Here is a 66,786-nt window from a genome sequence, read left to right as displayed (position 1 = left end):
GAGCACAACAGCGCTGGGTGCGCGGGGGATTCGCTCCCCCCAGCACGCACACTTTTAACGCTCAGAGGTGTGTTAAATACAGTGAGGTGTTACACATCATAATGACCCCAGGAACGCCTGTGCATATTCATGAAGTGAGTCTGCGACTGCGGAAACCTGGGGTGTCCCGGGAAGCCCACGAATACTTCCCCAGGCAGTGGAAGGGGAAGGGCCGAAGCCAGCGGGACCCATTGCAGGAGCCATGGTGGGCACTGGCCCCTCCAGCCCGTCCCAGGGCACTGGGAGGTGACCCAGGGCCAGGGCGGCCGGCACCCGGGTGTGCTGGGGCCAGCACCGTTGCTGCGCAGCTCAGGCACCTGCCGTGGATTTCTGCTGAGCACTCTCCAAGCTCCTGCCCAGCACCATGGAGGTTCTGCTCCAGATGCTCCCGCACCTCCGGGAGCTACCCCCTTTATACTGGCCAGGGCACCCGTGTCACAGGCCGCCTGCTGCCCACTGTGACAGGGCCATCACCTCCCCGGAGCTGGTGCCAAGACCTGATGTGGGCTCCAGCCACGGCCACTGGGGAAACGGCATCACTCTCAGCACCGCTCTTGGTGCTCGGACATTGCATGCAGCGCATTCCAGTGCTGCAGCCTGGCTGAGGGTCAGGGGTGCAGAGCGTCCTGCTCCGGCAACACTGGTGTGCTGGGGAGGACTGGGGAGCTCTGGGAGGCGGCTGTTGTTCCCTTGGAAGAGGCTCTGCCTGTGCCCCCTGCTCAGAGAGAACGGCTCAGGGGACGACGGGAGCCACAGCGACCACCCTCGCTTCCCGTGGTGTTCCCGTAACCGACAGTAATGACAGTTCCTGGAGAGGTTCAAGCAAATCACCAATTTACAGCCACTATTGACTGGGCAAAACTTGTATCTGTACCCTCAAACTTAACAGAATCTCAGCGACAAAACTCATAATCTTGTTACCCATAGGTGGCCAGAATGAAGACAGAAACACAGAGAGGGAGAGAGAGAGGAGAGAAGGTGTCACCGCGCTGAGATCCACAACGGTCTCTGCTGTCCTCCGGCGGTGGGTGCGCAGCTGAGATCGTTCGGTTCATTCACTGTCGGATATGGGAGGGAGGTGGTTTTCCTCTTGTCTCTGAAGCACGAAAGCACAGCAGATTCCTTTGAATCACAGAATTGCTGAGACTGACATATGCAAGTCGAGCTGCCACATCTCTCCTCTGTTTATTGTTCTTCATCAAGGAGCTCTTGGGCCTGGGGGTGGCCACTGTGACTCCCTGTGTCCTCGTGAACCCGCACTCAGCACACGGGGGCACAGGCAGAGCCGTCGAGGGGAGAGCACAGGCAGCAGGGAAAGCAGCAGCCACCTCCCTCCCAGCCGTCACTGCCACGGGTGACAAGGTCACACACGGGTCCTGCAACCACAGGTCTCTTTATTCTCTTTTCAGAAGCAGCGGGGCCTTGCTGGGCAGCTCCCAGAGGCAGCCGCCAGCTTGGGGGGAAGCACAGAGTTGTTCGGGACGTCTCCCTCCAGCAGCAGCAGGGTGAGGATGATGATCTGCAGCAGGGCGAGGAACAGCAGGAGTCTCCTGGGGGCAGGAGAGAGGGGTCAGGCAGAGCAGGGGGCAAATTGCTCTCAGCTCTTAATGCCCTGGGAGCACAGGCACGGGCACCGCACTGCCCAGGGAAGAGTCCTGGCACCCCGAGCCCCTCCAGCACCCACCTCAGCCCACAAGTGCTCCGGTGCCACCTCGATGCCAGCTGCTCCTCCTACAGACCAAGGCACAGCAGGGACACGTGTTGGGCTGTGCCAGGTGGACGAGGTTTGGGGGCTCAGAGCCCTCCCGCGTCCCCGCTGACACCCGCACCCCATTCCGTGTTCCCGGGCACCGTGCAGCCCCTTCCCTGCCCAAGGCCACAGCCGGGCTGTCTGTCCTACCAGTCTCACGGCCACCAGCTCCTGGAGCAGCGCCGGCTCCGCATCGCTTCCCTGCGCCACCTTCCCCCTGCTACGGACACCACGAGGTTCCGGGCTGTGAGAAGAGACCTCGGCCAGCGTGACAACCTCCTCCTTGGCCAACAGGGAGCCAGGGTGCTGCCCAGCCTGTGCTGGGGCTGGCTCCAGGTACCCCCGGCATCCCAGCGCCGCACAGACCCAGCCCACCCATCCTGCCCCTGGCTGGGGGGGCACGCAGCACAGCCTGCGAGCTGCTCACAGATGTGCAGAGCTGCTGCCGGGACTCCCGAGTGTCTGAGAGGTGTTTGAGCACTTGGGAGAGGACAAAGGCTCTGCAGAGCAGGCTGGAGGAGCGGCCAGGAGCCAGAAAGGGGTCTGCGAGCAGCAGACGTTTGCCCCAGGCTGCTCAGCACCCCCACCCCCCGCCCCAAGGTTCAGTCAGGGCTCCATGGGCACTCACAGAACTGCTGGCTCTTGGACTCGTTGCCGTCTCTCCTGCAGGTTCTGGAGCTTCTTTTTCAGCAGCTGCACAAGCAAAGGGCCATGTCAAGTGTCCGTGCCCCCACAAATGTGTTGAGCCCCCGTCCCTGCTGTCCCCAGTACCTTCTTGACCTCCACCAGCTCCCGAACAGCTTCTCCGAGCTCTGCCCACTGCCGCCTCTGCAAAGCAAGCGGGACCCATTGCAGTAGCCATGGTGGGCACAGGCCCCTCCAGCCCGTCCCAGGGCACTGGGAGGTGACCCAGGGCCAGGGCGGCCGGCACCCGGGTGTGCTGGGGCCAGCACCATTGCTGCGTGGCTCTGGCCACCCGCCGTGGATTTCTGCTGAGCACTCTCCAAGCTCCTGCCCAGCACCATGGAGGTTCTGCTCCAAATGCTCCCGCACCTCCGGGAGCAGCCCCCTTTATACTGGCCAGGGCGCCCGTGTCACAGCCCCACAGTGACATCACGGTGACACGGCCAGCGCTGCCCACTGTGACACGGCCATCACTCCCTGGGGCTGGTGCCCAGAGCTGCTGTGGCTCCAGCCACGGCCACCGCAGAACCAGGGGAGCACTCTCCGCACCGCTCTTGGTGCTCGGACATTGCATGCAGCGCATTCCAGTGCTGCAGCCTGGCTGAGGGTCAGGGGTGCAGAGCGTCCTGCTCCGGCAACACTGGTGTGCTGGGGAGGACGGGGGAGCTCTGGGAGCACTGGGGAAGAACAGGGAGCTGTGGGGAGCTGAGGGGAACCTGGGGAGCACTGGAAATCCTTGGGGAGCCCTAATGAGTTGAGTTGAGGCCTTGGGAGATTTGAGAAGCCCTGGGGGGCACTGGGGAGCTCTGGGGAGCCGAGGCGAACCCTGGGGAGACTGCAGAGCCCTGGGAGCTGATGCGAGTCCTGAGAAAGACTGGGGAGGCCCAGGGAGCTGAGGGGAGACCTCAGCAGAACTGGAGAGCTCAGTGACCTCAGCAAAGATCTGGAAAGGACTGGGGAGCCCTGGGAATGAACGTGAGCACTGGGAGCCTTGGGGAGCTGAGGAGAGCGCTGGGGATCCAAGGGAAGTCCTGGGCAGGACTGGGGTACCCTGGGCATCAGAGGGAAAATCCTTGGGAGGGCTGGGGAACCTTGGGGAGCCAAGGCGAGTCCTGGGGAAGAACGGGGAGCCCTGGGGGACAAAGCGAGCTCTGAGCTGCCCTGGGGAGCGAACGTGTATGCACACGGTGGATCTCCATTGTTATTATTTGCTGCACCACAATAATTTCCTCAACAGATATTCGAACCTGTATTTATGTTCCTGGAGAGCTCACTGATTGCACAAACCCCGTTTCTTACGCGTTAATCTGCACCTTTTTGACCACAATAAAAGTTTGTTTTGCACCTTGTTGTCCGCCCAAAACTGACGTCGGGTGCCTCCGAGAGAGGAGCCAAGGAGATACTTTGGGAGCCTTGGGCAGTCCAAGGAAGATGAAGCGAGCCCTGCGAAGCCCTTTGGGGTACGGGAGCCACAGCCCCACTCCCACCCACCGTGCTGAAGGAGCCAGGGTGTGGGTCTGGGTGTGAGGGGTGGCAGCGGCACCCCAGGGAGGGGAAGGGCCAAAGTGGGGGGCGGTGCACTCGGTCTGGGAGGGTCAGGGAGGGTGGGAGCTGCAGGCACTGAGTGATGGGGCCCATTGGGTGCCAGCGGCACACAGTGCTGCCCCGCACCTCAGGGAGGGGTCCCCATTGTCCCTTGGGTTCCATACGCCCCGGCATGTCCCCCACTGCCCCCTGCTACCCCAGTAGTGTCCCCCCTTATCGCTAAGGGGGTTCCCCAGGGAGGGCATCACCCGTCACCCTCAGGGGTGCCCCCCGCTCACAGACCGGCACCGTGCTTGCAGCCTCCCAAGAGGAAGGGTCGTCCCTCTTGCTGCCCCACTGGGGACACCAGGAGGCAGAAGGGCAGGGGGCACCCGGCAGGCAGGCAGGGACCCCCGTGCTGTGGCCCTGCCAGCGGCTCCGTGCAGCGGTGCTGCGTTCCAGAGCTGCGGGCCAAGGGGCTCCGGTCCCCATCCAACAGGCCCTTTCTGCTCAGCAGCCAGACCCGCGAGCGGCTGCAGGAGCCGGCAGGAGCAGCTGAGGCTGTGCCGGCCGCTGGCTGTGGGGTCAGCAGCGACAGGGCCGTGGGGACAGCCCAGCGGCTCCGAGAGCGCTGAGCGGGCCTCGTGGGGCCGGGGCAATGAGGCCGCGAAGATGTGAGGGGCTGGGACAGTGGTGTTGGTTCCACACTGAGACTGGAGCGGCCTCGAGGGTGCAGGAACCGGCATGTGGAGCAAGAGCCTCTCCCTGCACCCCGACAAAGGCCCCGAGCACACGGAGGTGCAGCCAGACGAGGCTTTTTGGGGAGCGGCCGAAGGGCAGCAGCGCTCTACGTAGAGAGTGCAGGTTGGCGAGCAGACTGGGAGCCACAGCGGCACCTGCAGGCCCAGGAGCTCCTTCAGCAAGAACAAGAAAACAACGAGGAGATGTGGCAGCTCCACCTGCGCGTGTCCCATCAAACCTTCTTCCAGGGAGCCGCCGGTCGGCTGCACGGCCAGGGGGACGGACCTTTCTCCTAAGGACAAGGATGCGTCTGCTCTGGGCTGCAAGGGCCAGGGCAGGGGAATGGGGCTTGAAGGAGAAGCCCCCAGGAGAGCAGCTGCAGCTTCTGCAGCCCAGGGTGGCTCAGCCAAGCTCCAGTGTCCCTGGGAGAGCAGAATGGCAGCCCGGGAAAGCTCTCCCGCTGCAGCAGAGCAGTGCAGCCGGGCTGGCCGCAAGGCCTGCGCCCTCGCTCCTTTCCTGACCAGTGCCGGCGGCACAGAGCGCTCGGGGCTGATCAGGCTGAGGGAGGCGGGGGACCCCTGCCCATCTGCTGGGGTCCCCTGGCAGCCCCTGCTGCCGTGGCCCCGTGCTGGCACACATCCTGCCGGGCTGCACCCAGCGCTGGGCTGCCACTGCCGGCGCTGCCACTGCCCGCTCTGCCGGCGGCCCAGCACGGCACCCGCGTCCTGCACTGGAGGATGAGCATGGCGGGTGGCGCCTCTTGGCTGAGCTGAGTGGCTCGGGGGGCAAATGGGGCGGATTTGGGGGCCCAGTGGACAGAGGGGATTGGAAGAGCTGAGACCAATTTGCCCCTTGCCCGGCTGGGTCCATCTCCTGCCCCCCAGGAGAGGGGGAACTGCGGGAGAAAAGAGAAACCCTGAGCAGAACTGGGGAGCCGAAGGGAGCCCGAGGGAGGACTGAGGAGCCCTGGAGTGCCCAGGGGAGCTGTGGGGAGCAGTGGGGAGCCTGTGGAGCTGAGGCAAAGCCTGGGGAGGCCTGAGGGTCCAAGGGGAGGACTGGGCAGCCATAGCAAGCCCTCATGTCCCCAAGCACACGACTGCTGTCCCCACATCCCCCGCTCCTGACCCTGTCCCCCGACAGCTCCAAAAGCCCCGGGCCCTACAGGAACCCTGATTCCCACAAGAGCTCCAAATAACCCAGGTACTCCTAATGTCTCCCAGAACTGGCTGGTGTCATCCCCCCCACAACCACACTGTCCCCAGTCCCCCTGTCTCTGCCACCTGAGTGATGGGGCCCATTGGGTGCCAGCGGCACACAGTGCTGCCCCGTGCCCCAGGGAGGGGTCCCCATTGTCCCTGGGGGTTCCATGTCCCCCACTGCCCCTGCTACCCCAGTAGTGTCCCCCCTTATCACTAAGGGGGTTCCCCAGGGAGGGCATCACCCATCACCCTCAGGGGTGCCCCCCAATCCCCAACAGGGGGTGTCTCCACCAGTGCCAGGTAGGGGGTGCCCCTCATCATCCCAGGGTGCTCCCCACATCCCCCCAAGGGTCTGCTCCCCCGAGATGCCCCCCCAACCCCCACACCACACCAGGACCCCCCGCCAAATTTCCATCTCTTTATTGTGCAAAAATAGAAAAGTCCCGTGTCCCCCCGGGGAGGGGCCGCGGGGGGGCTGTAAACATGGCGGGGGGGCAGCTTGGACACCGCGGGGGGGCAGCAGGGGCAGCGGTAGGGGGACCCTCCCCGGAACCAGGGGACCCTGGTGTAAACGCAAAGGAATAAATAACAGGTGAAAAGTGCTGCCCGGGGGGCACCCCCCGTGTAGTGTAACAGGGCCCCCCGAGGGCCGTGCACCCCAACATGGGGGAGTTTGGGGGGGCAGGGAGTCCCCGCTGTCCAGCCAGGCTGGGAGTAACAGACATTGACAGCCCCCTTCCCTTACCCATCTCTTTAAAAGGTGGGGTTGGCTCCTTGGCCAATCACCCATCACCCTCCCCATTCTGTACCATTTTCTGCAGGAGCAGCAGCAGTAAAACATTTTTAATTTCCAGCTCTCTCCTCCCTGTGCTTCCCAATGCACCCCAAGCCCCTTTGATATGGGACAGAGGGGCCATTGTGGGAGCCCCACGGGTTCCTCCCCAGCCCTTTCCCATTGCTCCCTCAGCCTGGGGCCCATCCTTCAATGTCTTTAGAAATGAGCTGTTAATTAGTTAATTGTCAATTCCCTGTACCAATCCTGCCACCCCTCTGGCCGACATTTGGAGGCCTGAGCTGATCTGGGTGCCCCTGAGGCCCCATTTTCTGCCCTGAGCTGATCCGGGTGCCCCTGAGGCCCCATTTTCTGCCCTGAGCTGATCTGGGTGCCCCTGAGGCCCCATTTTCTGCTCTGAGCTGATCCGGGTGCCCCTGAGGCCCCATTTTCTGCCCTGAGCTGATCCGGGTGCCCCTGAGGCCCCATTTTCTGCCCTGAGCTGATCCGGGTGCCCCCGAGGCAGCGAACAGCACTGGGTGCCGCGGTCTCTGCTCTGCCCACACACCCCTTTTATCCCCTCCGTGGTCCCTCCCGCCCTCCGAGCCCGTGATTGGTTGTCAGCAGGGGCTTCTCTCTCTCTGATTGGTGGCTGCAGTGCCTTCTCCCTCAGTGCCCGCCCCTGCCGTGCACACTCCAGGCTGTCACTGAGGGCTCTTTTCTACCCCCGTGGCGGGAATCCCGGGGAAGGTCCCTGCGCCTGCTGTCACCCCCTTTCCTTACACACGTGCGTGTGGTACAGAGCAGCTCCCACAGCTTTACATGAAACCTCACTATCTTTCCGTTTCCTTTGACCCGAGCCCCATTTGGTTACACCTGTGAACATGAGCACGAGTCACAGCCGCATTTCTCACAACTCCCGCTTTTTCATTTTATCCCATTGATTTGTGCTTTGGCCTCAAAGTTCGCTGCACCTGCCCAGCGGCGGCCAGGTCCAGTTTGGTGTTAGCTTTTAACATCCTTAATTTATACCCCGTTCCTTGTGTTGCCATTTCAGGATCTATAGGCACGGCTGAGATTTGCACGCCTTGCACTACTGGATGTGTTAACTGGAGAAAGCACGGGATCCTACGTGGCACGAACAGCAAACCCAGCAATGCGCACACTCTCATGAACCCTGTTCTCTTCCACCAGGCTCCCCCAGATCAGTCATCCCACCAGTGGTCAGTAAGTATAGGATTCCATACTGTACTGGCACGGGTGCAACTCCTTTTATCTCCTCTGCTATTTCCATTATGGCTTCCCCATTGTCACCATTTCCAAACAACACTCACAAGTTTTCATTGCCACAGACGCCCCCCGTTCAGCTCAAAGATGATCCAGGGCTCCCCGGTTTTGGTGCCCGGCCGCTCTGCTCTGGGACAATTGTCTTGCTCTGAGATTCGGTGCCTCAGCCGTCCGGTTGCTTTGTTATTTCAACCACTGCCTTTGAGGAGGGGGCTCTATGGTCTCTATGTTCTCCATGCGTCTCTGCGCTCTCTATGGTCTCTGTGGTTTCTATCAGCCCTGAGCTGATCTTGGTGCCCCCAAGGCCCCATTCTCAGTTTGGGGTGATCTTGGTCCCCCATTCTCAGTTTGGGGTGATCTTGGTGCCCCATTCTCAGTTTGGGGTGATCTTGGTGCCCCATCTCCGTTTGGGGTGATCCCGTGTGGCAGATGCACTCGACCCCCAGCCGAACCAGCAGCAGTTTGGTTCGGGCTCCAGAGGAGGGAAAGGCCTGAGCTGCAGCCGGGCCAAGAGCTCCTGTGAGGACCCCCAGGGCACCATGAGCTGTGTGTGCAGGAGGCTCGGCCACACTTTTCCTGCTGGAAGCAACTGGACCACAAGCCAACCACTGGATTCCATAGCCAGCACAGCCTGGGTGAGCCCCTGTGAGCTCTCTGCTGAACAACTGGGCTGTATGGCAGTGGTTTGACTGCTCGCAGGGCACTGGATGAGCCCCCTTTCAGTTTCATATTAATCGTTTAGCTCAAGGCCCTTCTGCGATCAGTGAAAAAGATCCAATGAGAAGCAAGAAGACCCCAGAGTGAAATATTGGTACGGGAATGAATCGTGGTATGAACGGTCTGTAAAGACAGAAAAGTCTGCGATCGTTTTTTGTACTCGGGTTCCATGGGTAGCAGCTTGAGCCGCCCCCCTGCTTTCTACTGCCTTGATTTATGTCTGAAATTGTGTTTCCCGAGAGTCTGCTCTGCATGTGGTTATCAGGCCTGGCCCGAACGTTTGTCTCTGGGGGTCTAAAACATTGACTGCGGAGCGAATGTTTGTCAGGGAGGGAAGATGCCTGAACGTTTGCTTTGTGACCGGGTCCAGGCTCCAGGAGAGAAGGTCAGCAGCGCTGGGCTTGGCCTGTTCCCCATGCAGTGAATAACAGAGTGAACCGGCCAGCAAACTGTTTTCTTTGAGAAATCTAAACGTTGTCCTGCAACAAGCAGAACCCTAAATGACTCCCTGGCCACATCCTGCCAGTGCTGGTGCCGCCATTCTGAGCCTGAGCGGATCTTGATCTCTATGGTCTCTGTGCTCTCTACGGGTCTCTATGGGTCTCTACGGATCTCTATGGTCTCTGTGGTCTCCTGCGGGTCTCAATGGGTCTCTATGGTCCCTGTGGTTTCTATGGGTCCGTATGGGTCTCTATGGTCCCTGTGGTTTGTATGGGTCTGTATGGGTCTCTATGGTCTCTCTGGGTCTCTACGGATCTCTACGGTCTCTATGGTCTCTGTGGTCTCTATGGGTCTCTTAGGGTCTCTATGGTCTCTATGGGTCTCTGTGGTCAGTATGGGTGTCCCAAGCTGCCAAGTCGACCGAAACCAGACTGACACCCCCTTTTTGCTGTAAATCTTGGCTGTCTTGTCTCCTCAAGGTTGCAACTGGTGCTGTAAAACTTCTGATCTCGGCATTCGATGAAGTTCTGCTTGTTCTTAGCGCAATTGATTACATGCAGCTCTAAACTAGATATTAATTACGTGGCTTAAAGTGTGGCTGGGGAAACTTGGGGAGCTGAGGCAAGTCCTGGAGAAGAACAGGGAGCCCAGGGTGCAACGAAGCGTGCCCTACGCTGCACCGGGGAGTTGCTGTGTTCACTGGGCGTCTTTGTGGCACAAGGTGAGCCCTGCGACTGCGGAAACCTGGGGTGTCCCGGGAAGCCCACGAATACTTCCCCATGCAGTGGAAGGGGAAGGGCCGAAGCCAGCGGGACCCATTGCAGGAGCCATGGTGGGCACAGGCCCCTCCATCCCGTCCCAGGGCACTGGGAGCTGAGCCAGGGCCACGGTGGCCGGCACCCGGGTGTGCCGGGGCCAGCACCATTGCTGCGCAGCTCAGGACACCCGCCGTGGATTTCTGCTGAGCACTCTCCAAGCTCCTGCCCAGCACCATGGAGGTTCTGCTCCAAATGCTCCCGCACCTCCGGGAGCAGCTCCCTTTATACTGGCCAGGGTGCCCGTGTCACAGCCCCACAGTGACATCACGGTGACACGGCCAGCACTGCCCTCTGTGACAGGGCCATCACCTCCTCAGAGCTGATGCCAAGACCTGATGTGGGCTCCAGCCACGGCCACTGGGGAAACGGCATCACTCTCCGCACCGCTCTTGGTGCTCGGACATTGCATGCAGCGCATTCCAGTGCTGCAGCCTGGCTGAGGGTCAGGGGTGCAGAGCGTCCTGCTCCGGCAACACTGGTGTGCTGGGGAGGACTGGGAGCTCTGGGAACGCTGGGGAAGAACAGGGAGCTGTGGGGAGCTGAGGGGAACCTGGGGAGCACTGGAAATCCTTGGGGAGCCCCAGTGAGCTGAGTTGAGGCCTTGGGAGATCTGAGAAGCCCTGGGGTGCACTGCGAATAATTGGTTACATACAGCTCTAAACCAGATATTAATTACGTGGCTTAAAGCGTTAGCTTGTTAGTAGGCCCTTATGCAGTTGCTTAACCCTTAAAACGTTAGTTCCCTCTATCAATTTAATTTCATAAACAAGTTTCCTAACTTTTTACATAGAACTCAACCACCTTTTTTCTTATTCCAGGTTCAGAGTCCGTGCCTCATTTGGTTTTATCTGTAAACATTAAACATCTCAGCACGAATCACAATTGCATTTCTCACAGGATTAAACGTTGTTCCTCCATAGAAAAAGCATAAGTTATTTATTTCAGAGTGAAGCACTCTCTGTGTTGTGGGGCCGAGCCCCACGTTGTGAGCCAGGTTTCGTGGGTTCGATCCCCACAAGAGGTCGAAGGGGAGCGACCTGCCGGAGGTACCCCTGACAGTCCCTTGGGGGGTCATGTTATAGTGCACCGCGCACACAGCACCCGGGGTTCCCCTCGGATACCCACCTTCTGACCCGGGTTCGGAAGGAGGGATACCGCAGTTTGTGGTGTTATTCACCGGTCAGTCAGCAAATGGTACTCGGAGGAAGTTACAGAAACTGAAAGCAAGATTCTCCTTCTCAACGCCAATAAGTAATGACTACATAGTAGTGAAGGGAGCCACTGGCCAAAGTGAAAGAGCATATTTTTGTGAACCTTGGAGTACAGATTGGGTAAACAAGTAGGCATTCACAAATTTCTGGATATGCCGAACTCAATGAATCCTCTTTTGGAGAGAGACCTGTTGGAACAAATGGGCGCAGTGATCAGATTTGAAAAAGGAGAAATTACTCTGGAGGCAAATGATCAGCAATATGTGCAAATAACGAGTTTCCTTTTAGTAACTGTTCCCACAGAGGGCACAATTAATGAAGAGGTTGTGAACCAAGTGTATCCCAGTGACGTACCTGGAGGAGCCAAAAATGCCCCAGCAGTCGAGGTAAAAATCAAAGAAGGACGGCAGCTGGTAAGGATCAAACAATACCCTTTGGAAAAAGAGGACAGGGAAGGAATTCGGCCAGTAACAGAGAAATTCCTGCAAACAGGGTTATTAAAGGAATGTGAGTCCAGTTATAACACCCCTAGGTTGCCTGTCCGCAAGCTGGATGGGTCATATTGGGTGGTTCAGGACTTCTGAGCTATAAACAAAATAGCTGAGGACCTCTGCCCAGTGGTAGCAGACCCATGCACCCTTCTGAGAGCATTAACACCTCATTTGACTTGGTTTATCATTTTACATTTAAAAGATGCTTTCTTTTGCCTCCCTCTCCATGAAGCCAGCCAGACAATATTTGCATTTGAATGAGAGAACCCTAAAAATAAATGTAAAACCCAGCTCACATGGACGGTGTTGCCACAAGGATTCAAGAACAGCCCGACAATATTTGGAAATCAGCTTGCTAAAGATTCTGAATCCTGGGAAGCCCCGTCTGACGAGGGACAGACGCTGCAATATGTGGATGACGTTTTAATCGCTACTGGAACCAAGGAGACTGCGTGACCTGGACCCTGTGGACCAGAAACACCTGCAATGGAGTAAGGAAGCCACACGAGCCTTTAAAGAACTTAAAAAGGCTTCGATGTCAGCCCCTGCTCCAGGACTCCCACATGTGAGTAAACCATTTTTCCCATTCTTTCATGAGAAACAGGGAATACCCTTGGGTACATTGGCACAGGATCTTGGCCCGGATCGACGAGCAGTGGCCTATTTCTCCGAACAGTTAGACCCAACTGCAAAGGGGTGGCCTGGATGCCTGCGGGCAGTTGCTGCAGTGGTACTGAATATACAGGAGGCCTAGAGATTCACCATGGGTCAGAAAATGGCTGTGCTGGTATCCCACACAGTGTCTAACAAGATGGTGTAGAAATTATCGTCACTAACGTTGTCAACCCAGCTTCTTTCCTCAGTGGTAACTTTGGAGAACCCGTTCATCATGGCTGCCTGGAGACCATCGAAGCAACATCATCCAATCGACCAGATCTAAAAGACATTCCTATTGAAAAGGCTGAAAATTGGTTTATGGACAGAAGCAGCCAGCCCTGAGGTGATCTGGACCTTTGCCCAAAAATCCTTTCACACAGAAGGCAGAAATAGTTGCCCTTACTCTGCTCTGGAACCAGCTCAAGGTAAAACTGTTAGCACCTATACTGACTCCAAGGATGCTTTCAGGGCTGTGCATGTGCACAGAGCAATTTGGAAAGAAAAGGGACTTTTGAACTCTCAAGGCAAACACATCAAACATGCGGAGGAGATACTAAAACTACTGGAAGCAGTTCAACTTCCTAAGAAGATGGCAACATGCATATTAATGCACACCAGAAAGTGAGCTCGGAGTCAGGAAAGGGTGGCGGACAGAGAGGCAAAACAAACGGCTCAGCACAAGGTAAAACCAGAAAGTGCTCTGGTCCTTGGCGGGCAGGTGTCTCTGACAGGTAAGCCAGAGGGTACTAAAGAGAATTGAAACTCATCGTAGATTTAGAGGAATCATATAATGAGGAAGGGTGGGTTCACACCCCCCAGGGAAAACTTATTGTCCCCCTTCATCTGGTTTGGCCTTTAGGAAGGGAAGAACATAGGAAAGGATTTGGGGAGCAGAACCACTATGCAAACATTTGATTAGGGAAACAGGAGCTAGAAATTTGTCTGTCACTGTAGAACAGGTGACAGCAGTGTGGTGTTTGCCTCCAGACCAATCCCAAAAATATGCCCAAGCTAGAAATGGGTCAAATTGGGAAAGGGACTGGGCCTGGACCACAATGGCAAATTGAGTTTTCAGAACTCCCAGGAAAAGGGGGGTACCGATATTTGTTGGTATTAACTGACACTTTTTCAGGTTGGCCAGAAGCGTTCCCTACCAGGACAGCAAAAGCTTAGGAGGTGACTACAACATTAATACACAAAATAACACCAAGGTTTGGAGTTTGTCCTGGTTTTGTTAAAAAACAAGTTTCTCTTTTAGTGAATTTTGCCTGTCAGCTAAAGCTTCCTATCAGCTGCATTTTCCTGGAGAACCAGACACATGTTTTGGTTAAACCCAGCAAGGGAATGGAAACTTATTGATAAGCACGGATGGACATCTCGCGAGTGGGGCAATGAGAAACTGGTGACCAAGAGCTGACCAGCGGTGAATAACATTCCATTCACGTGAATACTGCATATACAAGTGGGAGATCACGAGGATCTCTGTAGTGGCAGAGCCCCCCCGCCCCAGGGGGATGGGGTTGTCCCCGGCCTGGCTGAGAGGTGAAGCCAGAGACAAAAGAGACTAAAGGAGCACCATTAGAAGGTGATAATGAGTGAGCAATCGCCGGACACACGCGTGCAGAGCGCTGGACAGCACATGCAGCCTATCATGTTATTGTATGACACGAGTTACAACCAATCACGTTGTTGTAAGGCGCGTGGACAGGGCAGCTCTGCTATAAAGCCAGCCCGGTCCGACAACAAAGCGAACTCTGTGAACATCCCATTGGTGTGTCAGGTTCCGTGGCTCGCATGGATAAAGCAACACTCCTGCACATCAATCTCTTAGGCATGAAAGCAGAGGGGATTCCTTTGATTCACAGAAGGGCTGAGACTGACACACGCAAGTCGAGCTGTCCTCTGTTTGTTGTTCTTCCTCAAGGAGCTCTTGGGCCTGCGGGTGGTTGTTGTGACTCCCCGTCTCCTGAACCTGTACTCAGCACACGGGGGCACAGGCAGAGCCGTCGAGGGGAGAGCACAGGCAGCAGGGAAAGCAGCAGCCACCTCCCTCCCAGCCGTCGCTGCCACGGGTGACAAGGTCACACACGGGTCCTGCAGTCACAGGTCTCCTTATTCTCTTCCCAGCTGGATTTCAGAAGCAGCGGGGCCTTGCTGGGCAGCTCCCAGAGGCAGCCGCCAGCTTGGGGGGAAGCACAGAGTTGTTCGGGACGTCTCCCTCCAGCAGCACCAGGGTGAGGATGATGATCTGCAGCAGGGCGAGGAACAGCAGGAGTCTCCTGGGGGCAGGAGAGAGGTTCCGCGCTCTGAGAAGAGACCTCGGCCAGTGTGGCGGCCCGCTGCTTGGCCAACAGGGAGCCAGGGTGCTGCCCAGCCATTGCTGGGGCTGGCACCAGGCACCCCCGGCATCCCAGCGCTGCACAGACCCAGCCTACCCGTCCCACCCATAGTGTGGGGGGCATGTAGGAGAGCTTGGGAGCTGCTCAGAGACGTGCAGAGATGTGTTTGGGGGCTCAGACTCCCTCCTGCATCGCCGCTGAGACCCACACCTCCATTCAGTGTGCCCGGGGCATCATGCAGACCCTTCCCAGCCCAAGGCCCACAGTTGGGCTCTCTGTGCTGCCAGCCGCACGGCCACCATCTCCTGTAGCAGCACCTCCTCTGGGTCGTTTCCCTGTGCAAACCCACCCTACCCATCCCGCCCCTGCCTTGGGGGGCATGTAGGAGAGCTTGGGAGCTGCCCATGGTTGTGCAGAGCTGTTTCCGGGACTCCTGAGTTGGCTGCGAGGTGTTTTGAGCCACTTAGGAGAAGACAAAGGCTCTGCAGAGCAGGCTGGAGCAGCGGCCAGGAGCCAGAAAGGTGTCTGCAAGCAGCAGACGTTTGCCCCAAGCTGCTCAGCACACCCCACCCCACTGTCCCAAGATTCAATCCGGTCTGTTGGCTCTTGGACACGTTGCCATCTCTTCTGGAGGTGCTGGAGCTTCTTTTTCAGGAGCTGCACAAGCTAAGGGCCCTGTCAAGGGTCCGTGCCCCCCAAAACACTGGTGAGGCCCAGGGAGCTGTCTCCACCGGGGCCATCTCTCCTGGAGGCATTGGAGCTTCTTTTCCAGCATGGGCTCTGTCAGCTGTCCGTGCCCCCACAAATGTGTTGAGCCCCCATCCCTCCTGTCCTCAGTAGCTTCTTGAGCTCCACCTGCTCCCGAACAGCTCCTCTGAGCTCTGCCCACTGCCCGCTCTGTAACGCAAGTGGGACAGAGTGCAGGGAGCCATGGTGGGCACAGGCCCCTCCAGCCCGTCCCAGGGCACTGGGAGCTGACCCAGGGCCAGGGCGGCCGGCACCCGGGTGTGCTGGGGCCAGCACCATTGCTGCGCAGCTCAGGCACCCGCCGTGGATTTCTGCTGAGCACTCTCCAAGCTCCTGCCCAGCACCATGGAGGTTCTGCTCCAGATGCTCCCGCACCTCCGGGAGCAGCCCCCTTTATAATCACCAGGGCGCCCGTGTCACAGGCCCAGGGGAAAAAAAGAAAACCCTGGAAAGAATTGGGTAGCAGAAGCGAGCGCGAGGGAGGACCGAGGAGGCCTGGAGTGCCACGGGGAGCTGTGGGGAGGAGTGGGGAGCCCTGTGGAGCTGAGGCCAAGGCTGGGGAGGCCTGAGAATCCATTGTGAGGATTGAGGAGCCACAGTGAGCCCTGGGGTGCTGAAACAAGCCTAGAGCAGAATGGGGAGCCGAGGGGAAGCCTGGGGGAGCCTGCAGAGTGCTGGGGAGCTGGCGCGAGTCAAGGAAAAACTGGTGAGGCCCAGGGAGCTGAGTCGAGGCCTTGGCAGAACTGGGGAGCTCAGTGACGCCAGCAAAAATCTGGAAACCACTGGGGAGCCCTGGGCATGAACTTGAGGACTGGGGAGCCCTTATGATCTGAGGAGATCCCTCGGGAGGACTGAGGAGCCCTGGGGAGAGGAGGAGAGGCCTAGGGAGGAGTGTGGATCCCTGAGGAGCCGAGGCAATCCCTGGAGAGGGCTTGGGAGCCTTGGGGAACGGAGGAGAGCGCTGGGGATCCAGTGGAAGTCCTGGGCAGGACTGGGATACCCTGGGGAGCAGAGGAAAAATGCTTGGGAAGGCTGGGGAACCTTGGGGAGCCAAGGTGAGTCCCGGTAAAGAATGGGGAGCCCTGGGGAGACAAAGCGAGCCCTGAGCTGCCCTGGGGAGCCGAGGTGTTCCCTGGGCGACTTTGGGGCACACGGTGAGCCCTGGGGACTGGGGAAACCTGGGGTGTCCTGGGGAGCCAAGGAGAAACTTCCCCAGGCAGTGGAAGGGGAAGGGCCGAAGCCAGCGGGACCCATTGCAGGAGCCATGGTGGGCACAGGCCCCTCCAGCCCGTCCCAGGGCACTGGGAGCTGAGCCAGGGCCAGGGCGGCCGGCACCAAAAACAGCCCAGGGAGGGAACCCCAGCTCGGCCTAACCAAGGGAATCCAGCACCCTGAGGACCCTCAGCCTGCGGCCTCACCCAGGGAACCCACCCTCAGCACTCTGAACCTCGGCACATCCTGGGCACAAACAACGCACTTTGCGTTTGCTCCCAGCTGCAGGCGGCCTGCATCCCGTGTGAGATTCTGTTTCAGTTCCAGTGCAGTTCGTTGTGTCTTCTTCAGTCTGAGGGTCAAGGAGTGATCTCTTCTGCTCTCTACCCAGTCTCTGCACTTTTCTTTCTTGCAGTGCAGTGAATCCACTGCAGAAGGGACCTTTTCCTGTCCCTGGGTGCGGAGGAGCCCGTTGGGCTGGACGCCTGCGGGATGGGGACACTGGCGCTCTTGCTCACCCCATCCCTCATGGCCCCAAGCACACGACTGCTGTCCCCACATCCCCCGCTCCTGACCCTGTCCCCCGACAGCTCCAAAAGCCCCGGGCCCTACAGGAACCCCAATTCCCACAAGAGCTCCAAATAACCCAGGTACTCCTAATGTCTCCCAGAACTGGCTGGTGTCATCCCCCCCACAACCACACTGTCCCCAGTCCCCCTGTCTCTGCCACCTGAGTGATGGGGCCCATTGGGTGCCAGCGGCACACAGTGCTGCCCCACGCCCCAGGGAGGTGTCCCCATTGTCCCTGGGGGTTCCATGTCCCCCACTGCCCCTGCTACCCCAGTAGTGTCCCCCCTTATCACTAAGGGGGTCCCCAGGGAGGGCATCACCCATCACCCTCAGGGGTGCCCCCCAATCCCCAACAGGGGGTGTCTCCACCAGTGCCAGGTAGGGGGTGCCCCTCATCATCCCAGGGTGCTCCCCACATCCCCCCAAGGGTCTGCTCCCCCGAGATGCCCTTCCCATCCCCCACACCACACCAGGACCCTCCGCCAAATTTCCATCTCTTACTTTGCAAAAATAGAAAAGGAATAAATATCAGGTGCAAAGTGCTGCCTGGGGGGCACCCCCGTGTAGTGTAACAGGGCCCCCCGAGGGCCGTGCACCCCAACATGGGGAGTTTGGGGGGGCAGGGAGTCCCCGCTGTCCAGCCAGGCTGGGAGTAACAGACATTGACAGCCCCCTTCCCTTACCCATCTCTTTAAAAGGTGGGGTTGGCTCCTTGGCCAATCACCCATCACCCTCCCCATTCTGTACCATTTTCTGCAGGAGCAGCAGCAGTAAAACATTTTTAATTTCCAGCTCTCTCCTCCCTGTGCTTCCCAATGCACCCCAAGCCCCTTTGATATGGGACAGAGGGGCCATTGTGGGAGCCCCACGGGTTCCTCCCCAGCCCTTTCCCATTGCTCCCTCAGCCTGGGGCCCATCCTTCAATGTCTTTAGAAATGAGCTGTTAATTAGTTAATTGTCAATTCCCTGTACCAATCCTGCCACCCCTCTGGCCGACATTTGGAGGCCTGAGCTGATCTGGGTGCCCCTGAGGCCCCATTTTCTGCCCTGAGCTGATCCGGGTGCCCCTGAGGCCCCATTTTCTGCCCTGAGCTGATCTGGGTGCCCCTGAGGCCCCATTTTCTGCTCTGAGCTGATCCGGGTGCCCCTGAGGCCCCATTTTCTGCCCTGAGCTGATCCGGGTGCCCCTGAGGCCCCATTTTCTGCCCTGAGCTGATCCGGGTGCCCCCGAGGCAGCGAACAGCACTGGGTGCCGCGGTCTCTGCTCTGCCCACACACCCCTTTTATCCCCTCCGTGGTCCCTCCCGCCCTCCGAGCCCGTGATTGGTTGTCAGCAGGGGCTTCTCTCTCTCTGATTGGTGGCTGCAGTGCCTTCTCCCTCAGTGCCCGCCCCTGCCGTGCACACTCCAGGCTGTCACTGAGGGCTCTTTTCTACCCCCGTGGCGGGAATCCCGGGGAAGGTCCCTGCGCCTGCTGTCACCCCCTTTCCTTACACACGTGCGTGTGGCACAGAGCAGCTCCCACAGCTTTACATGAAACCTCACTATCTTTCCGTTTCCTTTGACCCGAGCCCCATTTGGTTACACCTGTGAACATGAGCACGAGTCACAGCCGCATTTCTCACAACTCCCGCTTTTTCGTTTTATCCCGTTGATTTGTGCTTTGGCCTCAAAGTTCGCTGCACCTGCCCAGCGGCGGCCAGGTCCAGTTTGGTGTTAGCTTTTAACATCCTTAATTTATACCCCGTTCCTTGTGTTGCCATTTCAGGATCTATAGGCACGGCTGAGATTTGCACGCCTTGCACTACTGGATGTGTTAACTGGAGAAAGCACGGGATCCTACGTGGCACGAACAGCAAACCCAGCAATGCGCACACTCTCGTGAACCCTGTTCTCTTCCACCAGGCTCCCCCAGATCAGTCATCCCACCAGTGGTCAGTAAGTATAGAATTCCATACTGTACTGGCACGGGTGCAACTCCTTTTATCTCCTCTGCTATTTCCATTATGGCTTCCCCATTGTCACCATTTCCAAACAACACTCACAAGTTTTCATTGCCACAGACGCCCCCTGTTCAGCTCAAAGATGATCCAGGGCTCCCCGGTTTTGGTGCCCGGCCGCTCTGCTCTGGGACAATTGTCTTGCTCTGAGATTCGGTGCCTCAGCCGTCCGGTTGCTTTGTTATTTCAACCACTGCTTGCAACCGAGTAATCCGGTTTAGCAAACATATTGGGGTGCAGTATCCCCAGCTTCAATCTCGGGCCCAGGTGTCTGGACCACAGTATTCAATTATTCTTTGTGCAGGCCATTCGTCCTCTTTCCAAGTTTGCATTCCTCCTATGGGGCATTTATTAAACCGCTCTTCTCTCTGGTTAAAGTTTCGTACAGAGGTTTCCCCAGGTGTCTCCCTTTTTCCTTTGGTAAAAGGAACAATGGTGGTTGAATTATCCCTATAGTACAGGGCCCTCTCTGAAATAACTAACTGAGGCTTTTTCTATGGATAAACAACGTTTAATCCAATTCCTTAATTGTATTCCTTAAACACGTGTTCATGAGAGCACAACAGCGCTGGGTGCGCGGGGGATTCGCTCCGCCCAGCACGCACACTTTTAACGCTAAGAGGTGTGTTAAATACAGTGAGGTGTTACACATCATAATGACCCCAGGAACGCCTGTACATATCCATAACCTTTCCCCGCTTCTCATTAAAATGAGTCTCAGAGAACCATTTCCAGTCTCCTCCCTGACCCCTCCGTTCGCCTGCGCAGTGGCACTTGGTGAATTTGAGGAGGGGTCTCTATGGTCACTATGGGTCTCTATGGTCTCTGTGGTTTCTATGGTCTCTATAGGCCTGTATGGTCTCTGTGGTCTCTATGGGTCTGTATGGGTCTCTACGGATCTCTATGGTCCCTGTGGTTTCTATGGGTCTGTATGGGTCTGTATGGGTCTCTACAGATCTCTATGGTCTCTATGGTCCCTGTGGTTTCTATGGGTCTGTATGGGTCTGTATGGGTCTCTACAGATCTCTATGGTCTCCTATAGGTCTCTATGGGTCTCTATGGTCCCTGTGGTTTCTATGGGTCTGTATGGGTCTCTATGGTCTCTCCGGGTCTCTACGGATCTCTACGGTTTCTATGGTCTCTGTGGTCTCTATGGGTCTCTAAGGGTCTCTATGGTCTCTGTGGGTCTCATTGGGTGTCCCAAGCTGCCAAGTTGACCGAAACCAGACTGACACCCCCTTTTTGCTGTAAATCTTGGCTGTCTTGTCTCCTCAAGGTTGCAGCTGGTGCTGTAAAACTTCTGATCTCGGCATTCAATGAGGTTCTGTTTTTTCTTGACAGAACTGGTTACATACAGCTCTAAACTAGATATTAATTATGTGGCTTAAAGTGTTAGCTCATTAGTAGGCCCTTATTACGTGGTTGCTTAACCCTTAAAATGTTGGTTCCCTCTATTAATACAACTTCATCAACAAGTTTCATAACTTTTTACATAGAACTTAACCACCTTTTCCTTTTTCCAGGTTCAGAGCCCGTGGCTCATTTGGTTTTATCTGTAAACATTAAACATCTCAGCACAAATCACAACTGCATTTCTCACATGGGGAACCTCATTTTTGGTGAGAACCTCATGCTAAACTGACCCTGAGTGGATCCCAGCGCTGCACCATCACCCAGCCGCAGGTAATGGGGGCTGGCAGCGCCCCCCTGCGGCAGGGAGGCCCCTGCAGGTGTGTCCCAGGACCAATCAGTCCTCCCAGCATGGGGGCGTCCCCGGGGGGCCAGGGCACCATTGAACCTTCCCATGGATCCAGAAGCGCTTCAAATGGGGATGGGGCTGTTGCCCTGTGCTTGGAACAACGCTCCGCTCCAGCGGGGCCTCCTCCCCGCCACTGCTGGGACCCAGGCGACCGGGACGTGCGTGCAGCCAAGACAACGTGTGCTGGGGGTGTCTGTGCCCTGCAGCGCTGTCGGAGGGGCTGTGACCCCCCAGTCCACAGGTGAGTGCTGAGGCCCTGACGCTGGCACTGCCACATGAGCAGCTCCCTCTGGTGGTTCTTGACAGGGCACCCAAGCCACAGCAGCAAAGCCACAGGTAGGTCCACCTGGGTGACGGGTTATGGAGGAGAGGGACACTTGTGTCTCCCCCGCACTCCCCCAGTCTCTCTTCCTCTCTTGTTCCCCCCCATTCCTACCCCCTTGGTGGCCCTGTCCCCCCTTAAGGTGGGGCCAGCCCGTGTTGGCACCGAGTCCTCTCTATCGCAGGAGGAGACAGGAAGGGTCTGGTGCTAGCCAGGGATGACCAGGATACGTAGGGGGCAACATGAACAAGGTAGGTACACCAGAGGGAGGACAGGCCAAGGACAGCATGGACAGGGGACTCCGGTACCTGTGCCTGGGCAGCAGGGGCTGGGGCGCCTTCCATGCTCCAGCACAGCGTGGCCATGGCTGCTGGCCCTGGGCATGTTGAGTGGCCACTCACGGCCACACTTGCAGGCCCCATCAGCCAGGAGGTCGGCGCAAGTCTGCCCCTGCAAGGTCAGTGTGGTTCTGCAGGGGCCAAGGAAACGGGAGCAGGGGATCAGGGGCTGCTCCTACCTGATGTTGCACTTGAAGCCGCCTCCGCTTTGCACTCCCAGAGCCAACAGGGATGCAGGTGTTCAGGGCACTGGTCATGGCTGCTCATTGTGTCCCCTCATTGCATGACATCTGCACTGGGCACTGACAGGGGGGTCACACCGGGAGTGGCAAAAGAAGAGAAGCAAGCGGGACAACAGCACTTGACAGGACCAGGGGTGCCACGGCACTGGGGGAGGACCAGGGGACCCCCGGGGTGCTAAGAGCCACAAGGCAGCAGCAGCAAGAGGAGACCTCGGGGTGCCCAGGGGCCACGGGGCAGGAGCACAGGGGTCTGAAGGTGCACAGGGGGGCAGGGCAGGGCAGGACTGGGGCAGCAGCTGCACCCCCTCCTCTTTGCCAGCCCGCCCCCTGCATCAGCCCCCATCCTTGTTAATCGTGGTGCAGGACAGAACAGTGACCGATAGAACGCCATTGAGGAGCCACAAATTAAAGGCAAAGAGCTGCTGCTGCCGGCCCTGATCCCTGGTCGGGGAGAAATAGGGGACAGCAGCACTGACGGAGACTCAGCCCAGGCTTTGCCGAGGGGGCAGCAGCTCCGCAGGGCCCTGCAGCCGGGGCAGGCTGGGCAGCACCCCAGGGATCTCCACGGCCCGTCCGGAGGAGGCATGCTGGCATTTGATCCCCCCCGTGCCCCCGGGTGTGCGGTGATGTGCAGGAGACCCTCCCCAGCGCCCCACGCACCCCCGGGAGCATTTCAGGGAGGGAACCGGCACGGAAGGGTCACTGCACCCCCAAGCCCCTAGATGAGGGGGGAACAGGACGCCAAGCGTTCCGCACCCTGGTGGGTTCACATCCCCCGAGCCGGTGCTGCGGGAGGGTTGTGCACAGGACGGGGGCTCCGCGTCCCGCTGCAGTGGGGCGGGGGATGAGCGCTGGCACCAGCCACGGGGGTGGGCACTGCCAGAGCGGCCCGTGGGGGCTGCACGGCCGGGGAGCCCACGCGGGTGCGTGTCCAGGGGGGCGGGCAAGGGGCTGTGCGCCCCGCGGGGGGAGTGAGGGGACGGGATATCCCGGGCCGCCCGCACCCTCCGGTGCTGATGGCGGCGGGGGCGGTACCGGGTCCCACGTTCCCGCCGCGCCGCAGCCCCGCCAGGAAGAGACGTGACAGTGACAGCACCGACCCCGCGCCTGCTCACGGCGCGGGGACCCGATCCCGGCGCGCCTCGCGTGGGCGAGCACGGGGAATGACCCGGCGGTGCTCTGGGAAGCGCCGGGGTCGCCCCGAGGCTCTGAGGCGGGTTGGGGCCGCCCCGAGGCTGTGGCGCGGGGGCTCCGAGGCGGGCCGGGCCGCCCCCGCCCCTGGCGCCCCCCGGGCGGTGTGAATCCCGCCGCGGGCTCTTTAAGGCGGGGCGGGGCCAGTTTCCAGCCGTTGCATCATCCGCCCGCGTGACACCCCCCCGGGGCCGCTCCAGCTCGGTGGGCGGTGACGCGCCTGACCCGCCCGCCCACTCCCATTGGCTCGCACCGCCCTGTGCGTCACGGCGCGGAGGGCGCCCGTTGGCTGCGGCCCGCGCGAGCATTGCGTCAGGCGGGGACCCTTAAAAGGGGCGCGGGCGGCGGCGCAAAGGAGAGCGGAGCAGCGGGGGACGATGCGGACGAGGATGAGCGGGAAGCAGCGTTTGGGCCGGAGCCGCGGGGAGCCGGGTCCGCCCAGGAAGGTGCGCGGGGGAACGCTGGGGAGCCGGCCCGAGCGCGGCCGGGAAGAGGCAGGCGGTGAGGGGGACGCCTGGGTCCCTGGGGAAGCGGGATATCCGCGGTGCGCCTGCCGTGCCCCGGTGCGCCTGCCGTGCCCCGGTGCGCCTGCCGTGCCCCGGTGCGCCTGCCGTGCCCCGGTGCGCCTGCCGTGCCCCGGTGCGCCTGCCGTGCCCCGGTGCGCCTGCCGTGCCCCGGTGCGCCTGCCGTGCCCCGGTGCGCCTGCCGTGCCCCGGTGCGCCTGCCGTGCCCCGGTGCGCCGCCCCGCCTCCCACCCCCGAGCCGGCGGCGCCACCGGGAGCGGGGTGGGCGCCGGGTGCCCGGCAGCCGCGCGGTGCTGGGGGGCGGAGTGTGACCCTATCCCTCCCCAGGCGTTCAGGAGGAAGTGCGTGCTTGTCGACCACCACACTTGAGAGCAGGTAAGGGGGGGTTGGTGCCCTGAGGCTGCTGGGCCCGCCCCCCGTCCCTCCCCCCGTCCCTCCCCCCATTCCTCGCGGGGAGCGAGACCCGGAGCTGAAGCTCCCGGCCCGACTCGCCCCCTCTCCACCCCCCCACAGCGCCGCATCGGCCCGGAGGTGACAATGGCAGCCGAGGGGCTGTCTGCGGGAGGATCCACCAGTGCCCTGCCTGCCTGGGACCTGGAAGCCTGGTACCAGGACTTGGAGGAGGTGCTGGCAGCAGCAGAGCCCAGCGGATCCTCCGCACCCTGGGGGGCTGAGCAGGTGAGGGGCCAGCAGTGCCCCTGGCAGGGGGGAACGGGGCAGGTGGCACCTGTCACCCGAGGCTGGCTCCTCTTCTCTCCTGGCAGGCAGAGCTGGTTCAGCTGTGGGGCACGGAGGGGGCTGGTCCGGAGGGCTGCGAGCTGGATGCTGCCTTGGCTACTGAGCTGCTGGAGCCAGCGAGTACAGCGGGCGCAGAGCCAGCGGGACCGCCAGGCTCAGCCTCCCCACCCCAGCTGGGCAGTGAGGATGAGGCAGGGGCTGCTGCAGGGCGTGGGGTGAAGAGGAAGAGGTGCAGTGCTGGGGTGGCAAACAAGGAGCTGGCCAAGCGCCAGGAGCGGGCCAACGAGCAGCGGGTGCTGGAGCTGATGGCCCACAACGAGCGGCTCCGCCAGGAGATTCGTCGCCTCAGCGCGGAGGTGGAGCGCACGCGGGCAGCCCTCATCGAGCGCATTGTGAACCTCCGCCGGGCTTAGGTGCCAATGCTGCCCTGCGGCCTGCAGGGCAGGGACTCTGCTGCCCTGTGGACCTGGGGGGCAGCCAGGAACTGGAGGGGCACTGCCCCACTGGCACAGACTGACCCATGGGGAGGGCACTGCTTTCATATGCAAGTGTATAGCTTTTGCATTTTATTACATCTATGTAACCAACAGCCAGCACAGCCTGGCCTGGTCTTGGGGTAGCACTGGGGCTGCTTCACCAGCACAGAGGAACCAGGTGCTACTTCTTCCGCTTCCCTTTGGGCACAGGGACTTCAGGGCTTTTGCCCTCAGCTAATAACAGCTGCTTCTTCAGCTCCAGGAGCTTGGCCACCTCCGTGTCAACCTCTCCCTTCTCTGCCTTGTTGGCCTTCAGCTGCCGAACATAGTTGCCCTGGGGCAGGCAGGGGCTTGATAAGGGCTTGGGCAGTCGAGGCAAGACAGAGCCAGTCCTGCCCCCCACTGCTCACCTGCTTGGCCACCTTCTCCGTCAGCTCCTGGATCAGCTGGGGGTCACCGGGAGCCCCGAGGGTTGCTGGGGCTGGATGTGTCTGCTCAGCCTGTGGAAGAACAGAAAGGTCCCAATCCCCAGGGCTGCAGCTCTGTACCGTACCCTGTCCTGCTGGAGAGGGGCAGGCTGCTGCAGCACTACAGTTACCTGGGGCTTTACGGCAACATCTTCAGTCTGGGGAAGGAGAGACAGCAAGTGAGGGACGGAAAGCAGGAGGTGCCCAAGGTAGAGGAGCCGTGGGGACAGTGCAGCCCCCGCTCACCTGTCCTCCCCCGAAGCGTTTGCGCAGGGATTCAACCTGGTCATTCTCCAGCTTCTGGAAAAGTGGGCTTACCTGGAGCCAGGGAGAAAAGTGGTCACCCCTGCAGGGCAAACACCCCCGATCCCACCCATGTGCTGCCTGGGGGAGGGGCACAGCTTGCCTCCCCCCTTCCCCAGCACCTACAGTGCCCACACAGTGCCCGGCAGGCAGCGTGCAGGTGAAGTCGTGGCTCAGGATGAAGCAGTCGGGGGGGATGCGGAGTTGTCCCTGGATGGCCAGGCTGACACTGGGCATGTAAGGCTGTAACATGATGGCCAGCATGGACGCCATGTTCACTGCCACACCCGTCACCGTGCCAGCGCGCTGCCTGTGGGGCACGAAACCGTCCGTCACTGCCACCTGCCAGCCCTACCCAACCCCCATCGTCCCACCCTTCCCTACCTGTCCTTCTCATCGCCCTTGATCCGCTTCCAGGGCTCGTTCACCTGGATGTACTGGTTGCCGTGGCGGGAGATGCTAAGGATACATCTCAGGGCATCGCGGATGCTGCGCAGGGGATAGAGAGGCTGAGTGGGGGCTGCAGGTCTCTGCCCTCCTACTCATGATAATTCAGCTCTGTGCCCATCCTGGGGTCCCAGGTACCCACCGGACTTTCTCCAGCAGCTGGTGGTACTGGCGCAGCTCCAGGGTGACACGGGCCAAAAGCCGCTTGTCATCCAGCGTCAGGACCATGTCGGGGACAACGCCACCGAAGAACTTGCACACGAACATGCCAGCTCTGGGGACAGAGGCAGGGCAGCATGAGCACAGTTTGGGGATAGAGATGGCCCCTGCCTCGCACTGCCAGGGTGTCCCAGAACCTGTTGATGAAGTTGCCCAGGTTGTTCAGCAGCTCTGAGTTGTTCTTGAGCATGAGGTCGCTCCAGGAGAAGGCGCTGTCCTGCCCTTCGGGCCGCAGGTACAGCAGGTAGAAGCGCCAGATGTCCGCAGGGATGCCCGTGTCCTTGGCCATGTCCCCAAACACTCCCACGCCCCGGCTCTTGGAAAACTTCCCATCCTCATAGTTCAGGTACTCTGGGGGGGACAAAAGAGACCCCACCATGGAGCCAAACATGGGAACAGCCTTACAATGCATGGAGACACTGGTAAAGTGTTCACAGGCTCACACTGAGCTCCAAGGGACTTCCAAGTCCAGGAGGGCTTGTGTGTGTGCAGGACAGATGGACTGTTCCCCCTGCTGAGGGAAAGCGGGGAGGTGTGGAGCCCCACAACCCCTGGTGACCCCCCAGTACCTGTAGCAATGAGGTGGTTCACCAGGGTGTAGTTGTCATCAGCACCCAGAAGTGAGCAGGGGAATATGACGCTGTGGAATGGGACGTTGTCCTTGGCCATGAAATTGTAGAGCTCAACCTGACAGGTAGGAGCAGGGGAGAACATCAGTGGGACCCTGGCATCCGGCTCTGTCCCCACCTCTGTCCTGCAGCTGCACCAGGCTCCTACCTGCTGTGGGTTCTTCCACCATCTCTCCCACTGGTCCGTGTAGTTGGCTGTAATGGACAAGTAACCGATGGGAGCATCGAACCACACGTAAAAAACCTGAGGGGAGAATGATACATGAGCAGGGGACCCCCAAGACAGGGCACCTGGGGCCAGATGCTGCAACAGAGGGGCCAGGTGGGACCCACCTTGTCCTGGAAGCCATCGAGAGGCACAGGTGTGCCCCACTTGAGGTCACGAGTGATGCAGCGGGGTTTGAGCCCGTCCCGGATCCAGGAGCGAGTGATGTAGCGTGCGTTGGCCGTCCAGTCCCCGGTGGCCCACGACTGCTCCAGCCAGGGCTCCAGGCGCTCCTCCAGCTGTGAGGGAGCACACGAGTGGTCAGTGGTGCAAGGGTGGGACGTCCCCTCCTCGCTCCCCCAGGGATGACGCTCACCTTGGGTAGGTCTAGGAAGAGGTGCTGGGTGGTTTTCACCACAGGGACGCCCCTGCAGAGCTTGCACTGCGGGTTCTGTAAGGAGGAAAAACATGGTTTAGAGGGAGCCCAGGCCACGGCTGGGGGTCCTGAGCATAGCGAGATGGGCGGGTTTTGGGGTGGTCCCCAGAGAGATCCCATCCCACCTTCAGCTCCACAGCATTTATGAGTTTGCCGCATTTATCACATTGGTCCCCCCGAGCCTCCTCGTAATTGCAGAAGGGACAGACGCCCTCTACAAAGCGGTCAGCCAGGAACCGCTGGCAGTCTTCGCATCGCAGCTGCTCCACGGTGTCCTGTAGCAGGAAACCACGGGCCAGCAGGCGCTGGAAGATGTCCTGGGCAATCCTGAGACGGGAGATGAAGAGGAGGGGAACAGCCCCCATAAGCCAGGGAACCCCGGAGCGCCACAACGCACCCTCAGCCAGGCACGCTGGGGTCCCCCAACACCCCCCCAGCACCAGTCTCCCCCTGTGAGGCCCCGGGGGACGCAGCCACTCACGTGGTCTGGTGTGGCGTGGTGGTGCGGCCGAAGTAATCGAAGGAGATGTCGAACCAGCGGTAGATGTCGGCGTGGATGGCGTTGTACTTGTTGCAGATCTCCTGAGGCGTCAGCCCCTCTTCCATCGCTTTGGTCTCAGTGGCTGTGCCGTATTCATCCGTGCCGCACACATACAGTGTGTTCCAGTTGCGCAGGCGGCAGTACCTGCAGGGAAGGGGCTGTGACACCCATGTGGGGGTTAGGGGCAGTACAGCCCCTCACAACGATCCTTTTCCCACAGCGCGGTCTCACCTGGCAAAGGTGTCAGCACTGAGCACGCAGCCAATGATGTTGCCGAGGTGGGGCACGTTGTTCACGTAGGGCAGGGCGCTGGTAATGAGGACGTTCCTCATGCCTTCCACGGGCAGCCTGCCATGGACAGAGCAGTCAGAGCAGGCACTAAGAGCAACCCTACCTGCAAACAACGTGGCGTCAGCCTGGGAGCCCTTGCCAGGCCCCTTGCAGGTCTGGGACAGCCAGCCCTGCTGTTCCCTCGGGACTCACACAGGTTTCTGCGGTTTCCAGGGCTTGGGCAGCGCTGCAACCCCGCGGGCCCAGGCATCCACAGCAGCTGTGATTTCCTCCTCCGTCAGGGCACGCTCAGAACCATCTTCTTCCTGCGGGGAAGCTGGTCCCAGTGAGGAAGGCTGGTCCCAGTGAGGGTCTGCACACCCGTCACCACCAGCCCCATGGTGGCCCATCCCTGGGCCAGGCTGCACCTCGGGCTCATTGCTGGTGGCTCTCTCCGTGGCCACGCAGGGCGGAGGATGCTTCTGCAGGTACGACTTGAACTCCAGCAGTGCTTTGGGCATCAAAACCGAGTCAGCAGCTTTCCTGCAGGCCTCCGAAAGCGTCATGTTCTGGAACCAGGTCCTTAGTGCCTGCAGCTCACCTTGGGGAGCAAGACAGAGCAAGCAGCATGATCCTCACAGCCACAGGAACACAGGGAATGCTCTCCCTTGGCACCCCTATTTCTCTCTTACTTGGCAGGCTGGTCTCATCCTGCAGGACAGGGAACAAGGCACCCCACACAACCACATCGGCCACTGACTTGGTGTCCTAGAGCACAGAAGCAGACGGGCGTTGAGGCAGCCCCGACCCATGCTCAGGGCTCTGCTTCGGGGCAGGCAGCAGCGAGCTCAGCTCTCCTGGAAGAAGGTCCCAGCTCCCCCATCCCGTGGCCCCACTCACCCCTGCAAGGTAGGCAGTGCCTCTCCTGGTCAAATTCTGCTCAATGTGGTCCAGCAGCTGCCCCAGCGCCTCCACCGCCTCCAGCCCCTTCTTGCCGTGCACCAGCTGGGCATACAGGGCAGCCGAGGCGGCCGGCTGGGGGCAGACACAGACAGAAGGGGTCAGGCAGGCTGAGCCCAGGGGCAGGGACCCCAGGGTCCCCAGTGACACTGTGAGCTGGGGGACAGGGGCAGTGGGGGGCAGAGGCACAGGCGGGAGGGAGGTGGGGAGGGGGTAGTGGTGTGTGGCATAGATGGGGGGCACTGGGAAGGATATGGGGGACACCAGGGAGGACCGGGGGTGTGCACCCCACATTACCCCCCCAATGCTGGGGAGCCATGGCCGGACCCTTGCCCACCCAAGGATCCCCAGTTTAGGATCTTTAGGGCAGTTGCCCCCTCCCTGGGGCCCCCACCTGCAGCTCAGTGGCCTCCCACTCCAGCCACTGGTTGGTGAGGTCCGTGGGCTCCTCCCCACGCGCGAGGAAGAAGAACCTGGGGGTGGAAGGAGGTTGAGCGGGGAGCGGCGGGGCCGCGCCCCCCGCCCAGTACTCACTGGCAGATGGCGTTGGGGGAGAAGAGGACGGTGCCGCTGTCCAGCTCCAGGGCGGGCACCCACGGGGGGCTCAGCGAGGCCAAGGGCCGCTCTGCGGGGGGAAGCGGCTGTCAGGCCCCACGGTCCCCGCCGACGGCTGCGGATCACCGAGGCCGCGGCTGGGGGGTCCCTGCCGGAGAGGGGAGCAGCCGCCGCCGGGGCGGCCATCTCACCTAATGGGTCACCCCAGACCAGCCGCACCGGAGCGGCGGCGGCTCCGGCAGCCGCCAGCACCTTGAGCGCGGCGGGGCCGCCCGGCGCCACCCGCAGCCGCATCGCCGCGCTGATGCAACGGGGCCGCGCCGGGAGCGCCGCCACAGCCCGCAACGCCGCGGCTCTCGCGAGAGCACCTCCCGCGCGGTCGCCATGGCGACGCCGGGGTTGCTATGGCCGCCAGGGGCCGCCGCCGCCCGCAGCGTCCTCCCCGCCCGCAGCGCCCTCCGCGCCCTCCGCGTCCTCCCCGCCCGCAGCGCCCTCCGCGCCCTCCGCGTCCTCCCCGCCCGCAGCGCCCTCCGCGCCCGCAGCGCCCTCCGCGCCCTCCGTGTCCTCCCCTCCCGCAGCGCCCTCCGCGCCCTCCGCCCGGCGGGGCCGCGCGGTCACGGGCAGCGCTGTGGCGCGGTGCCGAGGCTGCCGGCAGCACGGCGCGCCGCATCACACGGTTCCCCCACGATCCTCCTGTGTATAACGAGGGAAAGTGTGGAGTCCTGAATCTGGGCAGGAACAGCCCCAGGTTCCAGTGTAAGTTGGGGAATGACCTATTAAAGAGCAGTGTAGGGGAAAGGGACCTGGGGGTCTTGTCGTGGTTGAGATGGACAAACGACATGGACCAAGTTCTTCCAGGATGAAAGTAGTAGATGCCATTTATTACCACAAGTGCATTTTTATACAGTTTTACCAATTCATGTGTCTCTTCACTATTGATTACAAGTTACAGCAGTAACATCTCATTGGCTGATTTTGCTATCATCAGTGTTACTCTTCTACTCCCTTCTCTCTCACGGGTACATCCTTAACATCTCCGGATACTCCTTTACTCGTGGGTAGGCCTTCATATCTTCAAGGCTAATTTCTGTTCCCATGCCCTCCGTCAGGGAATCCACGGACCCACCGTAGTCCCCCACAGGGTCCTGGGGACAGCAGGGTGACCATGAGCCAGCACTGGGCCCTTGTGGCCAGGAAGCCAATGGGACCTGGGGTGGGTTAGAAGGGGGTGGTCAGTGGGTCAGAGAGGTTCTCCTGCCCCTCTGCTCTGCCCTGGGGAGACCACACCTGGAATCTTGTGTCCAGTTGTGGCCCCTCAGCTCCAGAAGGACAGGGAACTGCTGGAGAGAGTCCAGCGCAGCCACCAAGATGCTGGAGGGAGTGGAGCATCTCCCGTGTGAGGAAAGGCTGAGGGAGCTGGGGCTCTGGAGCTGGAGAAGAGGAGACTGAGGGGGGACTCATTCCTGGGGATCAATATGGAAAGGGGCAGTGTCAGGAGGATGGAGCCAGGCTCTTCTGGGTGACAACCAGTGACAGGACAAGGGGCAATGGGTGCAAACTGGAACACAGGAGGTTCCGCTTAAATATGAGCAGAAACTTGTTCCTGGTGAGGGTGGCAGAGCCTGGCCCAGGCTGCCCAGGGGGGTTGTGGAGTCTCCTTCTCTGCAGACATTCAAACCCGCCTGGTTCCTGTGGAACCTCAGCTGGGTGTTCCTGCTCCATGGGGGGGGTTGCACTGGATGAGCTTTCCAGGTCCCTTCCAACCCCCGACACTGTCACCCTGTCACTCCGTCTCATGCCTCTCCTCCAGGACGCAGACCCAGGGGTGGACCGAGGCGCCCCTGCCCGCACCGCCTCCCGGGGCCGAGGGCAGGGATTCAGGGTCCCGTTCCCCGGTCCTGAACACTCCCCAGTGCTCCCGCCAGCACCTCCCGCCCCGCCGCGGGACCCGGGCGTCCCGGTGCCCGCTCCCGCGGTCCCGCCGGGACACTGTCGCTGCCCACCCCAGGAGCCGGGAGGTCACTCCGCTCCCCGTCCCGCCCGCCGCGGGGCGCGGACCCAGGCGTCCCGTCCTGTCACATGGCGCGGGGGGTGTCCCTGCTGCCGCCGCCACGGGCGCGCCCGCCCCGCCCCCCCGGCAGGGCCTGGTGGGCGGGGAGCGCCGGGGGTCGCTGCCCTAGACCGGGGATCCGTGCAGGTACAACGGGCGGGCGCCCCTCCCAGCCCCGCCGCCGGTTCGCCGGGCCGCCCTCCCGGGGCCGCAGGAAGAGCGCAGCGGAGCTCGGTCGGGTGTCAGGAGCGGGGTGGGACGGAACAGCGCTGCGGTCCTCCCCGGGGCAATCCGATTTGCCCTTCCAATTACTCCAGTTACCCTGCCTTCTTCCCCACCCAGACCCCTGTGTGGGCAGAGCTGAAGGGTCCTTAGGTTCAAGCGGGGCCATAGGCTCTGATCCCCACACCCACGGGTGCTCAGCTGGCCGCATGCAGGCAGGACACCGAGGTTCTCCACCTGCACCCCATGGCAGCCCCCACCACCTGTGTGTCCTTGCATCAGATCCTGCCCCTTGGCCCCACAGTGCTGCTCCGGAGATGGTGAGTGCATCCCGGCCGGGGGGCAGGCTTGGGGGCTGAGCCACAGAACTGGGGGGCCCACGGGTCTGGGAGCCTGAGGCTGTAGGGCAGGGGACCAGGGGATGTGGGGTGGGGTGCTGGGGGGACCTTGGGGCAGGAACCAAGAGACTGGGAGCCATAGGACTGTAGGGCGGTGGGGTTGGGACCAGGGGCTGGGAGGGGTGCAGTGCCATGGGATGAGGACCAGAGGCCATGGGGCCATGGCCCCAATGCCATGGGATGAGGACCCGAGGCCATGGGATGAGGACCCGAGGCATGGGGCCATGGCCCCAAGGCCATGAGATGAGGACCCAAGGCCATGGGATGAGGACCCAAGGCATGGGGCCATGGCCCCAAGGCCATGGGATGAGGACCCGAGGCATGGGGCCATGGCCCCAAGGCCATGGGATGAGGACCCGAGGCATGGGGCCATGGCCCCAAGGCCATGGGATGAGGACCAGAGGCCATGGGGCCATGGACCTGAGGCCATGGGATGAGGACCCGAAGCCATGGGATGAGGACCAGAGGCCATGGGGCCATGGACCCGAGGCTGCAGCACCACCCCCAGCCCCATGCCGTGCAGCAGAAGGAAACCGCAGCCTTGCTACTTCCTGCTGCAGCAACCGCTGGGTTTCCTGCGCATCCCCAAGCCCCGGCTGCCTCAGCACTCCCAGCCCCTCTGGTCCTCCTGGTCTCCCCCGTATCCCGGGACCAGGCACTGGCTCCCCTGGCAGCAGGAACTGGGGCCACACGTGGTCTCTCCACTGCTTGTGGACAGGTTTGCTGGGGGGCATTGCCATGGGTTGGGGGGCATTGCCATATGGCCATGGGGCACATTCTATGGGCCACAGCCTGGCCACGGGGCATTGCCATGGCTAAGGGCCACAGCCTGGCCACGGGGCACAACTTTGTCTGTTGGGTCCTGGTCCTGCAGTGAGGGTCCCCACTGGCACCCATGGCGCCACTCAGCCCCATTCCACCACGGTCACAGCAGCCATGGGGCACTGACCCCCAGTCTGTGTCCTGCAGACCGTGGGGACCAGGCCGTAGTGTGCCCAGGCGCCCTGGGCGGGGTGAGGATGCTGGCGGGGCGGTGGCACCAGGGGTGGCAGTGGCGGCGCGCCAAGCCGGCCGTGGTGCTCTGTGCTCTGTACGACTACGCATACCGCGCTGAGGATGGGCGGCAGGTGGCCATGGCTGCCGGCGAGCAGCTCCTGCTGCTCCACAAGGCCAACGAGGACTGGTGGCAGGTGAGACGGGCCGGCGAGCCCCACTGGGCTCGGCCCTTCTTTGTCCCTGCTACCTATGTGGCTGAGCTGGACCCTGGTGACACTGGGAGGTGGAGCATGCGGCCCCCCAGCCAGCCTGAGGACACAGGTGAGTGGGGCAGGGGGCACAGGGCTGGTGCTGTGGGGCAGGGAGACACAGAACATTGGGAGAAAGGAGCCATGGGGCACTGAGGTGTTGGCAAGGGGTTGGGGGCATTAGGGGCATAGGATGGGCTGGGGACACCCCACTGGAGGTCCTGGGTGTGGGTCTGGGTGCACAAGGCTGGGGGAAGAACGGGGCTGCCGGACTTGGGGCACTAAGGGCACAGGATAAGGGGTCACCCTGAAGGACCCATTGGCAGCACAGGGCTTGGAGGCACCTGTGGGGGGTGATGTGGGCAAAGGGCTGGGGGTGCAGGACGTGGAAAGGGCACAATCTGCAGGCACTGGAGGACACCAGAGGTGGGGGCTGGGGCGCACTGGGGAAAATGGGGTTGGGGCCCAGGGGTGAAGGTCACTGCCCCACCTGCAGCCTGCAGCATCATTTTGGGTTGTGGGTACTGTCCTCCCACCCAGGCCTGCGACAGCATCGCTGCTCACTTGAGGACCCCCCCCAGGAGGCCGGGCCAACCCCCTCCAGCCCCGCAGGCCGCTGCACCAGCACCAGCACCGTGCCCACCCCCCCAGCCCTGCCGCGGTGCCCATCCCTGCAGGAGCCGCTGGCCAAGGGCGCCGGGGTGAGTGGGTCCTGGTGGCCCCAGAGGACACCCTGTGCCCCCCGCCTTGTTCCCTGCTGAGGCCTCACCAGCGCTCCCTGTCCCTGTGCACCCCCAGCGTTCACACCCTTCCCTCATCCCACCACCTGCACCCCCAACCTCACCCCTGCATCACCCACCTGTATCCCTCCACACCCCCAACCTCACGCCTGCATCACCCACCTGTACCCCTCTACACCCCCAACCTCACCCCTGCATCACCCCCCTGTACCCCTCTACACCCCCAAACCCACCTCCTCGCATTGCCCACCTGCACCCCCCGCACCCCAACTCCTCACCCCGCTCCACTCCCTCCGCCCCGCACCCCCTCCCTCCAACCCCGCCCTCGTTGCCGGTTCCTCGTCGCCGTGGGGCAGCAGAGGAAGCGCGGGGGGCGGTGGGGCCGCCGCCCGCAGTGGAGCCGGGGGTGCCGGGGGGTGCCGGGGGGGCCGGTGCAGCGCGGCCGCGATGGGGCCGGGGGGCCGGGGGAGCGCTGGGGGGCGCGGCCGCCGGGGGGGCGTGGGGGGCGCGAACGGCTACGGGGAAGCCATTGCAAAACCCTGATCCGCGCTGGACGGGGCGGCGGGGAAATGCGGGGGTGGGGGGCAGGGCGAGGTGGCACAGCGGGGGCTGGGGGGCAGGGCATGGGGCTGGGGCTGCGCTCTGGGCACTGTCCGTATGCCCCCCCCCCAGTTAGGATCTGTTCCCACAGGGAGACACCATGATCTACGCCAACCTCGAAGAGCTGCAGCGAGTGGGGGGCCAGGCTGAGCCCCCCTTGCCAACCAGCCCCCCCATCCAGGTGTTGGGTGCCTGGGAGCGTCACCTGGACCCCAACACCGGGCGCTGCTTCTTCCACAACCCCCAGAGCGGCGTGACCTCCTGGAAACCCCCCCGACAGCACCGGGAGGTGGGCATGGGGGGCCCTGACGGCTGGGTCTGCTCCTATTCCTCCGCGCCCCCTCCATGCCCATCAGCATTCATCCCGCTGACCCTACTCCTCGTGTCCCAACCGATGTCCCACGTCCCCCAGTGTCCACTCTGTTCCTCGTGCCTCCCCTCTTTGTCCCACGCAGTGGCCCCCGTGACTCCTCGGTTCTTCCAGGTTGTGTTCCCAATACCTTCCCACCACCCCTGTGCGCCAAGACACTGCTCCCTGTGGCCTCCCCGGTGCCCTCCGGGTCCTGGGGACACTGTCCTGCCCTTGTCCCTGGCACAGACCTGGGGGGCTGCTGCACTAATTGCTGGGGGGGGGCCCAGTCCTGGGGCTCTGGCTGTCCCATCCCTGAGGCTGATCCATGTCCCTGATGTCCCCTGCAGAGCCTGACCTACCGTGCCGAGCCCTCCAGGACCACGGAACCCTGGAGCTGCGGGGACAGGGGCAGTGGGGGGGCAGAGGCACAGGTGGGAGGGGGCTGGAGAGGGAGTGGGATGGGGTGGCATGGGGCAGGGTGTCAAGGTATAGATGGGTAACGGGGAGCACTGGGAAGGATATGGGGGACACCAGGGAGGACCTGGGGTGTGCACCCCACATTGCCCCTCCTGCAGGTGAGCCATGGCCGAATCCTTGCCCGCCCAAGGCTGGAGGATGGGGCAGCTGCCCCCCAGCCCTCCCTGGCCTCATCTGAGCCCCTGCACTGTGCCCCTGCCCTGCCCACCGTGAGTTACCAGAGGGTGCTGGGGGGCCAGGGGTGCTGGGGGGGCCGGGGGCAGCACTGACTCTGTCCTTGCAGGAGGTGCAGAGGGCCGGGCTGCTCAACAAGACCAAGATCGCTGAGGGGGGAAGGAAGCTCAGGTGGGAGCTGGGTGGGGAGGGTGCTGTGCGGGGCTGGGGACCCGAGGGGAGGTCCTGGTGCAGGGTGCTGTGTGGGGCTGGGGACCCGAGGGGAGGTCCTGGTGCAGGGTGCTGTGCGGGGCTGGGGACCCGAGGGGAGGTCCTGGTGCAGGGTGCCGTGCGGGGCTGGGGACCCGAGGGGAGGTCCTGGTGCAGGGTGCTGTGCGGGGCTGGGGACCCGAGGGGAGGTCGTGTTGCAGGGTGCTGTGCGGGGCTGGGGACCTGAGGGGAGGTCCTGGTGCAGGGTGCTGTGCGGGACTGTGGACCCGAGGGGAGGTCCTGGTGCAGGGTGCTGTGCAGGGCTGGGGACCCGAGGGGAGGTCCTGGTGCAGGGTGCTGTGCGGGACTGTGGACCCGAGGGGAGGTCCTGGTGCAGGGTGCTGTGCAGGGCTGGGGACCCGAGGGGAGGTCCTGGTGCAGGGTGCTGTGCGGGACTGTGGACCCGAGGGGAGGTCCTGGTGCAGGGTGCTGTGCAGGGCTGGGGACCCGAGGGGAGGTCCTGGTGCAGGGTGCTGTGCGGGGCTGGGGACCCGAGGGGAGGTCCTGGTGCAGGGTGCTGTGTGGGGCTGGGGACCCGAGGGGAGGTCCTGGTGCAGGGTGCCGTGCGGGGCTGGGGACCCGAGGGGAGGTCCTGGTGCAGGGTGCTGTGCGGGGCTGGGGACCCGAGGGGAGGTCCTGGTGCAGGGTGCTGTGCGGGACTGTGGACCCGAGGGGAGGTCCTGGTGCAGGGTGCTGTGCAGGGCTGGGGACCCGAGGGGAGGTCCTGGTGCAGGGTGCTGTGCGGGACTGTGGACCCGAGGGGAGGTCCTGGTGCAGGGTGCTGTGTGGGGCTGGGGACCCGAGGGGAGGTCCTGGTGCAGGGTGCCGTGCGGGGCTGGGGACCCGAGGGGAGGTCTTGGTGCAGGGTGCTGTGCAGGGCTGGGGACCCGAGGGGAGGTCCTGGTGCAGGGTGCTGTGCGGGGCTGGGGTCCTGGTCAGCGCTGTGGAGAGGTCCATATTAAAGAAGGGGGTTTCTGCTGGTGTGGGAGCCCATGCCAGGTTGGGGATGGGGTCTGCACTTGAGCAGGGGGTTTGTGCCAAGCTGGAGGGCCAGGACAGCCTGGGGGAGGGGAGTTTATACCTGGAGGGCTGTACGGGGGGGGTGGCATCCCAGCCTGGCCCCCAGCTCTTCACAGCTCCAGACAAGGCACACAAAGGTGCCTGTGGCTTTGCCACCCTGAGGGTGACAGGATGTGCCCAAAAGGTGCCCAGGGCCTGTGTGGGGCTCTGCTGGAGCAGGTGGCACCGAAGCCTGCTCCCAGCCCTGGCTGGGCAGAGCTTGGGGACCCCCTCACCTTGTGCCCTCAGGAAGAGCTGGGGGGTCTCCTGGGTGGTGCTGGCCGGGAACAGCCTCATCTTCTACAAGGAGCCCAAGGGGCCGGCACCCGCTGCCTGGGTGAGTGGGGGTGTGGGGAGGGCTGGGGCGGTGCTGAGCATTGGGGAACACGGTGGGCACGGTGGGGACAGCGAGGGGAGGGCTGTGGGGAATACACGGTGCTGTGGGACACGAGGCGGGCAGGAAACCATGGTGCCGGTGCACCCCCAGTGCCCCACCAGCACCCGCCCCGAGAGCAGCGTGGACTTGAGGGGGGCTGCCCTGGATTGGGCCCGCGAGCTCTCCAGTAAGAAGAACGTCATCCACGTGAGTGGGGTGGGACCCCGGGGGGGTGTGGGGGTGCCTAAGGTGCACAGGGGATGTGGGGCTCTCCATAGCAGTCTGGGCATCACGAGGGTCCCTCTAAATACAGCCCATAGAGAAGGGGACCCCGCAGCCCAGCACATACAGGAACCACCAAACTAGGACAAAAGGGTGCCACGTGTATACTGCCCTGGGGAGGGGGCGTAGGGACCCCCTCTTGGGCTAAGGGCGCCCACAGAAGGCTTCATTTAGGGGGGCAAGCAGGGCACCCCTGGAGTGCCTGTGTCCCCCTGGCCCCTGTGGGTGTTCCTGGGAGACCGTGCCCCCTTCCCCATGCTGCTGCCCCCCCGCCAGCTCCGCACTGTGCCGGGCAATGAGTTCCTGCTGCACTCAGACCAGGAGGCCACCATCCAGGAGTGGGCGCTGGCCATCGCAGGGGTCATCCAGCGGCTGGTGAGTGCGGGGGGACTGCAGTGGGACAGGTGTTGCCCCATGGCTGCCCCCAGCCCCCCCAGCTCCTGTCCACCCTCTCCCCGCCCCCAGGACCTGGAGAACCCCGTGGATGCCCCTGTGGGTTGGCTGCACCGGAGAGACATTTGGAACCCAGTGGAGCTCAGTGGGGACGAGGATGAGGCACTGCGGGTCACCGAGGGCGCCAGGGCTCCAGGTGGGGCTGGGGGACTAAGTGGGGACAACAGGCCTCAGGGCTGGTGGGACTGTGACCGTGCGCCGTGTCCGCTGTGCCCCCAGGTGTCCCCCACATCCCCAATGCCTCGGAGAAGCAGCGGGTGAGGAGCAAGCTCAGGCGCTTCATCGTCAAGCGGCCCTCGCTCCAGAGCCTGCAGGAGAAGGGGCTGATTCGAGGTGGGGCTCCCCTCTGCAGGACCTCCCCCCACGTCCCATCGTGCCCCTGCAATCGTCCAAAACCCACCCACGTCTTCCCTCTGCCCCCTAAGTGGGAGAGGAGGAAGATGCCCGAGTACATCATTGAACCTTAGCCGCCTGTCGCCAGTGCGTCCGTGTCCCGCTCACCCGGCATCCCTGTCTTGAATCCCGGTGTGTCCATTGGTCCCGGTGACCCTCCTGGTCCATCTCCCTCCTGATCACAGAATCCCAGAGTGTCAGGGGTCGGAAGGGCCCTGGAAAGCTCATCCAGTGCAATCCGCCCATGGGGCAGGAACACCCAGCTGAGGTTCCACAGGAAGGTGTCCAGGCGGGTTTGAATGTCTGCAGAGAAGGAGACTCCACAACCTCCCTGGGCAGCCTGGGCCAGGCTCTGCCACCCTCACCACGAACAAGTTTCTGCTCATATTTAAGTGGAACCTCCTGTGTTCCAGTTTGCACCCATTGCCCCTTGTCCTGTCACTGGTTGTCACCCAGAAGAGCCTGGCTCCATCCTCCTGACACTGCCCCTTTCCATATTGATCCCCAGGAATGAGTCCCCCCTCAGTCTCCTCTTCTCCAGCTCCAGAGCCCCAGCTCCCTCAGCCTTTCCTCACACGGGAGATGCTCCACTCCCTCCAGCATCTTGGTGGCTGCGCTGGACTCTCTCCAGCAGTTCCCTGTCCTTCTGGAGCTGAGGGGCCACAACTGGACACAAGATTCCAGGTGTGGTCTCCCCAGGGCAGAGCAGAGGGGCAGGAGAACCTCTCTGACCTACTGACCACCCCTTCTAACCCACCCCAGGTCCCATTGGCTTCCTGGCCACAAGGGCCCAGTGCTGGCTCATGGTCACCCTGCTGTCCCCAGGACCCCCAGGTCCCTTTCCCCTACACTGCTCTCTAATAGCTCATTCCCCAACTTACACTGGAACCTGCGGTTGTTCCTGCCCAGATTCAAGACTCTTGTTCTATTTCATTACATTTTTTCCCCGCCCAGCTCTCCAGCCTGTCCAGTGTCACCACTCCAGAAGGCTGTGCTGCCATCCACCGTGACCTGGACAGGCTGGAGATCCCAGTGTCTGTCCTCCCCACACCCTCCCCAGTCCCAGAGCGTCCTCCCAGTCCCTCTGTACCTCCCGGTCCCAGTGTTTCCCTCCAGTCCAGCATCCCTCCCCAGTCCCAGTGTCCTCTCCCAGTCCTGTGTCCCTGCATTCACCGCCAGCCTCGCAGCCCCCAGCATTCCCTCCAGGTCCCTGTACCCTACGCCCCAGTCTCATTTGTCCCCCACCGAGTCTCAGTGCTCCCCATCCCAGTTTGACCCAGCGCCGCGCTCTCCCAGACCAGGTGTTCGGGTGCCGCCTGGCCGCCCTGTGCCAGCGCGAGGGCAGCGCCGTGCCGCGCTTCGTCCGGCTCTGCGTGGAGGCTGTTGAGGAGAAAGGTGGGCCCTCCCTGGCCAGCATGGCCCCCCCACTGGCACGGACGTCCCCATCATGTTTCACCCCCTTGTTGTCTCCAGGCCTTGACGTTGATGGGATCTACCGGGTCAATGGGAGCCTATCTGTGATCCAGAAGCTACGCTTTACTGTGGACCGGGGTGAGGGGACCGGGGGGGACACGGGATGGTGGTGGCGGGGCGGGGACGCGGGAACTGTGTTGGAGCCCATGCCCGGGGATGGGGGAAGGTGGCTTCTTCCCCATGAGCTCTCTCATCCCACAGAGCGCGCCGTGACCTCGGATGGGCGCTACGTCTTCCCTGAGCAGCTGTCCCAAGGTCAGCGGGGGGGTGGGCAGGGCATGGCCCTGGTGGCGCTGGGCCTTGCAGGATCCCTCCCATTCGTTCCCAGAGGAGCGGCTGAACCTGGCAGACCCCGAGTGGAGTGACGTCCACGTGGTGGCTGGTGCCCTCAAGCTCTTCTTGCGGGAGCTGCCTGAGCCGCTGGTGCCCTACAGGCTCTTTGGTGCCTTCATGGATGCTCTCAGTGAGTGCCCCCCTGCAGTGCTCTCTGGGGCTGTCCCCAGGCTGTGGGTGCTGGGGTGAGACGCTGTGTCTGACCTCTGTGTCCCCCCCTAGAGCTGCCAGGCTGCCAGGAGCAGGTGAAGCGGGTGGCCGAGCTGGTGCAGAGCCTGCCCCCTGCCAACTACGCCACCCTGCGCTACCTGCTGGCTCACCTCTGCCGGTGAGGGGGGCACTCCTGGGCGGGGGGCAGGCGTGGGGCGGGCTTAGAGCTGCCCCAAAGTTGGCTGGGCTGTGGGGTAGCATGGGGTAGGTGTGGGGTGGGCTTAGAGCTGCCCCAAAACTGGATGGGCTGTGGGATGGCATGGAGTAGGTGTGGGGTGGGCTTAGAGCTGCTCCAAAGCTGGGTGGGTTGTGAGGTGGCGTGGGGTAGGTGTGGGGTGGGCTTAGAGCTGCCCCAAAGCTGGGTGGGCTGTGGGGTGGCATGGGGTAACTGCAGTGGGTGTCTGGTTGCCAAGGGGAGGGGCAGAGAGGTCTAGAGCCAGACAGAGTGATGGGAGCCTGACACATGGACCTCCGGGGTGATGGATGGAGGACCAGGGCTGTATGTGGTGCATGGGACCACCCCCCTCCGTTGATCCCCAGGGTGATGGAGCGGGCGGATGTGAACCGCATGACGTGCCACAACATCGGCATCGTGTTCGGGCCCACGCTGCTGCGGCCAGAGCGGGAGCCGGGGAGCCTGGCAGCAGACGTGGCCCAGCAGAGCCAGGCCGTGGAGCTGCTGCTGGCGCACTTCGACTGCATCTTCCCCACACCCCCCTGAGACCGGCCCCCCACAGTCAGGGACTCTGGCGGCCGGTGGCCCTTCTGACCTCGCCTGCCCTCGCTGCGCTGTGTGCCCTCGACTCTGCAGTGAACAGCACCTTGCCTGGCACCGCCAGCAACACCAGGGCTGGGGGGTCTGCGTCACCAAAAGGTGCCCACATCCCACTGCCTCCTTAGAGAGCATCATATGGCAGCCCCCAAATGGCCTTCCCCCTACCATGTCCCATACCTCTCCCCGAAACCAGTACAGTGCTGATTTATTAAATACATACCCATTGCCATCAGACTTTACCCCCAGGAAAGGCCCCGGCTGTGCTGGCACAGCCAGCGCCAGGGCAGGATCTGGCCGTGCCCGGGCTGGGGCTCTCTCTGCCGGGTTCCCACACCTGCTGCAGCCGCAGGGCTCAGGGTGGTGGGTGCCACCAAGGCTCCTGCCTGCAGGATGCAGGTCAGTGGATATGGGAGCTGTCACAGCACCTTGTCAGGGTCACCATCTCTGGGTCCCTCCAGTCACTCCTGAGTCCCTCCCAAACCTCTGGGTCCCTTGGGGCACTCCTGGGTCCCTACTGAACTCCTGTGTCCCTCCCAAACACCTGAGTCCTTCCCGAACTCCTGGGTCCCTCTCCGAACTCCTGGGTCCCTTGGGGTACTTCTGGGTCCCTCCCGAACGCCTGGGTCCCTGCCGGAACTCCTGGGTCCCTTGGGGGATTCCTGGGTCCGTTCCAAATTCCTAGGACCCTCCCGGATATCATGGGTCTTTGGGACACTCCTGGGTCTTTCCTGAACTCCTTGGTCCCTTGGGGCACACCTGGGTCCCTCCAAAACTCCTGGATCCATCCCGAACTCCTGGGTCTGTCCCAAACTCCTGGATGCCGCTTGAACTTCTGGGTCCCTTGGGGAACTCCTGGGTCCATCCCGTACTCCTGGATCCCTCGCAAGCTCCTGGGTCCCTTGGGGTACTCCTGGGTCTCTCCTGCACTCCTGGGTCTCCCTCAAACTCGTGGGTCCCGTGCGGCACTCGTGGGTCTGCCAAGAACTCCTGGGTCCCTTGGGACATGCTTGGGTCCCTTGGGGAACTCCTGGGTTCCTCCCAGAGTACTGGCTGCCTTGCAGTACTCCTGGGTCCCTCACAAACCTCTGGTTACCTTGGGGCACTCCTGGGTCCTTCCCAGACTCCTGGTTCCTTTAGGGAACTCCTGGGTCCCTCCTAAATTCCTGGGTCCCTCCTGAACTCCTGGGTACCTGGGGGCACTCCTGGGTCAGTCCCGAACTCCTGGGTGCCTCCCGAGCTTCTGGATCCCTCCCTAAACTCCTGGCTCTCTCTCAAACTCCTGGGGCCCTTGAGAAACTCCTGTGTCTGTCCCGAACTCCTGGGTACCTGCGGGCACTCCTTGGTCCTTCCCAAACTCCGGGGTCCCTTGGGGCACTCCTGGGTCCCTCCCGAACTCCGGAGTCCCTACCAAGGCCCTGAGTTCCCTGGGGCATTCCTGCGTCCCTCCGAAACTCCTGGGTCCTTGCCCGAACTCCTGGGTCCCTTGTAGCACTCCTGGGTCTATCCGCATCTCCACGGTCCCTTGGGATGCTCTTGGGTCCCTCCCTGATTACTGGGTGCCTTGGGGCACTCCTGGGTCCTTCCCGAACTCCTGGGTCTCTCCCGAATTCCTGGGTCCGAACCCCTGCATCCATCTAGAACTTCTCTGTCCCTTGGAACACTCCTGGGTCCCTTCCGAACTCCTGGGTCCCTAATGAACTCCTGGGTCCCTTGGGTCACTCCTGCGTCTATCCTCATCTCCTAGGTCCCTTTGTGTACTCTTGGGCCCCTCCCAGAGTACATGGTCCCTTGGGGCACTCCTGGGTCCCTCCCGAACCCCTGGGTTCCTTGGAAGACTCCTGGGTCCCTCTCGAGGTCCTGGGTACCTAGGCGCACTCGTGGGTCCCTCCCGAACTCCTGGGTCTATCCCCATCTCCTAGGTCCCTTGCAGCACTCCTGGGTCCCAAGGAGTGCCCCAAGGGACCAAGGAGTTCAGGAGGGACTCGGAAGTGCTCCAAGGTACCCAGGAGTTCAAGAGAGACCCAGGAGTTCAGGAGGGACGCGGGAGTGCCCCAAGAGACCCAGGAGTTCAGGAGGTACGCAGGAGTGCACCAAAGCACCAGGACTCTGGAGGGACCCAGGAATGCCCCGAGAGACCAAGAAGTTCGGGACGGACCCAGGAGTTCAGGATGAACTCAGGAGTGGCTTAAGGGACCCAGGAGTTTGGGGTGACCCAGGAGTTCGGGGATGGACCCAGGAATGCTCCAAGGGACCCAGGAGTTCAGGGAGGGACCCAGGAGTACCCCAAGGGACTCAGGAGTTCGGGAGGGACCCAGAGAGACGCAAGGGACCCAGGAGTTGGGGAGGGACTCAGGAGTGCCCCTAGGTAGCCAGGAGTTCGGGAGAGACCCAGGAGTCCCCCAAGGAACCCATGGGTTTGGGAGGGACCCAGGAGTATCCCAAGGGACTGAGTAATCTGGGAGGAACCCAAGAGTACCCCAAGGGACCTAGGAGATGGGGATAGACCCAGGAGTGCCCAAGGTTCCCAGAAATTCAGGGGGGACCCAGGAGTTTGTTAGGGACCCAGGATGCCCCAAGGGACCCAGGAGTTCGAGATGGACGCAGGGGTTCGGGAGAGACCCAGGAGTTCGGGATGGACCCAGGAGTTCGAGAAGGACTCAGGAGTGCCCCAAAGGACCCAGGAGTTTGGGACGGACCCAGGAGTACCCCAAGGGATCCAGGAGTTCAGGGCGGACCCAGGAGTTCAGGAGGGACCCAGAAGTGCCCCAAAGGACCCAGGAGTTCAAGAGGGACCCAGGAGTGCCACAAGGGACCAAAAAATTCAGGGGGGACCCAAGAGATCGGGGATGGACCCAGGAGTGCCCCAAGGTACTCAGGAGTGCCTTTAAGGATCCAGGAGTCTGGGAAGGACCAAGGAGTGTCCCAAAGGACCCAGGAGTTCGGGAGGCACCCAGGAGTGCCCCAAGGAACCGAGGAGTTTGCAGGGGAACCAGTAGTTTGGGGAGGGACCCAGGAGTTCTCTAAGGGACCAGGAGTTCAGGAGGGAGCCAAGAGTTTGGGAGTGCCCCTAGAGTGGCCGGACTCTGTGAGGGACCCAGGAATGCCCTAAGGGACCCAAAAGTTCGGGAGGGACCCAGGAGGTCAGGAAGGACCCAGGAATGCTCCAAGAGATCTAGGAGTTCAGGGAGGGACCCAGGAGTAACCCAAGGGACTCAGGAGTTCAGGACGAACCCTGGAGTTTGAGAGAGACCCAGGAGTTACCCCTTGTACCCAGTAGTTCAGGAGGGATCCAGAATTTCAGGAGGGACCCAGGGAACCTAGGGCCTTGGCATGGATCCAGGAGTTCAGGAGGGGCCCAGGAGTGCCCCAAGGGAACCAGGACTCTGGGAGGGACCCAGGAGTACCCCAAAGGACCCCGGAGTTTGGAGGGGGAACCTAGGAGATGGGATGGACCCAGGAGTACCCCAAGGCACCCAGGACTTCGGGAGAGACCCAGAAGTACCCAAGGGACCTAGTACTCTGGGCGGGACCCAGGAGTGCCCCAAGGGACCCAGGATTTAGAGACGGACCCAGGGGGTTTGGAGGGACCCAGGAGTTCAGGAGGGACGCAGGAGTACTCCAAGGGACTCAGGAGTTCAGGACGGACCCAGGAGTTTGGAGAGGGACCCAGGAGTTCAGGAATGACCCAGGAGTTCCCCAAGTCACCCAGGAGTTCGAGAGGGACCCAGGAGTGCCCCAGGAGTGCCCCAAGGACCAATGACTTCTGTTAGGGTGCCAGGAGTTCGGGATGGAGCCATGAAATTGGGAGGGACCCAGGAGTGCCCCACGGTACCAGTACTCTGGGAGGGACCCAGGGTGACCCAAGGGAAACAGGAGTTCGGGAAAGGGACCCAGAGTTGGCGACAGACCCAGGAGTTCGGGGGAGAACCCAGGAGTTTGTGACGGACCCAGGAATACCCCAAGGACCCAGGAGTTCAGCATGGACCCAGGAGTGCGGCAAGGCCCCCAGGAGTGTGAGAGGGAGCCCGGAGTTCAGGGAGGGACCCAGGAGCTCGGGAGGGATCCAGGAATTCCCCAAAGGAACCAGGACTCTGGGAAGGACCCAGGAGTGCCCCAAGTAACCCAGAGATTTGTGAACTCCTGGGTCCCTCCCGAAACTCCCGGAACTCCTGAGTCTGTCCCGAACTTCTGCATGTGTCTTGAACTCCTGGGTCCGTCCCGAACTCCTGGGTTCCTTGGGGCACTCTTGGGTCCGTCCCAGACTCCTGGGTGCTTTAAGGCACCCCTGAGTACTTTGGGGCACTCCTGGGTCCATCCTCGTTCTCCTGGGTCCCCCCTGAATTCCTGGGTCCCTTCTGAATTCCTGGGTCCCCTTCCCGAACTCCTGGGTCTTTTGGGGCATTCCTGGGTTCCTCACAGAGTCCTGGGTCCCTTGGGGAACTCCTGGGTCCCATAGGGCACTCCTCGGTCCATCCTGAACTCCTGGGTCTGTCCCAAACTCCTGGGTCCCTTGGGGGACTCCTGAGTCCATCCCGAACTCTTGGGTCCCTCCTGAACTTCTGGGGTACTCCTGGGTCTCTTTTGAACTCCTGGGTTTCTTGGGGTACTCCTGGGTCCCTCCCAAACTCCTTGGTGCCTCCTGAACTCTTTGGTCACTTGCGGCATTCCTGGGTCTGTCCTGAACTCTTGGGTCCCTCCCTGCACTCCTGGGTCCCTACCAAACTCCTGGGTCCCTTGCAGCATTCCTGGGTCCCTCCTGACATCCTGGGTACCTGGGGGCACTCCTGGGTCCCTCCTGAAGTCCTGGCTCCATCCCGATCTCCTGGGTTCCTTGGGGCACTCTTGGATCTGTCCCAGACTCCTGGGTGCTTTAAGGCACCCCTGAGTACTTTGGGACACTCCTGGGTCCATCCCCGATCTCCTGGGTCCCCCCTGAATTCCTGGGTCCCTTGGGGCATTCCTCTGTGCCTCTTGAACTCCTGGGCCCCATAACAAATTCCCGGTCTGTCCCGAACTTTTGGGTCCCTCCCCGTACTCCTGGGGCCCGACCGAACTCCAGGGTCTTCTGGGGCATTCCTGAGTCCCTCACAAAGTCCTGGGTCCCTTGGGGAACTCTTGGGACCCTCCAGAACTCCTGGGTCGCTTGGGTCCGTCCCGAGCTCCTGGGTCCCTTTCCTGAACTCGTGGGTTCCTTTGGGGGCATTCCTGGGTCCCTCACGAACTCCTGTGTCCTCCTCGAACTCCTGGGTCTCTCTCGAACTCCTGGGTCCCTTGGGGCATTCCTGAGGCCCTCACAGCGTCCAGGGTACTTTAGGGCACTCCTGGGTCTGTCCCGAACTCCTGGGTCCCTCCCCGCACTCCTGGGTCCCTTGGGGCATTTCTGGGTCTCTCCCCGCACTCCTGGGTCCCTCCCCGAACTCCTGGGTCCCTTGCGGCATTCCTGGGTCCCGCCTGAAGTCCTGGGTACCTGGGGGCACTGCTGGGTCCTTCCCGAACTCCTGGGTCCCTTAGGGAACTGCTGGGTGCCTCCCGAACTCCTGGGTCTGTTCCGAACTCCTGGGTCTTTTGGGGCATTCCTGCGTCCCTCTTGAACTCCTGTGTCCCGTGGAGCACTCCTGCGTCCATCACCGAACTCCTGGGTCCTTTGGGACACTCCTGGGTCTGTTCAAAATCCTGGGTCCCTCCCTGTACTCCTGGGTCCCTCCCGAACTCCTGGGTCCCTTCCCAAACTCCTGGGTCCCTCCCAAACTTCAGGGTCCGTCCCGAATGCCTGGGTCCCTCCCTGAACTCCTGGGTCCCTTGAGGGACTCCTGGGTCCGTTCCGAATTCCTGGGACCCTCCCAGAACTCATGGGTCCTTGGGGCACTCCTGGCTCCCTCCTGAACTCCTTGGTGCCTTGGGGCACTGCTGGGTCCTTCCTGAACTCCTAGGTCCCTTTTCTGAAATCCTGGGTGCCTTCGGCACTCCTGGGTCCCTTCCAAACACATTGGTTCCTTTGGGTGCTCCTGGGTCCCTCGCAACCCCCTGGGTCCCTTCCCGAACTCCTGGGTACCGTGGGGTACTCCTGGTTCCCTCCCAAACTCCTGGGTCCCTTGGGGAATTCCTGGGTCCCTCCCAAATGGCTGGGTCCCTTCTCGAACTCCTGGGTCCCTTGAGGGACTCCTGGGTCCGTTCTGAATTCCTGGGACCCTCCTGGAACTCATGGGTCCTTGGGGCACTCCTGGCTCCCTCCTGAACTCCGTGGTGCCTTGGGGTACTCCTGGGTCCTTCCTGAACTCCTAGGTCCCTTTCCTGAAATCCTGGGTGCCTTCGGCACTCCTGGGTCCCTTCCAAACACGTGGGTTCCTTTGGGTACTCCTGGGTCCCTCGCAAACCCCTGTGTCCCTTCCCAAACTCCTGGGTCCCATGGGGCACTCCTGGGTCTGCCCCAACCTCCTGGGTCCCCCCGAATTCCTGGGTCCCTCCTGAACTCCTGGGTCCTTTAAAACATTCCTTGGTCCCCCCTAAACTCCTCGGTCCCTCCCTGAACTCCTGGGTCCCTTGGGGCATTCCTGGGTCCATCCCCGTACTCCTGGATCCCCCCTGAATTCCTGGGTCCGTTGTGGCACTCCTGGGTCCCTCCCCGAATTCCTCGGTCCCTTAAGGCACTCCTGGGTCCGTCCTGAACTCCTGGGTACCTCTCTGAACTCCTGGGTCCCTCCCGAACTCCTGGGTCCCTTGGGGCATTCCTGCTTCCCTCACACAGTCCTGGGTCCTTTGGGGCACTCCTGGGTCCCATACGGCACTCCTTGGTCCATCCCGAACTCCTGGGTCCATCCCGAACTCCTGGGTCCTTTCTGAACTCCTGGGTCCCTCTTGAACGCCTGGTTCCCTTGGGGCACTCCTGAGTCCCTTTCCCCATCTCCTCCGTCCCTTGGGGCACTCCTGAGTCCGTCTTGAACTCCTGGGTCCCTTGGGGCACTCCTGGGTCCCTCCCAGAGTCCTGGGTACTTTGAGGCACAGATGGGTCCCATAGGGTAGTCCACGGTCTGTCCCGATCTCCTGGTCCCTTAGGGAACATCTGGGACCCTCCCGCAACTCCTAGGTCTGTCCCGAACTCCTGGGTCCGTCCTGAACTCCTGGGTACCTTGGGGCACTCTTGGGTCCCTCCCAGACTCCTGGGTCCTTTAAGGCACCCCTGAGTACTTGGGGCACTCCTAGGTCCATGCCCAATCTCCTGGGTCCCCCCTGAATTCCTGCGTCCCTTGGGGCATTCCTGGGTCCCTCTTGAACTCCTGGGTCCCTTGGGGCACTCCTGGTGCCTCCCGAACTCTGGGGTCCTTTGGGGCACTCCTGGGTCCCTTTCCCAGAGTCCTGTTTCTCTTGGGGCACTCCTCGGTCCCTTCTGAACTCCTGGGTCCCTACCAAAGTCCTGGGTCCCTCGGGGCACTCCTGGGTCCCTCCTGAACTCCTGGGTCCCTCCCTAACTCCTGGGTTCACTGGGGCACTCCTGGGTCCCTCCTGGACTCCTGGGTCTCCCTCAAACTCCTGGGTCCCTCCCCGAACTCCTGGGTTCCTCCCTAACTCCTGGGTCCACTGGGGCACTCCTGGGTCCCTCCTGATATCCTGGTCCCTTCAGCACACCTGTGTCCATCTTGAAATCCTGGGTCCCTTGGGGCACTCCTGGGTCTCTTCCAGAGTCCTGGGTCCTTTGAGGCACTCCTGGGTCCCATAAGGCACTCCTCGGTCCGTCCCGAACTCCTGGGTCCGTCCCAAACTCTTGGGTCCCTCCTGAACTCCTGGGTACCTCCCGAACTCCTGGGTCCCTCACTGGACTCCTAGGTCCCTATCCGATTTCCTGGCTCCAACCCAAAATCCTGGGTCCCTTGGGGCACTCCTGGATCCCTCCCGAACTCGTGGGTTCCTTGGGGCACTCCTGGGTGCCTCCCGAACTCCTGGGTCCCTTGGAGCATTCCTTGGTCTCTCCCAGACTCTTGGGTCCTTTAAGGCACTCCTGCGTACCTTGGAGCACTCCTGGGTCCATCCCCGATCTCCTGAGTCCCCCCTGAATTCCTGGGTCCCTTGTGGCACTCCTTGGTCCCTCCTGAACTCCTGGGTCTCTCTTGAACTTCTGGGTACCTTGGGGCACTTCTGGGTCCTTTCTGTACTCCTGGGTCCATCCCGATGTCCTGGGTCCATTGGGGCACTCATGGGTCTCTCTTGCGCTCCTGGGTCTCCCTCAAACTCATGGGTCCCGTGCAGCACTCGTGGGTCCACCCTGAACTCTTGGGTCCCTTGGGACACTCTTAGGTCCCTTGGGGAACTTCTGGGTTCCTCCCAGAGTACTGGATGCCTTGGGGCACTCCTGAGTCCCTCAGAAACCTCTGGTTACCTTGGGGCACTCCTGGGTCCTTCCCAGACTCTTGGGTCTGTTGGGGAACTCCTGGGTCTCTGACTGAACTCCTGGGTCCCTCTCCGAATTCCTGTCTCCCCACCAAAATCCTCGGTCCTTTGGGGTACTCCTGGGTCCCTCCTGAACTCCTGGGTTCCTTGGGGCACTCTTGGGTGCCTCTCGAACTCCTGGGTCCCTTGCGGCATTCCTTGGTCCCTCCCAGACTCCTGGGTCCTTTAAGGCACTCCTGAGTACCTTGGGGCACTCCTGGGTCAATCCCTGATCTCCTGGGTCCCCCCTGAATTCCTGGGTCCCTTAGGGCACTCCTGGGTCCCTCCTGAACTTCTGGGTCCCTCTTGAAGTTCTGGGTCCCTTGGGGCACTTCTGGGTCCCTCCTGAACTCCTGGGTCCGTCCCGATCACCTGGTTCCATTGGGACACTCCTGGGTCCCTCCCAAACACCTGGGTCTTTCCCGAACTCCTGGGTCACTTGGGCACTCCTGGGTCCCTCCCAAACTCTTGGGTCTCTCCCGAACTCCTGTGTCCGTTGGGGCACTCCTGGGTACTTCCCAAACACCTTGGTCCTTCCCGAACTCCTGGGTCCCTATCGGACTCCCGGGTCCCTTGGGGCATTCCTGAGTCCCTCGCAGAGTCCTGCGTACTTTAGGGCACTCCTGGGTTCCTCCAGAACTCCTGGGTCCCTTTGGGCATTCCTGGGTTCATCTCCACCTCCTGGGTCCCTCCTCGAACTCTTGAGTCCCTCCCCGCACTCCTGGGTCCCTCTCAAACTCCTGGAATCCTCTCGAACTCCTGGGTCCCTCCTGATCTCCGTGGTCCCTCCTGACCTACTGCATCCCTCGTGAACTCCTGGGTCTCTCTCTGAACTCCTAGGTCCGCCTCGAACGCCTGTGTCCATTGGGGAACTCCTGGTTCCCTCCTGAACACCTGGGTACCTGGGGGCACTCTTTGTCCGTCCCGAACTCCAGGGTCCCTGGGGCCACTCCTGGTGCCTCCCAAACTCCAGGGTCCCTTGGGGCACTCCTGGGTCCTTCCCAGAGTCCTGGTTCTCTTGGGGCACTCCTGGGTCCCTCCTGAACTCCAGGGTCTCTGCCAAAGTCCTTGGTTCCTTCGGGCATTCCTGGGTCTCTCCCAAACTCCTGGCTCCCACCCCGAACTCCTGGGTCCCTTGGGGCACTCCTGGGTCCCTCCCAAACTCCTGGGTCCCTCCCCGAACTCCTGGGTTCCTCCCTAACTCCTGGGTCCACTGGGGCACTCCTGGGTCCCTCCTGCACTCCTGGTCTCTGTTAAACTCGTGAGTCCCTTGCGGCACTCCTGGATCCGCCCCGAACTCCTGGGTCCCTTGGGGAATTCCTGGGTCCCTCCTGATATCCTGGTGTCTTCAGCACACCTGGGTCCGTCCTGAAATCCTGGGTCCCTTGGGGCACTCCTGGGTCTCTGCCAGAGTCCTGGGTCCTTTCAGGCACTCCTGGGTCCCATAAGGTGCTCCTCGGTCCGAACCGAACGCCTGGGTCCATCCCGAACTCTTGGGACTCTCCTGAACTCCTGAGTCCCTCTCCGAATTCCTGGCTCCCCCCCAAAATCCTGGGTCTTTTGGGGTACTCCTGGATCCCTCTCGAACTCGTGGGTGCCTTAGGGCACTCCTGGGTGCCTCCCGAACTCCTGGGTCCCTTGGAGCATTCCTTGGTCTCTCCCAGACTCTTGGGTCCTTTAAGGCACTCCTGCGTACCTTGGAGCACTCCTGGGTCCATCCCCGATCTCCTGAGTCCCCCCTGAATTCCTGGGTCCCTTGTGGCACTCCTTGGTCCCTCCTGAACTCCTGGGTCTCTCTTGAACTCCGGGGTACCTTGGGGCACTTCTGGGTCCTTTCTGTACTCCTGGGTCCATCCCGATGTCCTGGGTCCATTGGGGCACTCATGGGTCTCTCCTGCACTCCTGGGTCTCCCTCAAACTCATGGGTCCCGTGCAGCACTCGTGGGTCCACCCCGAACTCTTGGGTCCCTGGGGTACTCTTGGGTCCTTTGGGGAACTCCTGGGTTCCTCCCGGAGTACTGGCTGCCTTGGGGCACTCCTGAGTCCCTCAGAAACCTCTGGTTACCTTGGGGCACTCCTGGGTCCTTCCCAGAGTCCTGGTTCCTTTGGGGAACTCCAGGGTCCCAACTAAATTCCTGGGTCCCTCCTGAACTCCTTGGTACCTGGGGCCACTCCTGGTTCCGTCCCGAACTCCTGGGTCCCTCCTGAGCTCCTGAGTCCCTCCCTGAACTCCTGGCTCTCTCTCAAACTCCTGGGGCCCTTGGGGAACTCCTGTGTCTGTCATGAACTCCTGGGTCCTCCCAGAACTCCTGGGTCCCTTGGAACTCTCTTGTGTTATTCCCTGAACTCTTGAGTCTGTCACCAACTCCTGGGTCCCTTTCCCGAACTCCTGTTTCCCTTGGGGCATTCCTGGGTCCCTCCCGAATTCTTGTTTCCCTTGGGGCATTCCTGGGTCCCTCCCGAACTCCTGGGTTTCTTGGGTCACTCTGGGTCCCTCCCGAACTCCTGGGTCCCTTGGGTCACTCCTGGATCTATCCCCATCTCCTAGGTCCCTTGGGGTACTCTTGGGTCCCTCCCAGGGTACTGGGTCCCTTGGGGCACTCCTGGTTCCCTCCCAAACTCCTGGGTTTCTTGGGGGAGTCCTGAGTACCTCCCAAACACCTGGGTACCTGGGGACACTCCTGGGTCCCTCCTGGGTCCCTCCTGAACTTCTGGGTCCTTTTGGGCATTCCTGGGTCCCTCCCGAACTCCTGTGTCCCTTGGGTCACTCCTTGGGTCTATCCCCATCTCCTAGGTCCCCCCCCAAACTCCAGGGTCCCTTGGGGCACTCCTGGGTCCCTTCAAGAATACTGGGTGCCACTTGAACTCTTGGGTCCATGGGGGCACTCCTGGGTCCCTCCTAACTCCTGGATCCCTTGATGAACTCCTAGGTCCGTTCCCTACTCCTGGATAGCTCCCAAGCTCCCGGGTCCCTTTGGGCACTCCTGGGTCCCTCCCTAACTCCTGCGTCCCTTGCGGCACTCCTGGGTCCCTCCATAACTCCTGGGTCCCTCCTCGAACTTCTGAGTCCCTTGGGACACTCCTGGGTCCCTCCCCACCTCTTGGGTCCACTGGAACATTCCTGGGTCCAGCCCGAACTCCTGGGTCCCCCCCGAACTCCTGAGTCCCTTAAGGCACTCCTGGGTTCGCCCTGAACTCCTGGGTCCCTTGGGGAATTCCTGGGTCCCTCACAGAGTCCTGGTCCTTTGGTGCACTCCTGGGTCCATCCAGAACTCCTGGGTCTCTTGGGGCACTCCTGATTCCCTCCTGAACACCTGGGTACCTGAGGGCACTCTTTGTCTGTCCTGAACTCCAGAGTCCCTTGGGGCACTCCTGGGTCCCTCCTGACCCCTGGGTCCCTTGGGTCACTCCTGGGTCTATCCCCATCTCCTCCGTCCCCCCCCAAACTCTGGGGTCCCTTGGGGCACTCTTGGGTCCCTCCAAGAGTACTGGGTACCGTGGGGTACTCCTGGGTCCCTCCCAATTTCATGGCTCCATCGCGAACTCCTGTGACTCTACCAGAACTCATGGGTCCTTGGGGTACTCCTGGGTCCTTCCTGAACTCCTGGGTCCCTCTCCGAACTCCTGGGTCCATTGGGGTACTTCTGGGTCCCTCCCAAACGCCTGGGTCCCTCCTCAAACTCCTGAGTCCCTTGGGGAATTCCTGGGTCCATTCCAAATTCCTAGGACCCTCCCGGATCTCATGGGTCTTTGGGGAATTCCTGGGTCCTCTTGAGCTCCTGGATCTGTCCCGAACTCCTAGGTCCCTCTTGAACTCATGGGCGCTGCTTGAACTCCTGGTCCCTTGGGGAACTCCTGGGTCCATCCCGTACTCCTGGATCCCTCGCAAGCTCCTGGGTCCCTTGGGGAACTCCTGGGTCTCTCCCTGAACTCCTGGTTCCATTGGCACACTCTTGTTTGCTCCCCAAACTCCTGGGTCCCTTGAGGGACTTCCGGGTCCCTTCCGAATTCCTGGGTCCCTCCCGGAACTCATGGGCCCCTGGGGCACTCCTGGGGCACTCCTGGGGCACTCCTGGGGCACTCCTGGGGCACTCCTGGGGCACTCCTGAACTCCTTGGTCCCTTGGGGCACTCCTGGGTCCTTCTTGAACTCCTAGGTCTCATTCCTGAAATCCTGAGTCCCTCCGGTACTCCTAGGTCCCTTCCAAACACCTGGGTTCCTTTGGGTACTCCTGGGTCCCTCACAAACCCCTGGGTACCTTCCCGAACTCCTGGGTCCCATCGGGCACTCCTGGGTCCCTTCCCGAACTCCTGAGTCTCATGGGGCACTCCTGGGTCTGCCCCTAACTCCTGGGTCCCCCCCGAATTCCTGGGTCCCTCCTGAACTCCTGGGTCCCACGAGTTCTGCACGGGACCCACGAGTTTGAGGGAGACCCAGGAGTGCAGGGGGGACCCAGGAGTACCCCAAGGGACCCAGGAGTTTGGGGAGGGATCCAGGAGTTAGGGAGGGACCCAGGAGTGCCTCAAGGGACCCAGGAGTACGGGATGGACCCAGGAGTGCCCCAAGGGAGCAACGAGTTCAAACGGCACCCAGGAGTTTGGGAGGGACCCAGGAATTCCCCAAGGGACCCAGGAGTTTGGAGAGGGACCCAGGAGTTCAGGAAGGACCCAGGAGTACCCCAAGGACCCATGAGTTCTGGTAGGGTCCCAGGAGTTCGGGATGGAGTCATGAAATTGGGAGGGATCCAGGAGGGCCCCACAGTACCCAGTACTCTTGGAGCATCCCAAGAGTGCCCCAAGGGACCCCAGAGTTTGGGGGGGAACGGAGGAGATGGGGATAGACCCAGGAGTGACCCAAGGGACCCAAGAGTTCAGGAAGGACCCAGGAGTACCCCCAGGTACCCAGGGTGTTCGGGAGGGACTCAGGATTCCCCAGAGGAACCCAGGGGTTTAGGAGGGAGCCAGGAGTGCCCCATGGGACCCAGTAATCTGAGAGGGACCCAAGAGTACCCCAAGGGACCTTGGAGATGGGAATAGACCCAGGAGTGACCCAAGGGAACCAGGAGTTCGGGCAGGGACCCAGGGGTGCCCCAACGGAAAATGGAGTTCGGGAAAGGGACCCAGGAGTTGGCCACAGACCCAGGAGTTCGGGGGATAACCCAAGAGAGTTGCAAGGGACCCAGGTGTTCGGGACGGACCCAGGAGTTTGGGACGGACCCAGGAGTTCCCAAAGGGCCCCAGGAGTTGGAGGGAGAGCCAGGAGTTCAGGGAGGGACCCAGGAGCTCGGGAGGGACCCAAGAGTGCCGGAGGGACTCAGGATTTCAGGAAAGAGACCTAGGAGTTCAGGAAGGACCCAGGAGTGCCCCAAGAGACCAAGGAGTTCAGGAGAGACCGAAAAGTTCAGGACGGACCCAGGAGTGCTTTTAGGGACCCAGGAGTTCGGAGGAGATGCAGAAGTTCGGGGATGGACCCAGAAATGCCCCATGGGTCCCAGGAGTACCCCAAGGGACTCAGGAGTTCAGGACGGACCCAGGAGTTTGGATAGGGACCCAGGAGTGCCCCAAGGACCCAGGAGTGCCCCAAGGACCCATGAGTTCCGGTAGGGTCCTAGGAGTTCGGGATGGAGCCATGAAACTGGGAGGGACCCAGGAGTGCCCCACGGTATCCAATACTCTTGGAGGGACCCAAGAGTGTCCAAAGGGACCCTGGAGTTCGGGAGAGACCCAGGAGTGCCCTAAGGGACCCTGGAGTTTGGGACTGACCCAGGAGTTTCCTCAGATACCCAGGAGTTCAGGAGGGATCCAGGAGTTTTGAAGGGACCCAGAAGTGACCCAAGGGACCCAGGAGTTCGGGACTGACCCAAGATTTCCCCCAGGTACCCAGGAGTTCAGGAGGGATCCAGAAGTTCGGGAGGGAGCCAGGAGTGCCCCTAGGTACCCAGGAGTTTGGGAGGGACCCAGGAGTCCCCCAAGGAATCCATGGGTTCAGGAGGGACCCAGGAGTGTCCCAAGGGACCGAGTAAACTGGGAGAGACCCAACATTACCCCAAGGGACCTAAGAGATGGGGATAGACCCAGGAGTGACCCAAGGGACCCAGGAGTGCCCCAAGGGACTCAGAAGTTCAAGTGGGACCCAGGAGTGCCCAAGGGACCCAGGAATTCAGGGGACACCCAGGAGTTTGTTAGGTACCCAGGAGTGCCGCAAGTGACCCAGAAGTTCGAGATGGACCCAGAAGTTCGAGATGGGCGCAGGGGTTCATGAGAGACCCAGGAGTTTGGGAGGGACCCAGGAATTGGGAAGGACCCAGGAGTGCCCCAAGGGACCCCGGAGTTTGGGAAGGACCCTGGAGTTTGGGAGGGACCAAGGAGTGCCCCAAGGGACCCAGGAGTTCGGGAGGGACCCAGGAGTTCGGGAGGGACCCAGGAGTTCGGGAGGGACCCAGGAGTTCCCCAAGGGACCCAGGAATTTGGGACGGACCCAGGACTTCAGGAGGGACCCAGAAGTGCCCCAAGTGACCCAGGAGTTCAAGAGGGACCCAGGAGTGCCACAAGGGACCCAGAAATTCAGGGGGGACCCAGCAAATCGGGGACGGACCCAGGAGTGCTCCAAGGTACTCAGGAGTGCTCTTAAGGATCCAGGAGTCTGGGAAGGACCAAGGAGTTATCCAAAGGACCCAGGAGTTTGAGAGGCATCCAGGAGTGCCCCAAGGAAGCCAGGAGTTTGTGGGGGAGCCAGTAGTTCGGGGAGGGACCCAGGAGTTCCCTAAGGGACCAGGAGTTCAGGAGGGACAAAGAGTTTGGGAGTGCCCCTAGAGCGGCAGGACTCTGTGAGGGACCCAGGAATGCCCTAAGGGACCCAGGAGTTCTGGGAGGGACGCATGAGTTTGGAACAGAATGAGGAATGCCTTAAGGGACCCAGGAGTTCGGGAGGGACCAGGAGGTGAGAAAGGACCCAGGAATGCTCCAAGGGACCCAGGAGTTCAGGGAGGGACTCAGGAGTAACCCAAGGGACTCAGAAGTTCAGGATGGACCCTGGAGTTTGGGAGAGACCCAGGAGTGCCCTAAGGGACCCTGGATTTCGGGACTGACCCAGGAGTTCCCCCAGGTACCCAGTAGTTCAGGAGGGATCCAGGAGTTCAGGAGGGACCCAGGAGTGCCCCAAGGAACCTAGGACCTTTGCATGGATCCAGGAGTTCAGGAGGGACCCAGGAATGCCCCAAGGGAACCAGGACTCTGGAAGGGACCCAGGAGTGCCCCAAAGGACCCCGGAGTTTCGAGGGGGAACCTAGGAGATGGGATGGACCCAGGAGTACCCCAAGGCACCCAGGAGTTCAGGAGAGACCCAGAAGTGCCCAAGGGACCCAATACTTTGGGAGGGACCCAGGAGTGCTCCAAGGGACCCAGGATTTAGAGACAGACCCAGGGGGTTTGGAGGGACCCAGGAGTTCAGGAGGGACCGAGGAGTACCCCAAGAGACTCAGGAGTTCGGTATGGTCCCAGGAGTTCAAAGAGGGACCCAGGAGTTCAGGAATGACCCAGGAGTTCCCCAAGGCACCAAGGAGTTCGAGAGGGACCCAGGAGTGCCCCAAGGGCCCAGGAGTTCTGGTAGGGTCCCAGGAGTTCGGGATGGAGCCATGAAATTGGGAGGGACCCAGGAATGCCCCCCGGTACCCAGTACTCTTGGAGGGACCCAGGAGTGTCCCAAGGGACTGAGGAGTTCTCGAGAGTCCCAGAGTGACCCAAGGGAAACAGGAGATTGGGAAAGGACCCAGGAGTTGGCGACAGATTCAGGAGTTTGGGGGAGAATTCAAGAGAGTTCCAAGGGACCCAGGAGTAGTGGGAGTACCCAGGAGTTCGGGACGGACCCAGGAGTGCCCCAAGATACTCAGGAGTGCCTTAAAGGACCCGAGAGTCTGGGAGGGACCAAAGAATGCCCCAAGGGACCCAGGAGTTCGGGAGGCATCCAGGAGTGCCCCAAGGAACCCAGGAGTTCGGGAGGGCCCTCCCAAACACCTGGGTCCTTCCCGAATTCCTGGGTCCTTATCGAACTCCTGGGTCCATTGTAGCATTCCTGAGTCCCTCACAGAGTCCTGCATACTTTAGGGCACTCCTGGGTCACTCCAGAACTCCTGGGTCCCTCCCAAACTCCTGGGTCCCTTCCTGAACTCTTGAGTCCCTCCCAAACTTCAGGGTCCGTCCTGAACTCCTGGGTCCCTCCCCGAACTCCTGGGTCCCTTGAGGGACTCCCGTGTCCGTTCCAAATTCCTGGGACCCTCCCAGAACTCATGGGTCCTTGGGGCACTCCTGGGGCCCTCCTGAACTCCTTGGTGCCTTGGGGCACTCCTGGGTCCTTCCTGAACTCCTAGGTCCCTTTCCTGAAACCCTGGGTGCCTTCGGCACTCCTGGGTCCCTTCCAAACACCTGGGATCCTTTGGGTACTCCTGGGTCCCTCGCAAACCCCTGTGTCCCTTCCCGAACTCCTGGGTACCGTGGGGCATTCCTGGTTCCCCCTTGAACTCCTGGGTGCCTTGGGACACTCCTGGGTCCCTCCCAAACTCCTGGGTCCCTTTCCAAACTCCTGGGTCCCATGAGGCACTCCTGGGTCTGCCCTGAACTCCTGGGTCCCCCCCGAATTCCTGGGTCCCTCCTGAACTCCTGGGTCCCTTAGAGCATTCCTGGGTCCCCCCTAAACTCCTTGGTCCCTCCCTGAACTCCTGGGTCCCTTGGGGAATTTCTTGGGTCCATCCCCGTACTCCTGGGTTCCCCCTGAATTCCTGGGTCCATTGTGGCAGTCCTGGGTGCCTCCCCGAATTCCTGGGTCCCTTAAGGCACTCCTGGGTCCGTCCTGAATTCCTGGGTCCCTCTCTGAACTCCTGGGTCCCTCCCGAACTCCTGGGTCCCTTGGGGCATTCCTGCATCTCTCACAGAGTCCTGGGTCCTTTGGGGCACTCCTGGGTCCCATATGGCACTCCTAGGTCCATCCCGAACTCCTGGGTCCATCCCGAACTCCTCGGTCCCTTCAGGGACTCCTGGATTCGTCTCAAACTCTTGGGTCCCTTGGGGAACTCCTGGGTCCCTTGGGGAACTCCTGGGTCCCTCTTGAACTCCTGGGTCCTTTGGGGCACTCCTGGTTTCCCCCGAAATCTACAGTCCCTTGGGGCACTCCTGGGTCCTTCCCGAACTCCTGGGTCCCTTGGGGCATTCCTGGGTCCCTCCCAGAGTCCTGGGTCCTTTGTGGAACTCCTGGGTCCCATAGGGTAGTCCTCGGTCCGTCCCGAACTCCTAGTTCCTTAGGGAACTCCTGGGTCCCTCCCGAAACTCCTGTGTCCGTCCCGAACTCCTGGGTCCGTCCAGAACTTCTGGGTTTCTTGGGGCACTCTTGGGTCCGTCCCAGACTCCTGGGTGCTTTAAGGCACCCCGAGTATTTTGGGGTTCTCCTGTTTCCATTCCCGATCTCCTGTGTCCCCCATGAATTCCTGGGTCCCTCCCAAACTCCTGGGTCTCTTGTGGTACTCCTGGGTCCCTCACCGAACTCCTGGGTCCCTTTCTGAATTCCTGACTCCCCCCCAAAATCCTGGGTCCCTTGGGGCACTCCTGGGTCCATCCCCAATCTCCTGGGTCCCCCCTGAATTCCTGGGTTCCTCTTGTAGTCCTGGGTCACTTGGGGCACTTCTGGGTCCCCCCTGAACTCCTGGGTCCATCCCAATCTCCTGGTTTCTTTGGGGAACTCCTGGGTCCTTCCCGAACTCCTGGGTCCTTTGGGCACTCCTGGGTCCCTCCCAAACTCTTGAGTCTCTCCCGAACTCCTGGGTCCCTTGGGGCACACGTGGGTCCCTCCCAAACACCTGGGTCGTTCCCGAACTCCTGGGTCCCTATTGAACTCCTGGGTCCCTTGTGGCATTCCTGAGTTGCTTGCAGAGTCCTGCGTACTTTAGGGAACTCCTGGGTCCCTCCAGAACTCCTGGGTACCTGGGGGCACTCTTTGTCCGTCCTGAACTTCAGGGTCCCTTATGCCACTTCTGGGTCCCTCTCGAACTCCAGGGTCCTGTGGGCCACTCCTGGTGCCTCCCGAACTCCTGGGTCCCTTGGGGCACTCCTGGGTCCATCTCATCTCTTAGGTCCCCCCCCAAACTCTGGGGTCCTTTGGGGCACTCGGGGGTCCTTCCCAGAGTCCTGGTTTTCTTGGGGCACTCCTGGGTCCCTCTTGAATTTCTGGGTCCCTGTCAAAGTCCTCGTTTCCTTTGGGCATTCCTGGGTCCCTCCCAAACTCCTGGGTCGTACCCCGAACTCCTGGGTCCCTTGGAACTCTCTTGAGTTATCCGTTGAATTCGTGGGTCTGTCGCCAAATCCTGGGTCCCTTTCCCGAACTCCTGTTTCCCTTGGGGCACCCCTGGGTCCCTCCTGAACTCCTGGCTCCCTTGGGTCACTCTGGGTACCTCCTGAACTCCTGGGTCCCTTGGGTCACTCCTGGGTCCATCCCCATCTCCTAGGGCCCTTGGGGTACTCTTGGGTGCCTCCCAGAGTACTGGGTTCTTTGGGGAACTCCTGGTTCCCTCCCAAACTCCTGAGTTCCTTGGGGGACTCCTGGGAACCTCCCGAACACCTGGGTACTTGGGGGCACTCCTGGCTCCCTCCCAACTCCTGGGTCTCTTGGGTCACTCTGAGCCCCTCCAGAACTCCTGGGTCCCTTGGGTCACTCCTGGGTCTATCCCCATCTCCTAGGTCTCTTGGGGCACTCCTGGGTTCCTCCCGAACTCCTGGGTCCCTTGGGTCACTCCTGGGTCTCTCACAATCTCCTAGGTCCCTTGGGGTACTCTCGGGTCCCTCCCAGACTACTGGGTCCCTTTGGGCACTCTTGGTTCCCTCCCAAACTCCTGAGTTCCTTGGGAGACTCCTGGGTACCTCCCAAACTCCTCGGTCCCTTGGGTCACTCTGGGTCCCTCCCGAACTCTGGGTCCCTTGGGTCTTCCTGGGTCTTTCCAGAACTCCGGGGTGTCTTTGGTCGCTTCTGGGTCTATCCCCATCTCCTATGTCCCTTGGGGCACTCCTGGTTCCCTCCTAAACCCCTGAGTTCCTTGGGGGACTCCTGGATCCCTCCCAAACACCTGGGTACCTGGGGGCACTCTTGGGTCACTCCTGAACTCCTGGGTCCCTTGGGTCACTCTGCGTCCCTCCCGAACTCCTGGTTCCCTTGGGGCACTCCTGGGTCCCTCCTGAACTCCTGGGTCCCTTGGGTCACTCTGGGTCCCTCCCGAACTCCTGGGTCCCTTCGGTCACTCCTGGGTCTATCCCCATCTCCTAGGGCCCTTGGGGTATTCTTGGGTCCCTCCCAGAGTACTGGGTCCCTTGGGGCACTCCTGGTTCCCTCCCAAACTCCTGGGTTCCTTGGGGGACTCCTGGGTACCTCCCGAACTCCCGGGTACCTGGGGGCACTCCTGGATCCCTCCCAAACACCTGGGTACCTGGGGGCACTCTTGGGTCACTCCTGAACTCCTGGTTCCCTTGGGGCACTCCTGGGTCCCTCCTGAACTCCTGGGTCCCTTGGGTCACTCTGGGTCCCTCCCGAACTCCTGGGTCCCTTCGGTCACTCCTGGGTCTATCCCCATCTCCTAGGGCCCTTGGGGTATTCTTGGGTCCCTCCCAGAGTACTGGGTCCCTTGGGGCACTCCTGGTTCCCTCCCAAACTCCTGGGTTCCTTGGGGGACTCCTGGGTACCTCCCGAACTCCCGGGTACCTGGGGGCACTCCTGGGTCCCTCCCGAACTCCTGGGTCTCTTGGGTCACTCTGGGTCACTCCCGAACTCCTGGGTCCCTTGAGGCACTCCTGGGTCTATCCCCATCTCCTAGGTCCCTTGCGGCACTCCTGGGTCCCTCCCGATGTCCTGGGCCCCTTGGGTCACTCCTTGGTCTCTCACAATCTCATAGGTCCCTTGGGGCACTCCTGGTTCCCTCCAAAACCCCTGAGTTCCTTGGGGGACTCCTGTATCCCTCCCAAACACCTGGGTACCTGGGGACACACCTGGGTCCCTCCTAAACTCCTGGGTCCTTTGAGGCATTCCCGGGTCCCTCCCAAACTCCTGGGTCCCTTGGGTCTCTTGGGTCTCTCCAAAACTCCTGGGTCCCTTTGGTCACTTCTGGGTCTATCCCCATCTCCTAGGTCCCTTGGGGCACTCCTGGTTCCCTCCCAAACGCCTGGGTTCCTTGGGGGACTCCTGGATCCCTCCCAAACACCTGGGTACCTGGGGGCACTCCTGGGTCCCTCCTCAACTCCTGGGTCCCTTGGGTCACTCCTGGGCCTATCCCCATCTCCTAGGTCTCCCCCCAAACTCCAGAGTCCCCTGGGGCACTCTTGGGTCCTTCCAAGAGTACTGGGTACCATAGGGCATTCCTGGGTCCCTCCCAATTTCATGTCTCCATCCTGAACTCCTGAGATCGTATCAGAGTTCATGAGTCCCTGGGGTACTCCTGGGTCCTTCCTGATCTCCTGGTTCCCTCTCTGAACTTTTGGGTCCATCCCGAAATCCTGAGTCCCTTGGGGTACTCCTGGGTCCCTCCCTGAACTCCTGGGTCCCTTGGAGCGTTCCTGGGTCCCTCCTGAACTCCTGGGTCCCTTAGGGCACTCCCGGGTCCCTCTTGATCTTCTTGGTCTCTCTTGAACTCCTGGGTCCCTTGGAGCACTTCTGGGTCCCTCCTGAACTCCTGGGTCCATCCCGATCTCCTGGGTCCCTTGAGGCATCCCTTTGTCTCTCCCTTACTCCTGGGTCCCTTGGGGCACTCCTGGGTCCCTCCCTAACTCCTTGGGTCTCTCTGGGTCCCTCCAGTCACTTCTGAGTCCCTCCCAAACCCCTGGGTCCCTCCAGTCACTCCTGGGTTAGGGTTAGGTTTAGGGTTAGGGTTAGGTTAGCGGTAGGGTTAGGGTTAGGGTTAGGGTTAGGGTTAGGTTAGCGGTATGGTTAGGTTTAGGGTTAGTGTTAGGGTTAGGGTTAGAGTTAGCGTTAGTGTTAGGGTTAGGGTTAGGTTTAGGATTACGCTTAGGGTTAGGGTTAGGGTTAGGAGTTAGGGATAGAGTTAGGGTTAGGGTTAGGTTTAGCCTTAGGTTACGGTCAGTGTTACGGTTAGGCTTAGGCATAGGCCTAGGTTAGTGTTAGGGTCCCGGTCAGAGTCAGGGTTTGGTCAGGGTCAGGGTTAGGGTTAGAGTTAGGGATAGGGTTAGGGTTAGGGTTAGGCTTAGGGTTAGGATTAGACTTAGGTTATGGTCAGGGTTAGGGTTAGGGGTAGTGTTAGATTACAGTTAGGGTTAGGGTTAGGCTTAGGTTACGGTCAGTGTTACGGTTCGGCTTAGGTGTAGAGCTAGGCCTAGGTTAGCATTAGTGTCACAATCAGATTCAGGGCTAGGTCAGGGTTAGGATTAGGGTTAGGGTTAGGATTAGGTTTAGGGGTTGGGGTTAGGGTTAGGGTTAGGGTTAGGGTTCGGATTACGTTACTAGTTAGGGTTAAGGTTGGGCTTAGGTTATGGTGTGGGTTACGGTTAGGCTTAGGCATAGGCCTAGGCCCATGTTAACGTTAGGATCATGGTCAGAGTCGGGGTTAGGGTTATGGTTAGGGTTAGGGTTCGGATTACGTTACTAGTTAGGGTTAAGGTTGGGCTTAGGTTATGGTGTGGGTTACGGTTAGGCTTAGGCATAGGCCTAGGCCCATGTTAACGTTAGGATCATGGTCAGAGTCAGGGTTAGGGTTAGGGTTAGGGTTCGGGTTCGGGTTAGGGTTAGGGTTAGTATTAGTCTTAGGATTAAGTTTCAGTTAGGGCTGCGGTTAGGTTTGGGTTACGGTTAGGCGTAGGCGCAGACCTAGGCCTAGGTTAGCATTAGGGTCACGGTCAGAATCAGGGTTAGGTTCAGGGTTAGGTTCAGGGTTAGGGTTAGGGTTAGGGTTAGGGTTAGGGTTAGGGTTAGGCTTGAGTTACGGATAGGCGTAGGTGCAGGCCTAGGCCTAGGTTAGCATTAGGGTCACAGTCAGAGTCAGGGTTAGGTTGGGGTTAGGGTTAGGTTTATGGTTAGAGTTAGGTTACGGTCAGGGTTTCGTTTAGGCTTAGGCATAGGCCTAGGCCTAGGTTAGAGTTAGGGACACGATCAGAGTCTCGGTTCAGGTTAAGGTTCGGGTTAGGGTTAGGGTTAGGTTACAGCTGGGGTTAGGGTGAGGCTTAGGTTACGGTCAGAATTACGGTTAGGCATAGGCCTAGGCTTAGGTTAGCATTAGGGTCATGGTCACTATCAGGGTTAGGTCTGGGTTAGGGTTAGGGTTAGGGTTATGCTTAGGTTTAGGCTTACGGTTACAGTTAGGGTTAGGGTTAGGGTTAGGGTTATGCTTAGGTTTAGGCTTACGGTTACAGTTAGGGTTAGGGTTAGGCTTAGGTTACAGTTAGGGTTTGGGTTAGGCTTAGGTTATGGTCAGGGTTATGGTTAGGCTTAGGTGTAGGCCTAGGACTAGGTTAGCATTAGGGTCACAGTCAGAGTCAGGGTTAAGTCAGGGTTAGGGTTAAGTTTAGGGTTACGGTTTACGGTAGGGTTAGGGTTAGGGTTAGGATTGGGTTAAGGATTAGAGTTATGTTAGAGTTAAGTTTAGGGTGATTCTTAGGTTACGGTCAGGGTTACAATTAGGCTTAGGCCTAGGCCTAGGTTAGCGTTAGGGTCACAGTCAGAGTTAGGGTTAGGTCAGGGTTAGGGTTAGGGTTAGGGTTAGGATTAAGGTTAGGATTAGGTTTAGGGTTAGGGTTAAATTACAGTTAGGATTACGGTTAGGTTTAGGTTATGGTTAGGGTTACGGTTAGACTTAGGCGTAGGCCTAGGCCCATGTTAACGTTAGGATCACGGTCTGAGTCAGGGTTAGGTGACAATTAGGGTTAGGGTTCGGGTTAGGGTTAGGATTATGGTTAGGGTTAGGGTTAGGTTTAGGGTTAGGATTACGGTTAGGTTACACTTAGGTTTAGGGTGATTCTTAGGTTACGGTCAGGGTTACGGTTAGGCTTAGGCATAAGCCTAGGTTAGCGTTAGGGTCACGGTCAGAGTCAGGGTTAGGATTAGGGTTAGAGTTAGGGTTAGGTTTAGGGTTAGGGTTAGGGTTAGGTTACAGTTAGGGTTAGGGTTAGGGTTAGGGTTAGGCTTAGGTTACGGTCAGGGTTACGGTTAGGCTTGGGCATAGGTTTAGGCTTAGGCTTAGGTTAGGGCTAGAGTCACAGTCAGAGACAGAGTTAGGTCAGGGTTAGCGTTAGGGTTAGGGTTACGGTTAGAGTTAGGGTTAGGGTTAGGTTACGGTCAGGGTTTCGGTTAGGCTTAGGCATAGGCCTAGGCCTAGGTTAGAGTTAGGGTCACGGTCAGAGTCAGGGTTAGGATTAGGCTTAGAGTTAGGGTTAGGGTTAGGTTTAGGGTTAGGGTTAGGTCACAGTTAGGGTTAGGGTGAGGCTTAGGTTACGGTCAGGGTTATGGTTAGGCTTAGGCATAGGTTTAGGCTTAGGCTTAGGTTAGGGCTAGAGTCACAGTCAGAGACAGGGTTAGGTCAGGGTTCGCGTTAGGGTTAGGGTTAGGGTTAGGGTTACGGTTAGGGTTAGGGTTATGGTTAGGGTTAGGGTTACGGTTAGTGTTAGGGTTAGGGTTAGGTTACGGTCAGGGTTTCGGTTAGGCTTAGGCATAGGCCTAGGCCTAGGTTAGAGTTAGGGGCACGGTCAGAGTCTGGGTTAGGTCAGGGTTAGGGTTAAGGTTAGGTTAGGGTTAGGGTAAGAGTTAGGATTTGGTTTAGGGTTAGATTACAGTTGGGGTTAGGGTGAGGCTTAGGATACGGTCAGGGTTACGGTTAGGCGTAGGCCTAGGCCTAGGTTAGTGTTAGGGTCATCGTCAGAGTCACAATTAGGTCAGGGTTAGGATTAGGGTTGGCTTTAGGATTAGTGTTAGGGTTAGGGTTCGAGTTCAGGTTAGGGTTAGGTTACAGTTAGGGTTTGGGTTAGGCTTAGGTTATGGTCAGGGTTACGGTTAGGCTTAGGAGTAGGCCTAGGCCTAGGTTAGCATTAGGGTCACAATCAGAGTCAGGGTTAGGGCTAGGGTTAGGGTAAGGGTTACGGTTAGGGTTAGGGATAGGGTTAGGGTTAGGGTTAGGATTAGGTTACAGTTAGGGTTAGGGTTAAGCTTAGGCATAGGTTTAGGCTTAGGCTTAGGTTAGGGCTAGAGTCACGGTCAGAGTCAGGGTTAGGGCTAGGGTTAGGTCAGGTTAGGGTTAGGGTTAGGGTTAGGGTTAGGGTTAGGGTTAGGGTTAGGGTTAGGGTTAGGGTTAGGGATAGGTTTCGTTTACGGTCAGCATTTCGGTTCGGCTTAGGAATAGGCCTAGGCCTAGGTGAGAGGTAGGGTCATGGTCAGAGTTTTGGTTAGGTCAGGGTTAGTTCTAAGGTTAGGGTTAGGGATAGGCTTAGGCTTAGGCTTAGGGTTAGGGTTTGGGTTGGGGTTAGGCTTAGGGTTAGGGTTAGGGTTAGGGTTAGGGTTAGGTTACAGTTAGGGTTATGGTGAAGCTTAGGTTACGGTCAGGGTTACGGTTAGGATTAGGCATAGGCTTAAACTAAGGCTAAGGTTAGGGTTTCGGTCAAGGTCAGAGTCATGCTTAGGTCAGAGTTAGGGTTAGGGCTATTGTGAAGTTTAGGGTTATG

The 66,786-nt window shown here is 60.8% G+C and overlaps 3 protein-coding genes across 12 annotated transcripts; 2 read left to right on the top strand and 1 right to left on the bottom strand.

The window, feature by feature from the left end:
* The first annotated feature begins 23,381 nt into the window (after window positions 1–23,381).
* On the top strand, window positions 23,382–24,901 carry DDIT3 (DNA damage inducible transcript 3). Its single transcript, XM_065858946.2, has 4 exons — window positions 23,382–23,496; window positions 23,902–23,949; window positions 24,088–24,252; window positions 24,339–24,901. Exons 3-4 carry the CDS (start codon window positions 24,112–24,114, stop codon window positions 24,723–24,725), a joined length of 528 nt encoding a protein of 175 aa, XP_065715018.2. The 5' UTR covers window positions 23,382–23,496; window positions 23,902–23,949; window positions 24,088–24,111; the 3' UTR covers window positions 24,726–24,901.
* Window positions 24,849–30,140, bottom strand: MARS1 (methionyl-tRNA synthetase 1). 3 transcript variants are annotated; one of them, XM_065858945.2, is made up of 22 exons: window positions 30,012–30,140; window positions 29,800–29,890; window positions 29,660–29,738; window positions 29,206–29,340; window positions 28,998–29,073; window positions 28,734–28,906; window positions 28,519–28,631; window positions 28,267–28,383; window positions 27,976–28,179; window positions 27,620–27,821; window positions 27,435–27,509; window positions 27,187–27,357; window positions 27,002–27,097; window positions 26,794–26,911; window positions 26,362–26,575; window positions 26,148–26,279; window positions 25,943–26,047; window positions 25,685–25,868; window positions 25,502–25,573; window positions 25,387–25,413; window positions 25,199–25,288; window positions 24,849–25,122 (listed from the first exon to the last, which is right to left on the bottom strand). In XM_065858945.2, exons 1-22 carry the CDS (start codon window positions 30,112–30,114, stop codon window positions 24,970–24,972), a joined length of 2,730 nt encoding a protein of 909 aa, XP_065715017.2. In that variant the 5' UTR covers window positions 30,115–30,140; the 3' UTR covers window positions 24,849–24,969. The 3 variants fall into 3 exon arrangements, with proteins under 3 accessions (XP_065715017.2, XP_065715016.2, XP_065715014.2); XM_065858944.2 differs by having other exon boundaries at window positions 28,519–28,635; window positions 28,735–28,906; XM_065858942.2 differs by having other exon boundaries at window positions 28,519–28,906.
* A 1,792-nt stretch (window positions 30,141–31,932) lies between these two features.
* On the top strand, window positions 31,933–41,909 carry ARHGAP9 (Rho GTPase activating protein 9). 8 transcript variants are annotated; one of them, XM_071799995.1, is made up of 20 exons: window positions 31,933–32,017; window positions 32,308–32,412; window positions 33,051–33,208; window positions 33,460–33,807; window positions 34,275–34,435; window positions 35,166–35,363; window positions 35,774–35,857; window positions 36,002–36,112; window positions 36,187–36,248; window positions 37,635–37,722; window positions 37,873–37,968; window positions 38,320–38,418; window positions 38,509–38,632; window positions 38,716–38,829; window positions 40,186–40,284; window positions 40,363–40,440; window positions 40,564–40,617; window positions 40,691–40,825; window positions 40,918–41,023; window positions 41,446–41,909. In XM_071799995.1, the coding sequence occupies exons 2-20, from the start codon at window positions 32,339–32,341 to the stop codon at window positions 41,624–41,626; spliced, it is 2,370 nt and encodes a 789-aa protein (XP_071656096.1). In that variant the 5' UTR covers window positions 31,933–32,017; window positions 32,308–32,338; the 3' UTR covers window positions 41,627–41,909. The 8 variants fall into 8 exon arrangements, 7 of the variants coding, with proteins under 7 accessions (XP_071656096.1, XP_065715116.2, XP_071656095.1 ...); XM_071799994.1 differs by having other exon boundaries at window positions 31,958–32,017; window positions 32,294–32,412; XM_065859044.2 differs by lacking the exon at window positions 33,051–33,208 and having other exon boundaries at window positions 31,937–32,017; window positions 32,213–32,412; window positions 33,681–33,807.
* Window positions 41,910–66,786: the final 24,877 nt, after the last annotated feature.

The sequence above is a fragment of the Patagioenas fasciata genome, chromosome 28, assembly GCF_037038585.1.
Source record: "Patagioenas fasciata isolate bPatFas1 chromosome 28, bPatFas1.hap1, whole genome shotgun sequence".
NCBI classification, from domain to species: domain Eukaryota; kingdom Metazoa; phylum Chordata; class Aves; order Columbiformes; family Columbidae; genus Patagioenas; species Patagioenas fasciata.
This window is presented reverse-complemented; position numbering and strand designations above follow the sequence as displayed.

What these genes read in the sequence shown, in the direction of transcription:
- DDIT3 (XM_065858946.2), top strand. Translation starts at nt 24,112, where the DNA reads ATGGCAGCCGAGGGGCTGTCTGCGGGAGGATCCACCAGTGCCCTGCCT. An exon ending in CACCCTGGGGGGCTGAGCAG is followed by an intron (nt 24,253 to 24,338) that starts GTGAGGGGCCAG and finishes CTCTCCTGGCAG; the next exon opens with GCAGAGCTGGTTCAGCTGTG.
- MARS1 (XM_065858942.2), bottom strand. Translation starts at nt 30,114, where the DNA reads ATGCGGCTGCGGGTGGCGCCGGGCGGCCCCGCCGCGCTCAAGGTGCTG. An exon ending in TCGATGGCTTCCAGGACAAG is followed by an intron (nt 27,098 to 27,186) that starts GTGGGTCCCACC and finishes TTCTCCCCTCAG; the next exon opens with GTTTTTTACGTGTGGTTCGA. An exon ending in ATGTTGCCGTAAAGCCCCAG is followed by an intron (nt 25,289 to 25,386) that starts GTAACTGTAGTG and finishes GTTCTTCCACAG; the next exon opens with GCTGAGCAGACACATCCAGC.
- ARHGAP9 (XM_065859042.2), top strand. Translation starts at nt 32,644, where the DNA reads ATGGGGCCATGGCCCCAATGCCATGGGATGAGGACCCGAGGCCATGGG. An exon ending in CAGGGGTCATCCAGCGGCTG is followed by an intron (nt 38,419 to 38,508) that starts GTGAGTGCGGGG and finishes CCCCGCCCCCAG; the next exon opens with GACCTGGAGAACCCCGTGGA. An exon ending in GGAGGCTGTTGAGGAGAAAG is followed by an intron (nt 40,285 to 40,362) that starts GTGGGCCCTCCC and finishes TGTTGTCTCCAG; the next exon opens with GCCTTGACGTTGATGGGATC.